Here is a 72089-nt window from a genome sequence, read left to right as displayed (position 1 = left end):
GAAGAAAGATGCCCCTAAATCTAAGGTCACTCTTTCAAAATGGTTCTCAGATTGCATCGCTTTTATATATGAATCCAGTAACAAGATTCTTCCCTTTAAAGTCAAAGCCCATTCCACAAGAGCCATGGCAACCTCATCCGCTTTTAGAGCGAGGCTACCACTTGATAGCATTTGTGTTGCTGTGACTGGGACAATGCTTCATACCTTTATCACTCATTACACAGTAGATTTGGCCTCCAGGGACAGGGCCTTCTTTGAGTCCACTGTCTGAAGAATATACTCCCCGTGAGCCACCCAAGAAATATGGTGCTAGAGATGCTGTCCAAACCAGTAAGAATGATGGTGAGATAGGACAACATAAAATAAAGAATTTATGTACTCACCATAACGTTCCATGTTTGCTGTCCATCTCACCTTCATTCTTACATCCCACCCTCCTTCCCCCTACCTTTGGTTCCTGGAGGACAGTAGAGAACAAAGAGGTTCTTTCTCTGGTGAGTGTGTCCCTAGCCTTATTCATTATCTTCATAACAGGTATTTATGTTACCTTGGGTTTATAATGTTATCAGCAAACAAGATCTGGGGAAGTTCACTAGAGCATGATGGGATATGGTTGCAGCCATGAGCCAGTAGAAGTCCTCGAGCTTTAGTATGCAGCCGAGTCAGAACTGAGAATCAGTTATGAACCCAACCAGTAAGAATGAACAAGATGGACAACAAACATGGAACATTATGGTGAGTATATAACTTTTTTTTTGGCTAGGCTTGCAGACTGATTGCCTAGCACTTGCGTATAAGCACATAATCAAAATAATTCCACAGTTAGAAAGGACATATATAAAATATAGTGTTGGCTAAGTAAACAGGCAAAAGAGGCAAAAATAAAACATACTTTTAGGATATGTTGTAGCAATAATGGATATTAAAATAGAGCACATATGTGACCCCAAAATGGAGGCCACAAAATGAACATGTACTTGTAATACTTCATTCAGTATATGTAGTTTTAGCAAAAGAAACACCTAAAGATGCAAATGATCCTACTATTTTGGGGTATGTGACCTGTGAGAATCTAGGAATGGTAAAATGAATTCACAGAATGAAAGCAAAGACTGCAGCTATAAATAATCAGTCATGCAGGTAGAGTGACTTCACAAATACCATAATATATATGCATTGGTCTGAAAGATCTGAATAGAATGGTTACAGACAGCATTATTCACTGTTTACAGATGAAGAAGTGGTCTCAAGGCTGTTGAATGCTTTGTTATTTTTTCAGCACAAAGTGCAAACCCGAGATGCTGGGAGACAGAATCTACATGATTCAAATTCCAGATTGTGTGTATTTCACTTGTCATTAGGAAATGATAAATTCCATAGACCTCTATTTAGTATTCATTCAGCACCACAGGTATTCCAAAAAGCTACTGCACAGATAATTGAAGACTTACAAGAGATTGAAAATACAAGTGATTATTCATTTATGTGGGGTCAGACATAAGGATAGCATAGTAAGCAATGGACACAACTGCTAAATAGATTAAGACAACATCATTTTGAGTTAATAACAGCAAATATGAAATGAGTGCCAAGTCTAATATACATGGATGAAATTCTTAAATGAGTGGCAATAAAACTAGACACAGTAAAAACTGAGAGAAAAAACAAGCAGGCATTACAGAGTTTTTTTTAGCAATGATACAATGTCTTGAAAGATTTATACTTAATATGGCTGGAATATATATTCATCTAAGGAAGATTTTAGGGCAAGATGTACGCTACAAATTGAGGTATAAACATGAACTGAGTTTTGAAATACTCAAGAAACTATTTACAGATATTCCAACATTAAATTATTGTAATGCGAATAAGCCAGTTGTACTGCAAATAAATACTAGCCAGAATAGTATGTGTGATCCTACAGGAGAATTGAATAGTTATCTTTTAATTAAGAGCATTTACAGTTACACAAAAATATATACTTAGAAAAAGAACTTTTAACAGTAGTGTATGAGTTTGAGAAATTCTATGAATATGTTTGTGATATAGAATTACAGGCAGGAAAAAAATATAAAACTTTGCAAAGAATATCCAGGAAGACTTTGTACATGGTATTTTCAGATTGCTGAGGGTGTTACTTAGTCTACAGAATGGTAAGAAACAAAACTGCAGACCAGGCAAAAAACTATACAAAGCAGACATGTTAAGCAAAGCATATTTATAAGAGATGCGTGAAGAATAGTTAGAAGAATGGGGGCGGGGGGTAATACCACAGTTACCAATGACAAAAGTAGTAGTGAAAGAATTTCAGAGCTGTACTGGCACTAGTCTAGAAATGAAGTTACTGAAATAAGTTACAGTGCCATGCTGATCTGAACAAAGATCTTTAGTAAGGAAAGATTTTTTTTTCAAAGATCCAGAACATAGTATTTAAATCTGTCAAAATAATAATTCCTTTTTTTTAATGAGAAGAGGAATGTTTGATAGGATACAAGAATCACATCTGGTAATAATAAAATGCAAAGAAAGAGCAAAAAATATAATTCATAGGTTGGTACTAGGCTATCAGCCCTAGGGCCTATACAAGCCTAGCCATAACAATTCCCTGGCTATTTCTTCCCACATTATTTACTTTCCTGGACCCCTGTCTAGCAGGGCGACTGACGTGATCCCTGGGGTGAATTTCCTTTCTCCCATCCAATCGTCAAGGTTCCTCTTGAAGAGGTCCAAAGAGGCACTCTGCTTGACATGTCTGGGCAATCTATTCCAGAGTCTGGGGAGTCTCTGGGTCAGGAACCTATCCCTCCAGCATGTTTTGTTTATTGTGATGACAAGCTTTAGATCCCTGGAGCGTGTAGCTCTGAGGGATTGGGATTTCTTTAAGTGTAGCATGTCCAACAGCTCTGGGTTTGACATGGCCTTGTATGTTAAGCAGAGATCGCCTCTGAGTAGACGATATGCACAGAGTATAGCTGGAGTTTTTTAAGGCGGTCAGCGTAGGGCATCTGCTTTAGGCCTGTGATTCTTTTAGTGAGGTATTTCTGAGGCCTTTCCAGTTGTTGCAGATGTCTTGAGAGGTACATACCAAATGGGGCGTTGTATTCTATAATGGGTCTAATGAGGGATGAGTACAGTGGGACAATGACCTCCTTTTTTCTGGATGAAAAGCCCTTCGTGATGAGGTGTGCCACATAGAAGGATTTCCTGACTGTTGTGGCGATGTGGTTATCGAAGGTGAGACCACTGTCCACCTGTGTCCCTAAGTCTCTTATCACACTTTCTGTGTTTAGTGTACTGCCATCTATATGGTAATTCATGGATACATGTTTTTCCCAAAGGGGATAACAATACATTTCGTGGCATTGAGCTTGAGCCCATGGCTCTGGCACCAAGCATAGAATGTTTACTGAAAAAGAACCAGTATTTCAGAATTGTACCATTGTGTATTGCATACTATGACAACAATCTAAATGTGCAAATGCTAACAAACATAGTTACAGATCATCCATAGAATTAAGAGGGCAGTTATTTATTCCTGTTTAAAGAAGTCACATATCTCATATTTGTGGATTATAATTCCATGTTCTCTAAAATAATAAAACTGACTACTAATGGGCAGAGGCAGCTCTTAAATGCTTTATCCTATGGTATGACACCAGTTATTCTCATTAAGGGTAATAAAAATTATTGACCATAGGATGGGTAAGGCCAATCTATAACCCAACTGAATAGGTTATTTTGAGTGCAAATAGGGAAACTGATTAGGCTTAAAATGGCCTGGAAGGGCAGCTAGTATAATACATGCTTATAAACCTATAAACCTATGACAGGCACGCAAACACAAGTGTGTTTAGTGCAGTAAAGTCTATATTCTCATTTTGGGGATACCTGATGTTGTAATTTTTGACAATGGTCTATGATACAGAACTCAGAAATTCAGAAGATTTATGCATGAATGGGTTTCAGACATATAATGTCCAGCTCACACTAGCCCCAGTCTAGTGGACAAATAGAAAAATATTCAAACCAGATCTCTCAGGTGTACCTGTTTTGGAGGAGCGTACATGTTTTCATGCCTGATTTACACCTGCGTATGATGCATCTATTTTTGGAGGTATGCCCCTTTTTCAGGCTTGATTTAACTTTTCACATCATTTTCTGAACTCTTTGTCACACATTTTAAGTTACCTTGATTGGTAGAATTTTGTAGTACAGTTCGTTAAATCTACAGATTCTGCACTGCTTTGTGGTTCTATTTTTCCATTATTCTTGCCAATCTCAGTTTTTATGTGTGTGTTTCTGAGTAGTATCCCACATTCCTATTAGAAGCAGGAAGAATTATATGTTATTTGGTATTAAAATTTTATACTAATTAGATGCCTACATTTTTGCCTGGCTGTACCTAGCTTTTCAAGGGACTTGGTACCCATTTTCAGCATCTGCATGTTGAGAGTTATGATCCAAACAGTAAAACATTTCATGACAATGTCCAGTAGAAAAGCTATAGGGATTGTAACCTCAATGATCTAGTATACAGGGATAGTTCATTGCAAGGACTTTGTCTCTCGTTTCAACTGTTAACGGACAGAAGGTTGAAAGCCAAACTACCTATGTCAACCTATATTGCTGATGCCTGAAAAAAGCAATATAAAAGTAAGGGAAATATTGGACATAAATAAACAGGGTCAGAAATACTTTTACAACAGAAACTGCAGGAGGCTACCACCCTATACAAAAATACTGTTTTTTTTTATATTTTGTGTATTGATGTTTGGATACTTCAAAGTAGTGAGTTTGATGATTTATGTGTCAATTAATGTGTTCGCAGAAGACGTATCAGGCTCCCATATACATATATATGTTGTTGCATCCTGTGTATAGAGAATGTGGATATATGGCTTTAATTGTGCCTTGTCTCTTTAACTTCTTACAAAAATAGCTGGTTACTATGATTATATTAGCTACAATAAAGAGAAACAAATCTAATTAGTGATGAATAAAAACTGTAGCTTGGAAGGTAGCAGTCAAGAAGCTGGCTCATCAATAGGCAGGACTGTGGTGGAGTACAGAAGGCGTTCTGCCTAAAGATTTGTGGTTCCTGATAGTACACCATTTGGGGATTGTTATGGATGTGGCCTGAAGGAAGATCAGATTAATACTTTTTTTTCTAGCTGGAAGGATGGTTTAGTGTTTGGCCAAGGACTTACCAATATAACTTCAATACATCTGAAAATTATGTGGACTGCTTGAGCTAAGTTTTCCTGCAGAAGTTGTAAGTCAGATATGTTTTGCTGCTGTTATCTTGTGTGTGCTCACTGATCTCACATGAGTTTGATTTCCTGGTGTATGTTTTTTTCACTTATAACCATGTATAAATTACTGGAAGCCTTAGTAAAGTGTAAGGTATGAGCTAATCAAAAGCTGCAGCTGCAAAAACAACTAGCAGTGCTGGCAAATCTCATTGTTATATATGTGTTAAAGAAATTAAGCAAGGTTGATGAGCTCAAGTCATATTTAAAAACTTTTGAAAGGTATGCCATACTTGTGAAATAGGACAAATCAACATGGACCACATTTATTCTTCCCAGATAGCAAGAGAAGCACTGAAACCGTATATAGACATGGAAGAGACAATTTTTACTGACTGTGTAAAGCTTATAAATGAATTGTTAGCCAGGGTTTAAAACAATTCTTAAGTACAAGCTGAAAAAGATCACAACTGGATCTTTGGTGCTGATAAACTAATAAGAGTTCAGATTGCTTAGTTAAAGCACAGTGTAAAGATGTAGTTAGATCCTGATAGATATAATAAAATAACAAAATGCTAGAAATTTAGTGGTGGACAGATTTAAAATACCCTTGCCTAGCAACATGGGAATGTGAGTACTGCAAAGTTATCCTAATAACTCTGACAGATTGGCAACCTTAGTAATAAAATTACAATAAATAATATTCTGTGAAACAAAAAAGGTCAAGCAATGAATTGACTTGTTTTAGATGTCTTGGAAGGGGTCACATTGTTAGACTGTATTACACTAGTACTAAGGAGAATAAAAGTATTAACAATGTGAAAACTAAAGTACACGCTGCAGATGAAACTGTTCCTACAGAAAGTAATAAAGTTGAAGCTAAGGATTGCTGACTTACTGTTCTGGCATTATGTTAGTTCAGTAGCAAGTTGCAGATGGGAGTTGGCTTTGCTTTCTTTTGAGCAAGCCTCCCTTAGGTGTTAGCTATTAGCCAACACTCCTGTTTTATCTGATACCCTGAGGTTTATTCTCTGTGTAGTGCCTCTATTACAAAGACTTACATTTCTCTGAATTTGTGCAGAGCTGATAAAACAGTGCTAATTTCCTGGCTGTGTTGAATTCTATAACCATCTGATATACAAACTAATAAGTATTCTTTTTGCACTTGTTTTGCACTGCACAGCATTTATATATTTGCTTTGTTGTTTGTGCCCTTTTTTGTCTGCATTGTTTCTCATGGTAGTTCAGTAGCTAGTTTCAGGTGGTCGTTGACTTTGCTTTCTTTTGAGCTAGCCCACCTTAGGTATTAGCTATTCGCCAACACTCCTGTTGTATCTGATAGACTGGGGTGCATTCTCTGTGTAGTACTTCTATTACAAAGACTTATATTTCTCTGAATTTGTGCAGAGCTGATAAAGCAGAGTTAATTTCCTGGCTGTGTTAAATTCTATAAACATCTGATATACAAACTGATTAGTATTATTTTTTGCACTTGTTTTGCACTGTATAGCATTTATATATTTGCTTTGTTGTTTGTGTCCTTTTTTTGTCTACATTGTTTGTTTTTCCTGTACTCCCACCCAAGTGTTGTTGTACTCTTAAACTTGGTGGTTTTGGAATTGCCCACTCCTGCTGTTAATTTGATTTTGGACACTCCTCCCAGTCCCATCTCATTTGATCACTCATCTGAGTGCAGTGACATGATTTGGGTAGGACTACCCCTTCCTTCTTTGACTTTGGACACTCCTCCCTGTTCTATCTCATCACCTCAATGTACTGAGTACAGAGAGAGCATTTGGGAAGGCATATCCCCTTAGTTCCTTAATCTTCTACTATCTACTGTTCCCCCCCCTCCACTTAAAAAACATTAAACAATTATACTTTATTCAGCTGCTTTTACTGTAACTGTGTTCTTCTTACTTTATTACCTTATTTTTGCTGTGTCCTCTTAAGTGTTCAAGTGCATTTATTCTGCTGCATTTTTATTGCTTGTTAGTTGCCTGATAAAATTTATCTGTTATTCTAGCATCTTAGTTTTGGTTTTAGCACTTGTACTTCAGGCCAATTACTTTACATTTAACAAGGGTCTTGTGGTCTACAGTCTTATTGACATACCCTTATCAAAACCCTCTCTCCATAAGTCTGCCCAAGCATTCAGAACACTATGTCTGCACAATTCCCATCAGTTTCTCCTGCCAGCCTGGTCGACATGGGCATACTGAGATAGTGTAGCAACTGCCTCATGTTTACTGACAGCCCTCTTCTCCTAGCATACAATTCTTCTACTTGCAAGAAATGCATGTACATCAGGAACCTGGAGTCCATGCTCTGTTGCACCACAGTCAGTACACCTGACAAAGAGGAGATTGCCAGCACAAACACCATACTATGCTCATCACATAGCCAAGCACAATACACACACCTATGCAGAGGTCCTCAATAAAACTTACCTAAACAGCAGAGTCCTCCAAAACACACTCACAAGCACTTCACACACATCAAACACATCACACACAGCAGACAATACATCAGTGTCTCACAAGCACAGCCCATAAGGCAAAACAATAAAGCATCACAACCCACAAAACATAACAATAAAACCAAACATACTAGTCATTGATGACTCTGTTGTGAGACACACCAATTTCCCCCTCACCAGGCTTGACAGGGAGAAGGTCACAGACAGTTGTCGGTCTGGTGCCAGAATCTGCCACATCATGCATGCACTTAAGTCTCTCTACAACAAGTACAAGTGTAACTCTGTCATTGTCCATGTTGGTGTGAATAACTTGAGCTGTACATCCTTGGACTATATGAAGAGAGGCATGATTGAGCTCTCAGAGTATGTGTCCCAGGCAGATATGACCCTAGCCCTAAGCAGCATTCTACCTTCACCAAGAATGATACCACAATGCCAACAAACAAAATTCACTTCAACAATTATCTTAGTTTCTGGTGTCATTCCAAGGGGATCCAGTATCTGTCTGCCTGGGATGATATGGTCAACAGGCCTCAATGCTTTGCTAGAGATGGCCTCCAACTGTCACCATTGGGTTTCCGGATCCTGGCCAAGGCTCTCGCCTTCCCCATTGTGTGTTTTTAGGCAATGTCCCAAAGACAAATCTTCTAAGATAAAAGATCTGTCAAAAAGCAAATTGAAGATCATGCTGCTTAAATCTAGGAGCCTTAACATGAAAATGCACTCACTGAAAGATGCCAATGTCTGTGCAATCATGGAAACTTTGCTCAGGGCTGCAAAGAGCACCCCTGCTTTACCAGGCTATACTTCATTCCACACATTCTGACCCCAAAATGAGGTCGGGAAGACTAAGGGTGGTAGAGTCTCTATCTTCATTAAGCACAGGCACACCTCCAGACTGGTTTGCCAGCACAACGCACTGGAACTACTCCAGGTGCAACTGACAGTTGGCAAGACATCCATCCAAGTTATAGCCAGCTATAGACCCCCCTCCTTGACTCAGGACACCCACTTTTCTTACCTGGATCTATTTGACTCCATTAAGGTACCCCCTAACACCCTGATCCTTGTTGACTTCAACTACCCCACCATAGACTGGGTGAACTATTTCTGCACTAATGCACTCACTCAATGATTCCTTGACTTCATCAGTTGCAATGCACTAGGCTAGCTCATCTCAAACCCCACAAGGGGAGATAACATTCTGGACTTGGTTCTCACCAGCATGGGTGACTGCTGCACCACTCCCATAGTATGTTCTTCCCTGGTGAGATCAGATCATTGGACTGTCTCGTTCGAAGATTCTATCCCACCCAACCCCCCAACTGTAATCAAGCTAAAAACTTGTCAAAAGCTGACTACAACCTCCTAAGGGAGGGTATATGTAACTTCACACCACCGCCCCCCTCAGAGGATGCAGACAATTATACTGAACAGTACACCAATGCAGTATACAAGCACCTGTACAACTTCATGGACTCAGCCATACCCAATAGAATTAACACCTGCTCCTCAAGGAAACACAAACCTGTTTAGTGGACATCCTCTACCAACAGGCTTTACAACAAAAGGAAGAAACTGTTTTCCAAGGGTAAAAAGGAACATATTCCAAATTGTAAAAACTCCCCCCTTAGCCTCAATAAGCAAATTAGATCACTAGTGAAAGCCTCCAAAGCCAATTATGAATTGCAACTAGCCTCCTAAACAAAGGGAAACCACAAAGCCTTCTTCAGTTATGTCAGGAACCTCCATGGCAAAGCCCAGGTTTGTTACAAATTAGTACTCAACAGCATCACTTACACCAATCCTGCTGACTTAGCCAACCTGCTATCAGATAGATTCAGAGCAAACTTCACCCCCCTGTCCCCCCAAAGGGCCTCTTGACATCCCAATACTTGTTCTGCACCTCACATCTCCATAGATCAAGTGCTAAAAGCCCTATCTAGAGCAAAGAACACAGCTTCCATGGGACCTGATACTCTCTCAGGCTGTATTCTGCAGCATCTCCAGCAAGAACTGGCTTCGCCATTGAGCACCCTGTTTGACCACAGTCTAAGTACAGGCTTCATTACAGCAGAGTGGAGAGCTGCCATTGTCATCCCCTTGCACAAAGGTGGTGCTACTACTGACCCGGGAAACTATCACCCCATTAGCTTGACAAGTCTGATCTGTAAAGCCATGGAGTGTATTATTATGGATCTCATAAACAAGGACATAGGCAATCTCCAAGCACTTGACCCCACCCAGTTCGGATTTGTCAAGGGCAGATCTTGCCTGTTGAACCTGGTTGACTTCTTTAAGACTGTCACCAAGGCCCTGGATGAGGAAAAGTCAGTGCATACAGCTTACCTTGAAGTGGCCAAGGCCTTTGACACAATCCCCTACTCAGGCATCATTGAAAAGCTAACACAACTTTCTCATCAGGTGGGTGGCCAACTGGCTCACTGACAGGACCTTCAAAGTCATAATAGGTACCTCCACCTTTGATAGCAGACCTGTCACTAGTGGAGTTCCCCAGGGATCTGTCCTGGGACCCCTACTGTTTGGCATCTACTTGTCAGAGGTCTAGGCAAAGACAAAAGGCCTGTGGCTGACCAAGTTTGCGGACAACTGTAAGTTGGGTGCTGTCATTGACTCCCCAGATGATGTTAACATACTGCAAGAGGGTCTCACAGCAACTAATGACTGGCGCCAAAGTAATGGCTTCAAGCTAAATGCAACAAAATGTATCGTTATACCATTCAGCAAAAACACGGCCCCTACTGATTACCACATCAGCGGCAACCCCTAAGCACACAACCTGTGGTGAAAAACCTGGGCACTCAGGTTGATAACAAACTCACATTTGACCATCATGTAGCGGCAGTGGTCAGAAAAGCCTTTTATTTGGTTCATCTCATAAGTAAAGGGATTGCATCCAGAAAAAAGGAGGTTATTACCTTTCTATACTTCTCCTTCATTAGACAAGTAATTGAGTATAATGTCCCATTTGGTATGTACCTCTCCAAATATCTGCACCAACTGGAAAGGCCACTGAAATACCTCACAAAGAGAATCCATGGCCTTCAACACCTGTCCTATGTGGACAGGCTCAAGGTGATCTGTGTCTCACCTACAATGCAATCTCAGACCCTGCCGTACTAGAATTGCTCCATATCCATAAGTCTTACTCCTCACACATTACCTGCTTAAGTGCTTGAAAGGCCTGAATCTAATATGCAATATCAACAAAACCTGCTGGAGAGACAGGTTTGTCTTCCAGAGGCTGCCCCGTTTCTGGAATAGACTTCCCATACATGTCAAACAGAGCACCTCGCTGACCCTCTTCAAGCGCAATCTTGATGAGTGCATGAGAAACCACAAATTTGTCTCAGGGGTTCCACCTGTGTCCCTCACTGACAGGAGCAACAGGTGCTTACTGAGGTTTCTTTTTGGGGATAAACTCTTGGCTAAGCTTGTAAGGGCCGCAGGGCCATTAGCCTAGTAACCTCCTATGATCCTATGTTACCAAAGTGTACTATATTTTAGAATATAAAGAAATTCAGGCCTTATTGAATTCTGGAAGCAAGAATACCTTTGTGAAAGAGCCCTGAACATCCTTAACTTTATGCACCATGGTTAGAACCACATCAAGAATTCTACCCTTTCTTGTACATTATCTCATCAGATGAATTAATCATTTATGGTCCAGGAACTAAGTCAGCTAAGTCTCCCTCTTTAACCAGAAGATAGGAATTTGCAGTCTGCTTCCTGACAAATTCAGATCATCATGTCTATAACTTTCTTCCTTCTATCCCACTCCTTTAATGTCTCTGCCATTACCTGATCATCCTCTCTTTACATTCTTGGTATTATGTGTGGGTGGCAGGGGGGGGGGGGGGGGTAATATACTGTATAGATTTATCAAACTTTCCTCCATTTTTTTACCTTGCCAGAACACTTACTGTAGCACCCTTTTTTGGTCTCTTAATGGTATAGTAATCTTCTCTCTCTCTGACTTTGCATCTGATGGTGGCCAGCCTTTATATAGATAATTACTCCACTTCCATTCCCTCCCTTTTCTCTTGCTCCTGAAGAACATATAATTGAGCACCTCCATGTCTCACCCTGCTGTTGTAAGTATTCCATGTTCCCCGATACCAGCAATGTCCACTCTTCCTCCTGTACCTCTGTTTGCATTTCCCTATCTACCTACTCTCACTTCTTGTACTGTATAGTAATATATCCAGCCATGCTCCACATCATCCTAGTTTGCTCTTATGTCGTGTTTTCTGTTCTTTATTTTATTTCATTCTGCTGCCTTAGTACCTAGTCCTTACTTTTGTTTCTGTGAAACCCCTCCCCCTTCTCAATTTGTTTAAAGGTATAATTACTGAATATATGCCTGTCAAGCCCAGTCATGAACATCACTGTTCCTCCTGGCAAAGATGGCACCTTTCACTAGCACAAAGCTGGTCTCTCTACCAGAGTTACCTCATCTCCTGCCATTCTCAAATTATTCTTCCCTTGTCAATTACCACGCTATATTCCTTAATCCTCTGCTTCATCAATCTGCTGGCTGATGGCATAGGTAATACTTCAGAGAATGCTGTCTCTAACAGCTCCATCCTGCCATCACTCCACCACTTACCTGGTCCTAACAACCATCTCAACTGTCTTCTCTGACATGATGCTGGCGAACCATAACATGTGACCAAAAACAGACTCCGTACTACAAAGAAAGAAGGGAACAGAGTCCAACCACGAATAACAGGCTCGTTCACCCGAAGTCCACTAGCGTAAAGCAGTCAGCAAGCCAAAGTCCGACAATAAGCTGCACTGATGTTTAAAACAAAGTTTATTCACAAACAAGTACCGTGAAACGCTCAAAGCATTTTTCGTTTGAACCAGTGTCCAAACTTCTTCAGACAACAACTGGCTTTCGCGCCAGTACTCATTTAAATGTTACACATAGATGATGTCACATTAAACTTTAAAAGGGCAACCATCCCTTAATTACAATCTGTTTAAAACTATACAATTCAAGTTTATTTACAACCGATAACTCTGTACAATATAAACATAAACATAAAAACATCTTTTAACTATGTGTCAGTTTATAACTTACTGACCTTCTAATCTACTTGATGTACTCTACCTATTTCTCATTAGTAAGCATTATTACAATTACTAAGTCGTGTTGTAAAAAACCAAATAAAACCCAGTTTATTTTAAAAAGATAAATATATATATATATATATGTGTGTTTAACTATCAAGAGTTATTTGTTTTAAAAAAGATTTTTGGTAGTTGTATTGTGTTTATATAATAGTGTATACCATGTTTTTCATGTGGTGTTCATATCGTGACCTATCATGATGTAGTGATATAATAATGTTATTATTATAACAATAATAACAATATTATTATCTGGGACAGGGGGAACAACTTAGTGGGTGGTATTGAATAACATCAAGTTACGTTAGTAGGACCTTTTTTGACACCACAGATGCTACGTTGTTTGTAGGATCTTGTTACACCTTGTATTACTAAAAATTCCTACGGGTTACCTACTTGGTACTACTGCCATCTAGTGACTAATATCTGGTTTGACATGTCTTCAAATGGATATTTAGTTTACCTCAGGGTATATTATAACCCTAAGGTTATTAATACTATCCTCGTATTTGTTTGATGTAATATTCCGTTACCTAAGTAAACTTTTTAGTTTTAATATACATGCGATTGAACAAATTTCGTTCAACCCTGGGTCCCTACAGGATGTTAAACGGAGTTGCCATTCCAATTCCTTCTTTTCAAGGTGCAACCTCAACATATTCTCGTTTGCCAAGTACAAAGGATCTCCCTGTACTTGGTCTATGATCATAAATTTAAATGTGTATCCGATGTTGGCATTACAGTGTCTTGCCAGGGCGTTTTCTTCTTTGTTTTTCCTTATGGCATAAGTATGCTCATAAATTCGATCCCTAATACGCCTGTCCGTTTTCCCTACGTAAAATGCAATACACTTGTCACATTGGGCCAAATACACAACTCTTTTGCTGTTACAAGTATAATTACCTTTTATAGAGTATGTTCCTTTGCTGATACTAAAAGTGCTACCAGGCATTATGTAACTGCAGTACCTACATGAACCACACTTCCTAGTACCATTCTTTCCTTTTGGAATGTGTGGTTTGCTTTCTAACAGTTGTTTCAAGTTTTTTCCTTTCCTGTATATGATAACGGGTCCATCCTTAAGGGTGTTTTCGAGTTCCCTATCTAATGACAAACTAGACCAATATTTTTTGACTGTGTGATGATACAGATGAGAACAACACAGTAAGTACATCCAGTTTGACAGATAAATTAAAACTGTTTGATGTGAATTTATTCAAACTAAAAAAGGCACAATTAGAATTAAACTATCTAAACAAATGCATTAAAGAAAATATAGTGCCTAAACTGACACATAGTTAAAAGATGTTTTTATGTTTATGTTTATATTGTACAGAGTTATCGGTTGTAAATAAACTTGAATTGTATAGTTTTAAACAGATTGTAATTAAGGGATGGTTGCCCTTTTAAAGTTTAATGTGACATCATCTATGTGTAACATTTAAATGAGTACTGGTGCGAAAGCCAGTTGTTGTCTGAAGAAGTTTGGACACTGGTTCAAACGAAAAACGCTTTGAGCGTTTCACGGTACTTGTTTGTGAATAAACTTCGTTTTAAACATCAGTGCAGCTTATTGTCGGACTTTGGCTTGCTGACTGCTTTACGCTAGTGGACTTCGGGTGAACGAGCCTGTTATTCGTGGTTGGACTCTGTTCCCTTCTTTCTTTGTAGTACAAACCATAACATGTGACCAGTTTGGTGAACTTGCATGTCTTATTAAATCTAAGCCATGACACCAGTTTCAGTGTAATGTGATTTTTGTTGTCTTCTGTGAAAAAAAAAATCTTTATCTCCTTGGTTACTGAGTGCTCACTTTGCTTATTTATGTGTGCAGGTATGTATGTCTGCTTGTATATATGGCTTCATTTATTTTTGTTGACTGTGGACACATTTCAGCAACTGCCCTGGCATACAAAGCCCCAAAAATGATAAGATTGAATCAGTACAGATTATGTTACATTTGTAAATATATCTATTAATAGATGTCATACAAAACTACATAAAATTATTGTAACCCTTTGTGCAATTCATTAAGCAAATCAAGAAAATTAAAATAACAATTTATACAAGTGGCATGCAACATAAAGAAAATTAGACAAACAGGCATACTAGCAGGTAAGAATATTTAATAGCGAAAGCATCAATTGGTGTAAATGAATGAATTAAATATATGAACTTAAGTACAGGTGCAAGACACAAAGCATAAAAATAGGGAGCTGAAAGGTACAGGACAAATGTAAATATAAAGGTGGGATGAAGTCAACACTGAAGAATTCTGTTAAGGTAATGAAAGATATACCTTAGTTAGGCATAACTAGAAGAGAAGAATAATGCTGAGGGGGATAGAAGAAAGAGGAGTTTATATGGTATGAGGATGAAACAAAAAACATTTACACGCAGCCTTGTCTTTAAGATGGGTAGTCAACGCTGAACTAAAGAGTTTGAAATTAGTAGACTGTCTGACAAAAGTATCTTATTCTATGTTTGGGGACCAAGAACTGAAAAATGAATGGTCACTGGCTTTTAGTCTGTTCATTGCTCTTTATGTACAGTGGCGCCATTGGTCTATACCCTCAGGGTGTAGTGTGCTACCTTAAAGTAACCTTAGAAGCTAAGGGTAGATAGTGGTTAAAATGTCACATTTTGAATACAATGACAGAAAAAAGCAGGATTGCCCTTTCTTAATGGCCATCTTATTTGCTCTTATTACAGTATAACAATGATGCCATTTTTTGGGGGGCAGTGACATGACTCTACTGACTGTTCAGTTTCTTGGATGAGACACTGACTGTGAAAATGAGGGCATATTCTTCTTGTGACATCTGTACCTTTTTGTCTCTTGCCTTTTGCCATAGTTCTTTTTTCGAGTCACTCTTCTGCTGTAACAAGACTACCGATTCTACAAGAGCAGCACAGGATCTTGATGATTTTCGGTTTTGGGCTCCATGTGTTACACATGAGACTCCAAATTCAGTGTAGATTCTAGCCACACTCCTAAGTACTTAAAATGGACATAATCATCTCCCAGCAACATTAGTCACAGTGTAGTCAGGTGGTGCATGCCATCTATACTTTGGTGTAACACAATGTGTAACTTTTGTTCCCCCCCCCCCCCCACATTTAACAGCAGTTATTTGCTGTTGAGCCAGTTCAGTAGATGGTCTAGGTCAAATTAAAACAAGGATCTTATGGCGAGATGCATTTGATATGTATACCACTAGGACATCTGTAATAAAAGATAGGGCAGAGGTTTATTAGATCAGTTGGGAGAACATTAGTGTAAGCTGAAAAGAAAAGAGGGCCAAGTGTACATCCCTGGATTGATCCCATGCTAACGTGCAGGAGATGAAACCAAGGAACCAATTTTCACATGAAATGATCTTTTATTTAGGTCACTCACTAACAAGTTCATAATCCCTGAACTGCAGCTGATCCTGCACAGAGGGCTAATAAGCTGTGCATGGTTTACCTTTTTATAACCTATAGTGAGGGCAACAAAAAATGAGGTCTTTTTAACCATTTATCAGTGGCTTCAAGAACAATACCATTCAGCATACATGTATCAGCAATACAAATTTTACCAGTGATAAAGCCTTGCTTACACTGAGTTAATAATCTGTATTTGCTAACAAAATCCAACAATTGCAGGTGAATGATTTTTTCCCCCATAGCTTTTGAGAAAAAGGAAATAATGAAATAGAATAAAAATCAGAAAATGAGTTTGGAGAGGGACTTTGGGAAAAATGGATAACCAAAACACTTTTTTTAAGTAATGGAAAGAGAGAACTGACAAAGGGAGAAATTTATAATGTGTGCCAGTTACTACTATATGAAATTCAAACCCAGCTTTAAAAAACATTGAAAGAATCACTATCTGAGTTCCTGTGCTTGGATTTGGATAATCTCTTGAGAAGTTTTTGAACATAGGTTGATGAATTGCAAGGGAGGAGTAAAAGATAAAAAGCTACAGAAGTTATCAAAGTTAGCAATTGTGTAGTTATGCATGCACATACCATGCATGCCAATGGTGTACACCTAAAAAAGTGTTTTTATATTGTGAAATGAGATGTGGTAGAATTATTTTTATTTTAAGCTCATATTTATTGCTTATATTTTACAGAGTTACAGATTTTTCTAGATTACATTTACTTCTGAATACCTTGTTAGCTAAATGCTTAAATCTGTCAATTTAAAGATAGGTTATTTTCTATATTATTTTCAGTATTAAATAGGTATCCTGACCAGAAACACAAGACTTTCTAGGGTGGGGGTGGAGATTTACACTTGGGTTACCGTGGGAGGTGTTACATATTAGAAGGTGGCACACAATTCCAAAAATGCAGACTACTTCCTTGAGAACTAGCACTATGATTCACACATTGAGAATGCTGAATTAAGATGAGTTTAGAATTTTCACTCCTTGAAGTGTTCTGCAGTATAGTGTTCTCATGATTATCAGAAAAGGAGGTGGAAGCTTGTGGGAAGAGCAACTTCTCTCTATTAAATGATTTAACTCCTTCCAAGACATACTAGAATTACTTAACAGTCTAGTCTGCCTCTCCATAAAGAACAATATTATTTTATCTTCTGATCACTTCTTTGGATTTGTTTCTTGGTTTCAAGTAGTACATTCTAAAATCCAGATCATTACATTTCTTTCAACACTGTTATGCTTTATATTTAAATTATATTAAGTGACATGATTTTTTTGTCATTCATATTTACCTGTCCCTTTTTCCAAAGTCCTTTCTCTTAGAGATCTGATAATACAGCAGAGAGAGAGGCATACATGCCTCATCAAAATATAGTACGTCACAGCAGAAAATAGGATCTCAGTACGTTTCCAAGCTCAGACATTAGTGTATATACATTTTCCACGGACCTTGCTCTGATAGAAGAAGTTGCCATAGGGGTTTTAATTCACTTGCAAGACTAATACAAAGTAAAAGGTGAGTGGTCACCAGTACTGAGTGGAAGCAGCCAAAGATTCCTTACTTTGCTGGCAATGTTTGCAAAGACAGGAAGTGAGTGATTGCCTACTTATGTTTTGGTCTGCTGGGTTCACCCCTGCCTGAGTTTAGTTCATATCTGCCAATATCTTGGTGTAGAGAACCAGCATATTAATGCTAAAGTCATTTATCAGAAGTATGTCTTTTTCTATAGTTTTGTAAGGCAAGATCTTGTAAGTGATTCTTAAGTCTGCAACTATAGTAGGGAAAAGAGATACATCTTTATTGTAGTTATTTATTTATTAAGCAATAAAGGGTAATGCTAGATTTACCCAAGTTTGTTGTGGTTTGGTCACGAGGGCGAAGCCTGAGTGACCAAACAAAGACAACCGTGGGTAAATCTAGCATTACCCACACCCAGACGTGGGTTATTGCTATTATACAATGACATTATTTAAGAAAAAATAATACTTACTTTTCTTAAATAATGTCTTTGTATGATACCTCCCTGGTGCCCTTCCACGGTTTTCCCCTATCCAGGGGCTTTTTCTGATGTACTGCGCATGTGTATGGAACTTGTGTTCCCACGCTTACGCAGTACATCAGAGCTGTGTAGATGAAGCAACCGAGAAAGGAAGATTTCTGTTGCTTTTTTAAAGCTGTCTCACTATGTTAAATGAGTTTAACATAGTAAGATATCTTTAAAAAAAGCAACGGAGAAAGGAAGATCTCCGTTCCCTTTTTTAAAGCTATCTCGCTATGTTAAACGAGTTTAACATAGCGAGATATTTTTGTATCTCGCTATGTTAAACATATAACATAGCGAGATTATACCAATGGAGATCTTCCTTTCTCCATTGCTATCTGTGTTCACACAGACAAAAAAAAAATTAGGACATATACTAATAGAAAAAGTCTGGGTGACCAGACTTTTTTCTATTAGTATATATTGGATTTACAACAGGCACGCTGGTTGGGCTGGCCAATCAGCGTGCACGTTTTGGAATGCTAACTGCCAGTCATTGGATAATTTGCATTTGTTTACTTGGAAAGTCTGACTGGGTTGGAATCCCCTTTTCAGAAGAGGCCTGCTGTAGAAACCACCGGAATTAGTTAGGGCCACATTCATTTGTTAGGGATAAGACAGAAATTTGTATATAGTTAAAGAGACCTTAATTTAGCTGTAGTGGCCTGGCCAAGGATGTCTTTCCTGACAGTCTTTCAGCCTTTTAGCTGATTCAGTAACACTGACAATTCACCAAAACATTTCCTCTATCCCTATAGTGGCTGCCACCTCTTTCACTTCCTGTTCCATGGTCCTATCTTTCTTATCAGTAATGTCTGTACCACCAGTTCAACCACCCCAGCTGTCCTTATTGTCAGTGCTAGATACATCTAATCCCTTCTTCCATCCCTTCTGTATTCTTTCTGCAAGCCCTCTCCAGGGGTCTGTCTCTTTCATCCTCTAACCCCTATTCCCCTTCATCTAGCCAAGCACCCTGCCTGCTCACTTCCCTTCTGCTCTCCTTGTGTTGTGGATTCTCATATGGCCTGTATGTGCATCTGGCTGTCTCTCCCTTTCATTATTTGTCACTGGTATCTGCAGCTGCTTCTCCGCCTAGGCTTCCTTTCTCCTTTTCCTCTTCCATGTCTGAATTTCTCAATGTCTCCCTTCACCTTCTTCTGTGCCACACCACTAACCTGTATTCCTCTGAAAACCTCTGCTCATATCCTATTCTCTTCTGTATTTCTCCCTCTGTCTTTTTCTACTTCATCCTATCTACCTGCTTCTTGTTGCCTTGTCCTCCTCCGCAGTTCCACTCTTCCCTTTCTCACCTGCCTAACCAATCCGCTACCATCTCTAGTTCCCATAGTCTTCCCAAAGCTCAATCATTCCGCAGCTCCCACCCACACATCTCTGTATCCTCAGGCTCCCTAAGGCAAATAGCTGCTCCACATACTAAGCATATATTACTTGCATACCTCTGCTTTCTATGTTCTTTATGTAATGTTTAAATTTTTCCGGAACTTTCTTCCCCTGGGCCACAGCTGAAAAGAGGATAACCTTCTGCTCTACCAGACTATCCCAGTAAACAAATACAATAAATAAATATAAACAAATAAGCATATATCTCTCCCCTTTCTCACACTTCTTGGCCTGAATGTCTGTCCTGTTTCTTTAATGCTTCCATTCTTGGATGTCCTACTTTCTACTTTTGTTATTATTATTATTTATTTATTTATTTTTTTTACTTAGGTATATTTTACCACCATCTGGGTCTTTTTAGTTTTCTGTATTTGTTCCCAGCCCCATACCTCTCATCCTGTAAGTATAATAAATCTGAACAATACCATAAATAACAGGGGAGCAAAAGCCCAAAAATCCAGGGCAGATTTTAAATATTGCTCTTATAAACTTAGAAAGTTACTAGAATAACAGGCTTTATGTTGATGTATTGTGACATCTGTCCTACTGCATAGTTATTTAATTATATTGTATAGAGTATAATTAGTATAAAAAGCCTTACTATTGTATGTTTAGTTACTATCTTATCTGTTTTAACATTGTCACATTTATTTTAATTGTATTCTGCCTGACATTGTTGATATTATATAACTTAAAAGATTTTGTTTCCACTGCATGTACTGGAGCTTTTCACCCCAGGCCTCCTATGAAAAAGGGCCTTTATGCTCAACCAGAGTTCCCCGGTCAAGAAATAAAATAAATGTGAAACTTAACTGTATGTCATTCTTTAGTGATTTTAGTCCTCATTAATTTGCCAGAAAACTACAGCATTTTATGAGTAAAATACCAAAATTATGAGGCAAAACATCTGGACATTATGTGACAACCTGTACAGTTGAATGATATGCCTAGTCATGAATATGGAATGATACTACAATAAGGAGGCCTTAGAATAAGAGTTGTCCACAAAGACTAACCCTTCTCTGGCTGACTTTTTGGAACATGAGATGTTACTTCAGCCTGTGTTACTACATTAGGCAAATTGCACTTTTTACTTTGTAGAGCTACACCTTGCTTTAAAGCTTCATAAAACATATTAAAAGCCGGGTAGCATCAAAATGGTCAAATGACTCATGTCTTTATAGTTCTTGTATGCAGAGCAGTCAGCTATTCTGAAGAAAGCCTTCTTTTTTAATGACTGTAAGATGCATGATGAAAGAAAGGGGCATCTTAATTTAGGTATGCAAAAATGTGTTACTATGGGAACCAAAATCAATATATGCATTTTAAAATGCAGGGAAATGAAGTTTTATACCAGATGAGAGATGAAATATTTAAATTAAAAAAAACTTACAGGAAAATGCATATTCAAGTGTTTCCCCTCAAGTTGCATGCAAATAAAACATGTTTTAAAAATAAATCTATAAAGATACATAAAAATGACCACAATATATTTTATATTTTTTAGAAATTACATTTTAACCAGTTTATCTAGTTACAGAACTCTTCAGTCTTGTACGTAGAGTCGGACAATTTCTAAGCTTTTTCTTCCTGACATCAGCAGTCAAATTGTCCCCTCCACTCCATGTAAAGTTAACAGCACTGTTAGAACTATTAGCTCATCTCTTGTTTATAATAACGAATAGTCAATTTCATGTTTCATTATGTGCATAAATTCCAATTATTAAAATGACTCAAACATTAATATTGTGTAATATTCCACCAGAAGAGGCTATCACAAAGCGAGTTTATCTTTGTGAAGCCATACCCGAGGTAATGTCATAGCATATTCCATAATATGAAAATTGGCATGTATTTCTTTCCACCACAGCCTCATAACCAGGCACATTCTATAAATACAAAGACACTGAGAGGGACAACAAAGATTAAGGGACTCAGTCAGTAGGATATCTTGTCTCAAGCCTATAACTGTCAAATATAGGGATCCAGAATAATTATTATGTTGAAATTTTGTATTTCACAGTAAATAAATAATTTAATAAAACCTAAGAGATAGTAATGAAAGATGTATATACTCATACTTGCATGCTTAGCAAAGAAAGGCATTGCCATGCGCCCTCTGCTGGTTCAAGCAACACATAACCATCATATAATGCATATAAATGGCCCTCCTTAAAATTATGTAATGGAATAATGGTCTGGTGCAGAAAAATAATATACCAAAACAATTTTATTAATAAAGCATGTTAGTATTTTCAGCAAGATTTTAGAAGGTATTTCATAGCCTTTTTTGAAAATATGTTTTTAAACTGTGTCTCAAACTACTGTGTAGCATAAGCAAACAGTTAAACAATGGAGCAGTATACCTAATGAGACAATGCAGTCTCCTGTGCAAGGTATAGTCTCACTTTAGAGTGTACCTATGCACTATTGTTTTTCATTTGAGAAAAGTCACCAAAGAAGCATTACTGAAAACAAATATAATGTATTTTTTTATTTACAGATTCTGAAAATTATTGAAAACTCCATGTTTAATAGAGAACCATAAAGTTATATGCCTTGAAAGGGAAAAAGATGGGAATTGGGTTAACCTAGAGCATCAGCTGTGATAAATTAAATTTGTTTGCTGCTGAATCTTTTTAAATAAATAAAGTACCTTTTAAGTTTGTGGATTTTTGAATTAATTGCTTATTAATAATATACTGGCTTTCAACTTGGACTTGTTTTTATCAGTTTACAACTTTGGGCTCTCTTTGCATATTCTGTTTTCCAGACTAGTAGAGTGTACAAAGATTTAGATTTGCAGAATTTGTAAATATAATATCTGATTTATTGTTAGTTTAGTAAGTGCTGGATTTCTACTGCCCTTTCTGGAAGCAAATTCTATGAGTGGACACCACTATCAAAACAACCAAAACAAAAAATATCGTATCTAGTGAAAATTTTGTTCCTCCTACCTGACAATGAGGTCCTCTTTCACTCATTCAATTTTTTTTATTCATTCACTGATACCTAATTTATTCTCTTCAGGTTTGTAGGGGAGCTGCAGTCTATTCGAGTACTCATTGAATGCAAGGTGATGCTGGATAGGATGCCAGTCAGACAGGATATGCACATGTATGCCCACCACACAAACAAACATACAGCTTCCTTACATGTAGTTTATTCTGCTGAGACAATTCTCTTATCCCATTTTCCCAATGTTACCTACCTTAAGTGTGCTTGCAATCACTTTTTATATGGGAATTGCAGTTTCTCTGTGTAGTGTGTTAATATTTGCAAGGTGTTTTTCCTTTAGTAATGGTTGTGTGCTTTGGTGTTAGCATATTTAAGTTGGGGTGTGGGGGGTACAGGGAGTTTGGCACCAACCATGCAAAAATGTATCTTACCTTTTGTGCAGCTCTGTGGTTAATGAAGTTTGGTTTTAATCATTTAGGATTATTGCTTTGCTTTTTTGAAAAATGTATTTTATTTATTTATTTACATTTGTTGACCGGGAGAGTCCGACTGGACACAGGTCTGTTTTCAGCAGAGGCCCGGGGAGAAAAGCTCCACATTAAGTATTATTTGCATTATACAGTTAAAAAACATAGCATTTAAATGTAGACATTAGTCCAGTTAAGGATGCAAGACAAGAAGAAAACAGATGTAAAACAGCTGTAGAACATAGTACAATTTTAAAATATGGTGACATATACTAACATGGTTACAAATGTAGTTGAGATTCATCAGTGAACAATTGATACAATCTGTTTTTGAGGTACATAGCAGCCATTAGCAGTTGTTGCTACAAGAAGTTAGTATTATGTGGTAGGTAGCTGGGAACATGAGTAGCAAAGCTTGCTTAGAGTAGGTTGTTGATAGGGGGCCGAGAGAGGCAGTGGGTGGGGGGAGTGGATGGCATTACAGGGGGTGTTGCAAGGGCATATCTGGCAAGTTTTGAACTATGATTTTAGTAAGGATTTGAAGTGGGTGCAATAAGTTACAGATGTAATTGAGGATGGGAGGGAGTTCCAGAGTTTGGCTATAGTGCAGGAGAATAATGCTTCTCCAGCAGAGTTAATGGCTCTTGTGACCTGTAGGAGGTTTTTGTGGCTGGATCTTAGTGGTCTCGTGGTTATGTAGGGTTGGAGTAGATTCTGGAGGGATGGGACTTTTAGTGGTTGGTTTATTAGTTTATGGGCAGGTGCGAGTTGGTACCATTGAAGGAGGTGGGGAAGCTCTAGCCAGCCCAGTTCTGCTAGTGAGAGACAGTGGTGAGTATGGTAGGAAGCCCCTGTGGTGAATTTGGCGATTTTGTTGTAGCAGGTTTCAAGCTTATTTAGATCGCATTTTCTAAGGTTAGTAAATATTGGAGCGGTGTAGCAGGATAATTGCTGTGGGACACCCACCTACCCACCTGTGGAAAATTTAGAGGACCACCAATTCACCTAATATCATGTGTTTTTGAAAATGTATTTTTGTATTTTAAAACATATTGCTTCAGACTTATTATTTTAATTTGTCAGATTCTTTTTTTCATTTCATTTAATAGCAGAAAATAACTTATTCTAGCTATACTGCACATAGTAATGATTAATATTCCCTTTTACAAATTTCCATTTACCCCAAAAGGCAGACAAATCTGTTTATACCACCCATTCTTAAACAAAATATTCATTCTTATTCAAGAAAAGTTTGTTCCTAGTATTTGATTTGTCTCATTTTTTACCTCTTTCTTTTCAACTAAGTGAAAGTTCATCCAGTATCTCCTGACAATATTATGTAACAGTATCATATCTCGTGTCTCTTCTTTGTTCAGGTAAGAACAGTTCCAGCTCCCTTAACCTTTGCTGTTTATACTCTTCCCCTCCATGCCCCTCACATTTCTTTTCAACATTCTCTGAACCCTTTCCATTAATCTATCTTTAAAACATCTCCATAACTGTCCCTGGGATTCAGAAACAAAGCGCAATGCATTAGGCAAAATAGTACCATGAGCAGTGATGTGAATGGCAGGGGTGATTGAGAGAGACACCACCATAGTGTTAATCCTTACAATATCGCTGTCAGTATTGTATGCAAATGAGCATATAATGAGATGGAAATTAACAGCATTATTAGAATGAAGGGTGTGTCAAATACAAATGAGGATAACCAGTATGATGGAATGATTCAGAAATGTATAAAAATAGTGCAACGAGACAAACCACCAGAGTAACTATTTTACAGGAGAATCTTGGCATTTAGAGCCTGAGACCAGGAAAACATGCTAGCTATAGCCACTGGTTTAATAGATATGTATATGCAAAAGGCTGTCCTCGCAGATGGTAACCATGAAGGTGCATCCCATCATCTGTCATGCAGACAAGTCATTCAACTGCACCTCATATTTCATTCTCTGCATGAATTAATGGACTGCTGCCTTGTGGACAGAGCACTATGAAGGCCTAAGTAGAGATATATTGCCCTCATATCCAGATTTATGGGATGTGTAGAGCACCCATTCCCATGGAAATCATTGTATTTGTAGCTTTAAGAATACTGACTACAGGGAATTTCCAGCAACCAACAGGGATCACAGTAGGTGTATCCAGGCATTTGCTTCAAGGGTGTTACAGCATAAGGAGAAGCATATGAGGTTCCCTTACATTACACTGAAGAGAAGCAACATCATGCAGGCATGTTATGAAGGAGCCACTTTCCTGGTGGTACTGAGTGCATAGACTGCACCCACATTGCCATCAAGGTGTCACATGGGGAACAGGGATAAAGGTATATTATTTGCTAAGGACTTATTAGCACCATGAGTGTGGTTATGTCTCCCAAAGGATATGTTATTGGTGATGTTGGCTATGCCTTGGATCCATAATTAATGACATCAATAAGAAGTCCACAGATCATGGTGATGAATTCCTGCAACTCTTTCTTTTCACGGGTCTGAAACATTGTCAAACATTTCGTTGACTGATGAAGGTCTCTTTCCACTGTATAGATGTCTTCAGTGGTGCACTGCAGCATGATCCAAAAACATGCAGCAAAATTTTTGCTGTGTGTGCAATAATATTAAGCAACATGTTGGTGCACAAACAAATACAGCACAGGATTAACATTCTGGAAGAGGAAGTCCTGGAGGCATCAATGGAGAAGGTTCCTGTCGAGGAGCTTGTGGAGAAGTCAAACAAAGGGGGATAACACTGTAAGGTAGAGATAGGCACAGTAAGCTGTGGCACTGGCTACAAGGCAACATCTTGTTCACAGCTGTGAGTCAGAATTGACATAACACAGTAACAATGATACATGCAATACTATAAACAGGCTATGGTATACCATGTATGGATTGGCCACACTGCACATCAGACACAGGCTATCCTAGTGACAGAGCACTGAGGGCAGAGCACAGTTGTCATCATATGCACAGGTGGGGATGGCCACGGTGACAGGCACCAGCAATAGGCAGTGAGTGAATGTATGTGTGTGTGTGTTGGTGTGGGGATGGACTACTGGTTTGGGTGAGTATGTGTCTATCTGTCTGTTGATTGGGGTGAACCATTAAGACTGGTTAGGAGGTGGTTGGTGTTTCATGTGCAGTGTACCTAGACAGTGGTGTGTTGTGGTAATGAGTGTTTGTAATAGCTCCAGCAGATGATGCTGTGCTGAGGTCTGCTTGTCAGATCTAGGGTACCCTCTGGAGTTATGTATGCTGACTGTGTACATGCGAGTGCCATCTCCAAGGGTGTCACAGTCATGATCCACAGCACGTAAAGGGGCCTCAAAGCTTCATGAGCATGAATACCTTAATGAACTACAGATAATTTAGGCATGAGCACTCCACCACCCTATCTATATCTGCATCCACAGATTCCAATAGTGCCCTCAGGACTGGATAGAAGTGTCAAGATTGTGGAACTATGGGACCTAGACCATATTCTCATCCTCCCACAGTGGACTTCCCCATCAGAAGTGGAAGATGACCAGCCATGAGAATGGCAATAGCCATGAAGTGCAGCTACACATGGGTATTTGCAGCAACAGACTCCCTATATCATCTTTCAAAAATGTTGTGTAAATGGGCGAGGCCCTTTTGGAATTCATCACACAGACCGCATATTGCACCAGTCAGCTGTGCTATGGCTGCAGTGGTATCTGTCTGTTCCTGTATGATGGCCCTGCACATGTGCTGTGGGGTGACCATGGAGGTGCTCAGCTTAGGAGCAGGGCAGTACCCATGGTGTTACCAGCCATCAGTATGCTGATCCTGTCTTCCCACCTCACACTTAAGGTAGTTGCCAACACTCACTAATGTCTGGGCTTTGCAAGGAGGTGCACCCTGCACTGATTTGCTACCCAACTCCTGTCCTACCATGGCACCCTGAGACTAAGTGGTGGATTGCACAGGCACAAGAGCAGTATCTGAGGAAGGGGGGATATGCCTGTCACATTACCTGTGCCAAACATTGCCTCCATGACCAGACACTGTACTGGGCTGGGCTGGGGCAGCCATTGTTATGGGGCTGAGATGGTTCCTTGACATCAGGCATACTATTATCCAGAGTTGAGGACTGTGACACTGAGTTATCTATGAAAACAACTTAACTACACTTTATTGATGCCTGTTTGATCAATGTTCTTGTTTTCAAAAAATTTAACGTTGTAGTGAATTTTATTGCAATGTGCTGAATAGTCAGAGCCATTGCGATGTTACTCTGGACCTGGAATATATAATTTAGGAAGGTATGAGGGACCAACTCCCCCCCCCCCCCACACACATATATACTGGAGGGTGCAGGGGGCTTGCTTCCCTGCAGATTTTTTTTTTTTGTTATAATTTTCAGTTTACAGATTTGGTTATTCGTTTTTTGGAAAACCATCAACTGAAATAGTATCTTTTGACAGAACATAGGTAAACCTGTGAAAGCACATAAACACACCTAATTTATTAAAACACTGACAGACCAGGGATGGTCCAGTTATAACAGAGCAGTATGCAAAATCTATAGGCCACTTACCTTGCAGAGATGGATATTGTTGCTGCAGTCCAGATATGCTTGTAAGAACAAAATATTCATGCTCATTATGTGTGTTTTTGGAGTCTGATAGGTTGCACTGCATGTTATACGTGTTAAGTAATATCCATCTGTGTTACTGTCAACTGAGCTGTACTAAGGTTACGTCCTCCATCAAGAATTAGAGACCTGTCAAGCTCCTGGACAAAGTTGCCAGGAACTCTTGTATGTCTGGTATTTCTGACTTTGTCAGTGGACTCCCATCCACAGCTCTTCAATCCTTTGCCAGGTAAGTTGCTTTATTGCATGCATGACCAATAATGTCATTGACCCTTTGACATACTTGGTCAGGGTTTTGATTATGGCCATGGACTGTGTTTATCTATTCCACAAGGTCCTACCAGCATACTCTTGAAAGGCACAGTCTTTCCTATCAGTTAGGATATCATGTTCATGGATGGCGCACAAGAAAATGTCATTATCTGCCCAGGATAACTTGTCCTTCCTCTTCTTTTATTTCTTGCTCATGTGTACCTTAAATGTAATGATATGCATGTGGAAGCTGTTGGCATGTTATGCCCCTCCCACCCACATCTCACTGCAAACTACAAAGTTCACTGTTACCATAGAGTGTGTGTTGCATATCACACACAAGAAGGTACATGCCACCTGTACAGGGGCCTGCTGTCCAGCAGTAGTCAGTATATTACAGTAGTTTGTAGGTTCAAGACCCTGCCAAAACATACAGATAGCTGGAGTATGGCATGTGCTGTGTGTGCCAAGGGCCCATAACAATACATCTACAGCCAACAGCACACATACGGATATGTAAAATTGTGTTTCCTGTATTTTCTCACCCCCTAAGTGATGCAGTTCCACATGACCTAAAACTACACTTGACTGCCCATCCTATGTCATACACCGTCCCCATACTGTTCGCTCTCTAAGACAGGTAAAATATGTGTGATGCATGACCACAGACAACTGGTGTAATATCTCTGGCTTTAGCATGTGTGCAACACACACACACACACACACTAGGGCAGGGTCTTTAGTATGTGTGTAGCCCAGTAGTGGCTCTGACGTAAGGCAGGCCATCCATGATCATGTCAATGACCCCTACATAGTTCCTTTTGCATGTGCATATGTAGGCTTTATGATCAACCTCACCAAAAACAATCTCTAAAACAGAGAATGAAAATTTGTTAATCTCAAATCCCCATGGAGAAATACCAGGCCTCCACAGACAGAGATGATGTGAAAACCTGCTCCCCAACAAACACTCACTCTCTCCTCCACAGATACTTACTAGCATAAAAGATGACTGGAAAGGAAAGTGGATCCATCAGTGACAGACGCCTATGCATTACATTGTCCATTGAAATCACACTCCTGGAGACACATGTTAAAATCGTCCCCCTCCACCAGCATGGGACACAGTGGCTATTCCCTCCACACAGTGCAACATCCTCAATGGCAGGTTAGACCACACAACTGCCTCCTTCAAAATAACAATAAAACCTGGGGCACCAGTTAACACTAGATTTTTTTATGAATTATTCCAAGACAAACTTCCTACTATTAGTGACATTCTGGCAACATTTCAAGCCTCCCCTCAACCCAAGGAACACTGCTACTGCTGCTGATGATGTAGAACTGTTCACAAAAAAAAAATTATCATGTATGCAGCTGCAGTGAGGCAGCAGTACATACCCAAAACAAGCACACAGCACACTCAAAAAAAAAAGTTACACTGGTGGAATCACGGCATCAGTAGAGGGTATGATGCAATAAAGAAAATAGGAACTGCAATACCTAGCAAGGTAAGAGTTCCTTCATCTAACCAAATAAGCAGCTCTGGGGATTAATTAATTCTACCAAAGTCAAATTTGAAATAAAAGTAGCCTCCTAGGCTAAGGGCAATCACAAGGCATTCTTCGGTCATGTGTGTAACCTCAAAGGCACTACACAACAATGCGCTGAACTAATTGTAAATGGAACCACTTATACTGATATGGAGGAGGTAGAAAATCTGCTGGATGATAAATGAATCTCCAGTTTTACTCTGCTTTCTTTCCCAGACACCTCCCAAGAAATTCGCCCAACCATAACCCACCCAACTATCTCTAGGGAGCAGGTCCTCAGTGCACTCTCCAAGGTCAAAAATACTTCTTCAATAGGCCCCAATAATATTCCAGGATGTCTCCTTAATAGCACGATCCATTGGGCACACTAAAATCATTATTTAACCATGGCCTCCAAACTGGCTGAAAGGAAGATTGCAACTGTTATCCCTCTACGCAAGAGTGGACCATCTATGGACCCAGAAAACTTCTGACCCATAAGCCTGACTAATCTTATATGTAAAATCATGGAAAGAATAATTATTATGGATAAGATACATAGTGACAAAAGTAACCTTCAGGTATTGAATCCAATCTAGTTTGGTTTCATCAAGGGCAGCTCATGCCTACTCAAGCTGGTAGATGCCTTTGAGAAGGTCATCAAGACAATGGAGAAGGGGAAGCAGTGCATACAGTCTAAAGAAATGATTATGGACTTCAGGAGAAAGGCAGCAGTTCAGCAACCACTCACTATCAAAAGGGAGGTAGTAGGGAAAGTCAAAACAACCAAGTTCCTGGGCCTTCACATCTGTGATAACCTCTCCTGAGCTGCTAATACCAACCATATAGTTAAGAAGGCTCAACAGAGGCTTCAACTCCTGGGAAATCTCAAAAAGGCCAGGCTCTCGCTGTCTGCTCTTACCATTTTTTATAGGGGAGCTATCGAGAGTATCCTCACTAGCAAATTCATAGCATGGTTCAACAACTGCACAGCTGCTGAGAAGAAGAAACTACAGAGGGTGGTGAGGGTGGCTGAGAAAATCTTGGGCACAAAACTCCCTCTATTCAGCAGCTTTTCTTTACAAGAGCAAGAAAGAGGACATATAAAATACTTGGTGATTCGACCCAGTTGGCCCACAACCATCTCTCACAACTTGCATCTGGAAGGAGGTACCACTGCTTTCAGTGTAGGACTACCAGATTCAGGAACAGTTTGTATCCTACAGCTGTGAGACTTAGTAATATGGACACCAACCATAATACCTGATACATTCAAGCCTCTATTTTTTTCATTTAATCCTGCTGCTCTGAGCAATTACTGCCAGCATTACTATTATGCAATATGATGGCTATACTGGGTCACGTCTAAGGTTAACAAGTGCAATATGGTAACTAAACAGCTGCTATTCACTAGTCTCTGTTTATTCTCTATCTTAACAGTGTAGGGGTTTGGTGGTGGGTATTTATATTTATCACTGGATAATGGGAATTGTGTGTTTATGTAATGTGAACTACCTCATGCATGTCATATGTGTTATTTTCCTTCTTATGTTATTCTTTGATACCGCTGTATCTACATTATTTGCAGTGTATTTCTCTCATGAGCTGACATTTGTAATTTCATTTAGGCTGCACTTGTGTGGTCCTAAATGACAATAAAGTTTCTTTGAATCTTGACCTGGCCAAAGGATTTGACACAATACTGCACTCGGACATTGTACACATGCTCAAAAAGTTATATATAAACCCCCATGTCACCCACTGGGCAGCCAGCTGGCACACAGGATCCAAGAAGACAGGATAGGGTTGTGTACCTCCACAAAATGGCCAGTAACTAGCAGGATCTCATGAGTCTCAGTGCTGGGGCCACTGCTTTTTGGCATCTACTTCTCTGAAGCTGAGTCTAACATCACATGGGTGATCAATATTATCAGGTAGACCCATATATATATATATATATATATATATATATATATATATATATATACACAACCTGTAAAAACCAAAACCTATGGTATCAAAACATGTCCAGCACATTTAAAAATGGCTAACCTTAAAAAATCCCTCTAGAACTATTAGCCATGTAATCACCCATAGCTTAGGCTACTGCAAAGGTGATCATTTTGGCCATAGTAATGTTGTGTAAGCAAACATAGATGCTCTAAGGCATCACCATTGCAATGTCTATTTCTTCCACCAAACCCTTTTTTCCATGTTGTTGCTACTGATACATTGCCAAGGTGAGGTTATTTTACCCTTTTGTATATAGTTATAAAGAGAGTTTCCTTTATTTCCTAGCACATGCCTTCTTCCTGGGCCAAAAAATACTCTGAAGCCTTTGCATTCCACAAGGAGTTGATATGAGTGCCTAAGTCACTCCTTTCAGTAGGAGTGCCTGGAAGGTGCCCAAAGATTTTGGAAGCTTGCCAGTGCTTGTGTGTTAAACCCACTGTAACAGTGATGCATTAAAACATTTACTGTTATGGTAACTTTAATCACATAACTGTGCATTATAAGCGGTTTGTACCACATTTTGGAGATGGTATATGTTTATTAACAATGCTGCAAAATTATTAATACATGCCTACACTGACTTTCATACTGTATAACAATGTGTGTGTGTGTGTGCACGCATATCTGTCTGTCTGAGAAAATGCAAAGTTATATTACCAGATGTGAAAATGTACTCTGAATATTTTGGCTCTGGCAGCAAGTTAAGTTGAAAAAGAAAATTAATTGTGCAGTGCCAAACTAATGATCAGATATAAAGGTATAAGTGATCAGGGTTCCACTTTATAAACAAACTCTATTCAGAATGTTTGTGCATATATGTGCCTGATTTAAGCTCTTTGCCTGACAGTACTGGTATGACAGATAAAAGCTTTGCAGTCAGAATCCTTTCTGCTCACATGTAAGCACAGATAGGGCTCCTATAAATAAAAGGTATTCTTCTTTGAGATTTGCTTATGGGTATTTCATAATACAATGGATAACAAAACAGCACAGCTAATAGAATGCCATAACTTTGCTAGCTTGTAGGTAGTTTATCAACTTGTTTCAAACTATTATTTCATACTAGTGTTTTGTATCTCCTTCTGCACTGATGCAATCTGTGCCTCAAAATCTCAAAATTGTAACACTGAACCCATAAAGCCTAAAGCACAGAGTGGAGTAGATAGTGCAATTATATTTCTGTAAATACACTGTTTTCCTTTTTCTGTCTGCTTTGTTTCCTACATTGCATTTACATGTTTTATTGTGATTTTTTTCATATTGTATTTTTTATGTTTTTAATTTCTGGGTATGTAAACATGGAGCTTTTCTCTCCAGAAATCCACGGAAAAAGGTGTGTTACACTGTTAAATAAAAACTAATGAATAATAACTAAATACTGGAAGGGCATACAGTGAGCTAATGGGTATATATCACTGGAGGTGTAAGGGTGTGAAATGGAAAGGAAGAAATATATAGAAAGGCAAAGTTGGTAAGGGTGCTATCTATTTAAGAGTATTAATAGTGATAGAATTATTTCTTATCTTCCTATCTGCAGTTACTAGAGGGATACAACAGCAATAGTGGATGTATACCAACAGTTAGGAATCTTCACCATAGCTCTAGCACCGCTCTAGTGTCAGTATACTGGTTACTACATCGCTACATCAGAGTCTGTTACATGGGAGCAAGTAAATTCATTTTATTTATTTATTTTATTTTACATTTGTTGACCGTGGAAGTCCAAGTGGGCACAAATCCCTTCTTCAGTGGAAGCCCAGGGAGAAAAGCTCTAGTACATGCAGTACAAACAAAACCTTTTAAGTTATACAGTATCAACAATGCCAAGCAGAATACAGTGAAAATTAATTTTACAATGTCAAAATAGATAAGACAGTAACTATACACTAAGCAGTAAGGCTTCTTATACTAATTATATTCTATACAGATAAATCGCAGTAGGATAGATGTCACAGTACAGACTACTGCATGATTTACAAAAGGTGGAAGGCAAATGTTGATTTAATTATGTGATATAAATGAAATGACTGGTAAAAGAGTTAAGACAGGCATAGGTAGAAGGTGGGGGTAGGTGAAGATAGAGTGGTAGTTGGCAACAGAGCAGAGGTATAGTAGCAGAGGAGGAACAAGGAAAGATGTTATACTTATCCTGCAGATGTTCAGCTACAGAGGCAAGATGCTGAGGTGTTTTTTTAGATGTGTTTTGAATGCCTGTTGGTTTTCAAGATGCCGGAGAGCATGTGGGAGGTCATTCCAGAAGGTAGATACTGGTAAAAAGGTTTTATCAGTAGCTTTTCTGTAATCCCAAGATTGTAAGTGCCAGAATACAGACATTGTGATTAGTTCTTTTTTGGTCTTGCGCAACACCATGGTGAGATACAAACACGGAAATGAGAAAATGAATGAGAAGCCGTCATACAGAGACCTTTGCATACCTGAGCTGACTGTTACACTGTTGGGGAATGTGGGCATGACTGAAGGTGAGGCAATGACAGAGAAAAGGACTAGGACCCTGCTAGTGTTATTCTGAACAGAGTAAGTGTGTGATTTTTATAGTTAATTGTATGTCCAGCATTTTGCAGGTACCGTGGCATATGTATGTATTATGTTAACATGATGGGTTGCAGAATAAGTGAATCTGTACAAATTTCGAAGGTGGGGGATATAATGCTATTCTTAGATAATGCGAATGCCAGAAGCTGACAACAAAGTTTGTATTTCAGCTGTTCTACATGGCTCACTGTGATTATGCTCTTTGCTTTCCTTCGAAGCACTATGTAAAACAAGTCATCAGATACACAATTAGGAAACCAAGGGGAGGGGCATAGCTAGATGTGGCATAACTACCAGCCCATTACTTTTTGGTCATGTCTCTTCTTCCATTGTCTAAATTTGCAAACCTCTAGATGTTCACCTACTTGAGAAACCAGATGTCTACATTCTCCTTTCAGAAAGTAAGACTCACATTTCCTGTAATGCCACACTCCCTTCTTAACATAAGCAGTCAGGTTCTTTGTTATTCAATGCTCTTCATGCTTTATGTATTCATTCATATGCATACTTTGTTAACTTCTGTATTAGTGAGGTTTCATTTCTTGACTTCAGAGTAAGTGTTTCACTGCTCTCTTTTAACCTCTATCATTCACATGAAATAGCTTCACAGACAAGCTGTTTGGCCTGCATGTTGATTTTGTTTCCCACTACTTTCTAAGAAACATTTTTGCATTGCAGTTTGAATCCCATAAGCACATCTATTTCCCTTAATTTTTTACACCTTGCTTTCCCTCTGTACTTGACCAATATCTTATTCCAAGACATCTTCCAGATATGACTGTATACTTGTGCATTTTAGTTGGATGAATGATGCCTGTACATATTATGTAATCATATGAAAAGTATCCATAAAACTCACGTATGTATTTATTTATTTTTGTGGTCCTGGGAGAACATGGATCCATAGTGGCAATATTCAAGTTCAGCCCTGCTAGACACAACAAGTTTAATTAGTTAACTAATTAATTTATTTCAGTTTGTAAACCAGGTAAGAGGAATGTTCATCAGACTATTTTTTGCCACGACCCAGCCAACGGGCATATAATACAGAGGTGCAAATAAGACCAGTATTGTAACAGTACACAGAGAGCAGGTAATGTTAACAGTAGATATTGGAAAAAAAGTAATGAGTGCTATTGTACAGTGATATATATAGTATTATAATTGTACAGTCATCATAAGTGCATGTGAGGTTTGACATAAGCATGGTTTGCAGTGACTCACTATGCTATCTAAGGCATAAGCATTCCAGTAGCAGTTGTTCTTTTAGCTTACTGTAATAGATAGATAGAGGTAAATGCATATAGGTTCATAGGTAAATACTAGGCTAATGGCCCTGAAGGACTATTTTAAGCCTGGCCACTTTATCCCATTAAAGTACCCTTACCATGATTTTATTCCGATACCAACCCATTTGTGAATGAATGTTTCTGAAGTCGCACCGCTGTTGAGTCTGCAGCAAGATAGGGCATTTAGGTGCTGCCTTTGCACATTGGTAGCACAGGGGTCAGTCTTGGGGTAAATTTTCTTATTCCCACTAATTGATCCAAGATGCATTTGACCAGTGATAGAGATTAGCTTTTTTTTTTTTACGAGGATGGGTAGTCTGTTCCAGAGTAGTAGTATCTTTTGGTATATATACTTGTCACACCAAAACATTCTATTTATGTTGCAGAACAGGTTAAAGTCTCTTGATGAGTTATTTCTGATAGCATATGACTTATGGATGTGTATTAGGTCCATTAGGACTCGGTCAGAGGATGCCTTATAGTCCAGGCACAGAACACCAATTAATAGTTCATAAGCAATTGGGTATAGCAGTAGAGCTTTGAGGTGGTCTCTGTAGGTCATGTGGTTTAGTCACTGTATTCTGTTTGTGAGGAACCTCTGTTTTTAGTCTAGTTGTTGTATATGTCTGGACAGGTACTACCAAGGGGACATAATACTTAATGATGGCCCTGATGAGGGCAGAGTACGATGGGACAATAATATCACAGGTCTAAGATGCTATAAGCTGAGCAACATAGGACTTCATCACAAGAGCAGATGCATGTTGATCAAATGCTAGGTCACTGTCTACATACTGTATGTTCCCAAATCTGTAGCTACTGAATCAACTCATAGGACTTTATTATCAATGTGGTAGTATCCCATGCAGACAGTTTCACACAGAATATAGTAATGCAGGTGTTTAGCATTTAGAGTTACTACATGAGTCTGGCGCCAGTTATTTGTTTAGGACAAGCCTTCCTGGAGGATATCTGAGTCTTTCAGGGATTCAGTAACTGCTCTCAGCTTACAGTCATCTGCAGATTTGCTCATCCAGAGACCCTTAATGTTTGCTTGGTCTTCTAAGAAGTAGATGTCAAACAGGAATGGGCCCAGGACCGAGCCCTGTGGGGCTCCACTAGTGACTGATCTTTTTGTGCAGTTAGCTTCCCCTATCTTGTCTTCCTGTGCCCTATCTGTAGGGGTTCATTTGTTCCTAATTTAATAAACTTTTCAACAATGCCTGTGTGGGAGTATTGTGTCAAAAACTTTGGCCAGGTATAGCTAGGCAGTGTGTATCGCTATGCCTTTGTCTACTGCGTTGGTGAATTTTTTGAGATATATATATATATATATATATATACTGTATGTATGTATTATCAGCACATATACTCAATACAATGAAAACAAAAATACAGATTAATTATAAGAAGGCAGTTATGTACTTGCTAGTACTATAGAGGTATACAAAGTAAGTACAATATTAAAGGGAAGTGGTTACAACTGTACAGAAGGAAACAGAGATGAAGAAGTGAACAAGAAAATGAATAGAGGAAGAGGGGAGAGAAAAAAGATCAAGCAATATCTCTCTCTCTCTCTCTATATATATATATATATAGATATGTGTGTGTCACAAATAAATGCTGCACTCACAGTTTTCGCCATTTTTATGATATAAACAGGCCCAACAGAATGGTATCCACAGCAAATAAAGAACGAGTGAAGCTCAGATACTCAGATAATCCCAAATAGTGGCTTTTTTTCCATAACAAACTCAGCAGGCTGTAACAAACACTGCAGGCCTGATAGTCCGGCTGTAACAAACTCTGCAATAGTCCAAAATGATAGTCTGGCTGTAACAAACTCTACAATAATCCACAATAATGGCCTGGCAGTAACAAACTTTACAATCCAAAGTGGTAGTCTGGTTGAGCTTGTTACAGCCAGACTGCTAGGCCTACTGAATTTGTTGCAACCTGCTGAATTTCTTTCAGCCTGCTGAGTTGCATAGTTTGTTGCAGCCAGACTATCATCTTGGCCTATTGCAGAGTTTGTTACAGCCAGACCATCAGGCCTGCAACGTTTGTTACAGCCTGCTGAGTTTGTTATGGAATAAAAGCCACTATTTTGGGATTATCTGAGCTTCACTCGTTCTTTATTTGCTGTGGATACCATTTTGTGGGTTCTGTTTATATCATGAAAATGGCGAAAATTTTAAGTGCTGGATTTATTGTTTGTCATTTTTATATCTATTTCCTTGCATTTGTTTGGTCATGCACCTATTGGTGGTGCTGGTGTATATATATATATATATATATATATATATATATATATATATATATATATATATACATATACACACATACATATATGAGTCTGACCCGCGGTGGTGGTGCTGCGGTAGCGTTGTCGCCTCACAGTAAGACGCTGTCCGGTTTGATTCTCAGCTAGAGCGTCTTCTGCGTGTAGACATGCGTGAATGGGCGTACCTTCGTTGAAGGTTGTGCATCAGGCCTGGCAAGCCGGTACTTAAAAATCAACTGCCAATCATTAGTGGACCGAAGTTCCACTGTGGCGACCCCTAACCGGGAAAAGCCAAAAGACACAAACAAACATACATATATGGGTCTACTTTGGAAGCTTGAAGTTTCAGAACTTCAAACTTCAAATGATCGAGACCATAAGATCGAAGTTTTGAAACCGATCTTTTTAAATGGAGATCATCATATAGCATGTAATGGGGAAGTTACTGTTCTCTTCACTGTATTGCGATCTTGGAGTTGGCATATTTAATTAACAGGGGGTATGAGGGGTGCAGGGGGGCTTGACCCCTGCATAAACATAAAAAAAGTTATTTTTTTTTTTTTACTGAAGTTTTGAATTTTCAAAACTTTGATGTTATGGTCTCGTCCATATGAAGTTCGAAGTTTTGAAAGTTCGAGCTTCCAAAGTAGAGCCATATATACATACATATATACACACACACACACACACACATATATATATATATATATATATATATATATATATATAAGAGAGAGACCCACATCCAGATAAACAATTCCTATACATTTCACATTGCAGTGCCATTGGAATTTGTTCAGTTAGTACATCATGTCCAGATGTCCACATGCTTTAATATATTTATATGAAATCTATAGGTATATTCCGATTTATAAATAAATGGTAGAGCAGGATTATTATATAAAAATAACCAAGTGAACAACAAGAATGCATTCTGTATTTTATTGGGCAGAATCTCAGGAATGTTTAGGTTTTGCTGATGCTCTCTGACTTAATCTATGCATTTTACAGTATTATTTTCTGTAAGAGTGCTGTTCAGAAGCCAGGATTAAACAGAGAGAAAAGTGAGAGAAATATATGGGAACACTTATTTGAGGTCTACTGTCATGCACTGAACGTGAATGGAACTGTGCCATGACAATTTACAGATGGGCGACTTAATTTCATAAACTGTGCTCTATGGGACAGATTTAGCTTTCCAAGGGGAAAAAAATTGCATCTGGATGTCTGCCCCCATGAGGGTGTTCAGGGTTAAAAAAATATAAAATTAGTAATGAGTGCTTATTTTGCTACAGGGAGCTTTGGATAGTGTAAAAAAAAAATGTATGTTTTTGTTTTCACATGGTGGTCCTTTAAGGAAAAAAGTGAAAACTTTTTTTGGGCAGCCTTCTGTAGCGCAAACAGGCTTAGTGGTGATACATGGACATCAGCACTCTGGACAATACCCTCCCACTGTTTAACTGTCTCTGTGGAACAAGGTGTAAGTACAGTGAGTTTTTAGACAGAACACAGGTAATTCAAGGTTCAAATCAAGATAATATTTATTTTTACCCAGGGTGTCAGAATGTAATTTCTCACAATACTTGGATTAGGACAGTAATACGGCATGCAAATGGCTATCATAAGGAGGTTGATTGCAAGAAATGTATCAGTAATTCTTGCATACCTACACTTTTCTAGGTACGATATCTCATTAAAGACTTACCTGTAAAAGCCAGCTGATTGTGTGTAATTGTTTAAGCATGTCAGTTATGATAATTAATTAAAAATGTCCTTGCATATCTATGTTGGGCACAATACTGTAGTTAAAATCATCTTGACTCCTCACATAGTCCAACTATGTGTTTATGACAGTACATGTTGTGAAGTATGTATTACTGAGCTCATTAACATCTATCCATCTGAAATATATTTACAGACAGCAATACTGTCTTTTACATGGGAATGCACTTCCCAGGATTTCTTAAAGTCACACACATACAGGCGTATCTGAAGTATATCTCCATTCAAACTGAATGTAGTATATCTCTAACGACCATTGTTGAAAGTTAGTTCTCTTGTAGCAGTGAGAAATAGTAACGAGGATTTAAATTTTATGCAGCCTTTATTCCATAGGTTTGAGTCACACCTTGTACAACTAACTTTTTACAGTGCCCAAGTCCCAATAAATTGTGTCCCAAGTCATCCTACTTAACCTTCAAAAGACCAAGGCTTACAAGCCAAGCCATTAAGCATTTCAGTGTTGAACTGGAAAAAGTGTGAAGAGGTTGGGTATCACACATGGGAAATCTCACTGCCATGTTTCACACCTTCATATCTGTTTGACGATATCCCTGCCTCTTTTTCTGGCAATGGATCTCTCTGCTTTTCATCATGCAAATGCAGTTGGCATGGGTGTACATTTTGTGCACTGGGTGTTAAATGGAAGATTGGAATTTGGTGCCATTTCAGACAAACTTCTTGACTGACTTTTGCAAGCATGGCTGGTGAGGGAGACGATGATGCTAAATTTTAGAGCACAGAGTGGGATGTTGAGGAATCCAAGATTTTTGTGGCACTCCTCATAAATTGCTACAGCAGTAGGGTGCTGCAAGGGGACTATACTGGGTCTCAGTATAGGACTGAGGCTTGGACAGTTTAGCCAAGGCTGTCTCCAGTGCAACTGGCAACCCACGCACTGGGGAGCAGTGTCGCCACCACTATAGTGACCTGACATGGTATAACAAAGACCTCCTTAGCTGATGGGAGGATGAGTTTAGAACTGCTGACACCCCTCACTTTGCTAAAGTGTCTTCTGTGTGGAGACATGCGTGAATGGGCGTTCCTTCGTTGAAGGTTGTGCATCAGGGCTGGCAACTCGGCACGTAAAAATCTACTGCCAATCATTAGCGGACCGGAGTTCCACTGTGGCGACCCCTAACCGGGAAAAATACTGAAAGACACAACACAACAACATAAACTGAAGCAGACAGCCAAGACTGTTAGTCATTATGCTTTCATGTCTCTTCTTCTCTGTTGTACAGCTGCTGAAGACACTGCAGTAAACGGGGAGGTGCACCAAGAGAGGTTACATCTCCTCATTGAGGCACGGGGTACATATAATTCAGGACTTACTGTAAGCCTAATTATTGTAACTCTATGCAATATGGCAATAGTCAAATAAATATTTGCATTTATGATATCATAGCAGTGCAAATGATTAATGGTACAACAGAGTAAGACCTTCCCATCTTACCTGGATGTGGCAAATATGTGCAGACTGGATAATTATAAATGTATATGTATTGAAATAATAAAGTCATGTCACATGCCATGAATCTAATTCTCTCTCTTTTGTCTCACCCCACCCCCTCTCTCTCCTTTTATTTATTTATTTTTTTTTATTTTTTTGTTTTTAATATTTTCTGTGGCTTAAAATTGTTCTGTTGTCATACATTTCTGCTTAAAAAAATGACATTCAGCACAGGGAGGTAGACTGACCACTACAGATCGGTCCACCATCCCTCCACACATTGCAGCACTGACATCCAGCACTTCAGGGTCACACCCTGTTAGTTCTGCCTCAACAATCCCTGCCCTACCTGCTCTTTCTGTGTCAGGTAGCTCTGCCTCAGCTGCTGGTGCACTGGTACTCTCCAGGAGTAGTAGTAGTGGAGGTGGTGATTTTATCATCTGGTAAGAGATGACAGGTCTGGTGGAGGGCATCATGAAAAGGGCCTGAGTGCCCAACTTGGCCTTGTAGAAAAGCTGCTTCATCATATTGCAAAGATGATGTCACATTGAGCATTAACACAGGAAACTGAGACAGGAGACAGGGATGACAGTTCTGAGGATGAGGACTAGATTCTCACTCTTCTCAGGCTTGAGCTGGGTGCCCCTCCGATGTCTCCTTAGTATACCCAGCCATGGTGTCCCACAACCTTTTGTGTCCATCACTATCTGTCTTGTATGCCCCATATGCCTGCACCTGCTTCCTCACCTACCTGGCCTTCACATTCCTAAGCCCCTTCCCCAACATTCTTCTTCCTTTGAAAGAAAAGAAAATGTGCACCTGCCCCCCCCCCACACAAAAAATAAATTAATAGTAATAAACACGATTTTATTATCTCAATACCTAGCTCTCCACTTCACCCATGTGACTTCTTGACACACTTGATTTAGTACAATTGGCTCAACAACGTTATTCTGTTGTTGTCACCTATCCTTGGTGTGGTGATGGTCCAAATTTAAATAATTTCATCTACAGATCTACATTTAATTTGTGAAGAAGTGGATAGCTATTGTTCTCTCCCACTACCCTTCTGCAAATTCCTCTATATTTTTCCCGTTCCTGTTCCCTCCCATCTGCTTGCCTTCTCATTTTCACCACTTTCCTATCAGCCCCCTTTCACATGTTTAATCTAGTTAAAAATAGATTCACACACACAAATCACACATGGCCAGAAATGGCCCATAAAAAGACTTAACTTTTTGTCCTCAGTATTTGCTTGGAGTTTTGCATCACCAACCAATGACAAGTGATGGAGAATGGTTGTTCATATCCTATGGCAAAACCTTGTCAGTTGTTGCCATCACCTGCAGTACAATCCTTGTGCCAAGGTGCTTAAACATGCTGCACTATCAGAATACAGAGTAAAGGCAGAATAAAGGCAATACTTTACAACAGTTAGCAGACCACTAAACCAACAGTACAAATAACAAAGAACCATAAGCCAGTGAAAGCAAAATTAAGTACTTTATTAACACGCTGGTGCCTCGGCTAAAAGAGGCACCAGAGTGTTAATAAAGTACTTCATTTTGCTTTCACTTTACAACAGTTACTCTAACAGTTCTTTGACTACTAGATGTGACAAAATTTAGTTTTCTCTGTGGAGTGTTGATATAAATCCCTTGTCTGAAGATTTCTTTTTTGGCCATAGCATCAAGGGTTCAATTCCAGATGTATGTCACATTATTTTTTATAGTGATGTTATACTTCTTTGATATGGTTAATGGCATACATCTTAATTTTTTTCTATCCAGTCACGACCTTTCATGACCAAATTTTGAATAATATGGCAAAAAAGCATAAGGAAGAATTAATACACCCCCTTATTCTTTTCACGTCTTATTAATCATATTTTTCCTTTCCCACACATTCTTGATCACCACAGCCATCAGGTAATGATACAGAGAATGACAGATTAATAACGAGGATACACTATAAAGATATATGTTAATGACCAACAACAACAACCTATACGTCTTTGTTCATCTCTCTATATCTTCACACCTTCTTTGTCTCCGCTTTTTACTGTTGAGTATTCATTACGTTGCTGGATGTAAAGTTCATCTTATAGGATTGTCATGCTGTCATTACTTTTTTGAAGGCTAATATCTTCATCTTCCATTGGCTCAATAGTAAAGTTATCACTGTCCCTTCAAGTGTGTGATTTCTACATTTGTAAAATAGAATATTTCCTTGTGGTATGTTGAGATAATGGTCAATTCTATAAACTTAATTTTGCATCTTGTCAAGGGTTCTAATCCAGCAGTAGGTGAAATTCTTACTGCCTGTTTTATAAGTCTCTTTCATGTGTATCTGTTGCTTATTCATCTGTTTACCCCCTTCTGTTTTTTCAGTTGTAGTCAGCATTTGCATGAGGTCTGGCAATAAGCAACTGTACCATATGATGCTAAATGACATTTTGAGTCTTATTGCAAAATGTAGTGAGTTTTTTTCTTAGACCACATTGGCATGGTTAGCTTAGCACAAATACCAATATGTGCGCTGCTCTATACTAAAATAGACTTAAGATAATAAACTGTGATACAGTTACTCTTCCATATCTGTTAGACTGCTGGATACCATGTAAAGTGTAAGGGAGGACTACACGTATATAAGTGTAATGAATACTGTAGCCTATCTAACATCTTTATTGAACATGTTGTGAGTATCTCTTACAATGTGTGCTTGAACAGTTTTACAGCATGAGCTCCTCTGTGATGAGTTGAGATAATTAACCTATCTTCTTCTTCTTCTTTCGGCTTTATCCCGGTTAGGGGTCGCCACAGCGGATCACCTGTCCGCACATTGAATGGCAGTGGAGTTTTACGGTGTCGAGTTGCCAGCCCGGCGCCCAACCTTCCACAGAAGGCACACTCACACGCACACCTAAGGCCAATTTAGAGTGTCCAATCCACCTGCAGCATGTCTTTGGGATGTGGGAGGAAACCGGAGCACCCGGAGGAAACCCACGCGACCACAGGGAGGACATGCAGACTCCGCACAGAAGGCACCCCAGCCGAGGATCGAACCGGAGAACCTCTTGCTGTGAGGCGGCAATGCTAACCACTGCACCACCGTGGCCGCCCTAGATAATTAACCTATCTATAAAGTTTTATTTCTACTCCAAAGGTTCAAATCATGGCATATGTTTTACACTAATGCAGCTTTTTCTATATATTATTATTTATGTGTGTGCTACATGTTATCAGCAAGACACCATCCTCATATCACCATCATATTTTCAATTTACTACACCTTCTTCAACCAGATGTATGTGGATGTATTGGTTATTGTCACTTCTCCAGCTTCTCTATCCATATATCAATCATTTTGTGATACAGAGAAGGACACATTCTGAATGAGGACATGCCTAATACAAACACACCATAAAGATATTCACAAATGAGCCACAACACAAATTTTTATATACCTTTTAATCTCTGTGTCCCTCATCACCTTTTCTGTCACATGATATTATACTGTAACATATTTAGTAGGCTGATGGACAAAATGGTCATCTTACATCATTTGGCTACTGTCCATGCCACGAGGAAGTATAATTTCTGCACTTCACAAGATATCCTGCCCTACACACATAGTTAGGATAGCTGCAGAGTCATAATAATTATTTAAAATACATACCATACTTGTCATGTTTAACAAATTGTCCACCCAATTAACTTGTGATTTTCCGTGAAGCATGGCTGATATATAGTAAATATAAAAGTTTATTTTGTTAGGCATTAGTGACAGTTTGGGCAATCAACATCTTTAAGATAGTCATTCCTATATAGTGTTACAGTCATGATCTAAATTATTTATAATAATCCCATCTTGACATCCTTTGTAAAATCAACTGCATGCAGGACTCAACCCTGCTTTACCTTGCTCACTATGCTTACACCTTGTACCACAAAAAAAAGTTAGGTGACGTGAATTTTCTCCCCTTAGTACTGTCCAGAGTCCTGGCAGTCTTACATTGCCACTAAGCCTGTTTGCACTACAGAAGGCTGACCAAATTCAAGTTTTCACTTTTCCATTCAGCAGTGAAGCTTGTCTGTTTGCTTGCTGCCTAACGTCACTCAAATGCAGAAGGCAATCACAACAATTCATTTCTGAATAAAGCTTTTGCCCTAACATGCCAAACACAGAGTACAACATGCAAAGTATATATCTGCTAGGAACTGAGCAAGTACTGTCTGACAGATGTTGACATCATCACACCTTAAATGTTAAGGCAAATACTTTTAAATTTTCATTTTCTTATTTTTACGCTTTCCATGACTGAATATTTTTCCACGGTTTATGTACAAATAATCCCTGATTCTCAAAATCAGATTTCTCACTAGCTAGAACTTAAAATAAAATAATTAGTATCACATCCCCCCTCCAGACCTCTCTTCCTGCATGCACTTTCTCTATTTCTCTCTCTCTCTCTCTCCTCATTTTTCCCTCCATATCTTTTCTTCTTCTACAGTTTCTTCTTCACCTATTTCACCCGCTCCTCCAGCCTCTTATTCTCCTTCCTGATGTATGGCTTCTTCCTTTTCTCCTTCTTTTTCATTATTTACTGTTTGCTCTTGACATTCCATCCATAAGTGTCTCATTCAGGCACAGACCTACTTGCTGTATGTCCTTTCTCCTCACATTGGTCACATTGTCACAATCATTAGTTAAATGAAAAAACTCCCCACAAAAGTAACATAATTTAAGCTAGCCAGATTATCTTAATGCCCCTCTATGTTTGCTGTCCATCCTGGAGTGTTAGTGGTTTGGATTAGAAAAAGTATATATATATATTTAGAAAGCTTGTGAGGAAATTATTACTCTATTTTTGTTTTACTTGGATCGATTGTCTGTGTACTTAATAAAGGATTTTCGACTGGAAACAGACTTGCCTGCCTTGCTTGGATTCCTTTCGAATACTTAGTAATGCTGTACAATTATATATTTTCTATTATTATTTTTTGTTTTGTTTTGACTTAAGACGAGTTTAAGTTCGCTACTTCTACTACTATTGTCTGATCTGATTAATATACAGTGATTAACTAGAAATGTATGGACTGAAAATCTTCCACACAGAGAAGTTTCTTACACTGTTTTGTTTTTGGACCCACTACACTTTAATGGGTTGTTTTGAGACTTCAGGGATACCACGGAGATTACTTGTGTTTTGATTAGACAATTTGACTTACATGATTATAAAATAGAAAAAGGAGAGATCAACATTTCCCTCTTTCCTTATGTCATATTAATGTATTTAACTAGGTCAAATATTGATCTTCAGCACTGATTTGATTTTGGGAGATGTTTGGTAAATTTTCTGTCTATAACAGTGATGCACAACCTTTTTGTGGAGAGGGCCACTGCATGAATTCTTAATGCAACTGCAGGCCACCTCAAAACATAGTAAGTCATTACGAGTTAACAATAGGTACGGGTGACTGGCATTTTTACTTAAGACAGCAGTCATGAAATTGCCTGTTTTCTACATCAACTGTGCATTTAACTTTACTCTGGCTTGCAGCCATCACTTATTAGAAACTCTTGCAGAAAGTTACTACTGTTTACAGACGACAAGTTATAAACAGCAAAGAATAGTTACTTCCGCAGCTAAAATTACAGGTGTGCGCAACTGCCGTCAATTAGGCAAGTAAGCATGTGCTGGAAAGTTTGCGTGACTGGAGTAAGGCATAATATTTTTTCACTTTTTTAAAAAAAATTTGGTTACTCTCTAGGGGCCGGATGGTGCTGCGTTGAGGGCCGGATTTGGCCCCGGGCAGAACGTTGTGCACCACTGGTCTATAAAATGAATATAAGTTCTTAGTGACTGAAATATATGAAAAACTGACAATAAATTTGAAAGATGATTTTAGGAGGTAGAAACGTCTGGGGTTAGAAATGGATCAGAAGGTAAAGACATTGAATTTCTTTGTAGTATCACTTTGTTGTGTGTATTTCAAGCTTTACAAGCAAAAGCCTTTTTTGTTATTGGTGTTGGTGGGGGGGATCTATTAAGAATATGATGAAGGATTTTAACTGGCATGGAAATAAGCCTAGACTGCCTTGGGAAACTTCTAATGTCACAAGAAGTCAGAGGTTTAAATGTACCGGGACCTCAACTGAATATGAGGCCGTTCTGGTGAAAAAATTATTTACAATCCAAATGTATAAAGCTGGATGAAAACAGTAAGCGCTGATGACAAGTGACGATCAGTTAGAGTTTGAGAAATCAGCAGTGTGGAGGTATTATGCAAGAAGAAAAGACACATCTCATGGGATTAAGCATCTGTTGCTGATGTTAGTGTCATTACTCAGTGAATGGAGAGTTACACACAGTCTTCGCTGAATGTGTTGCTTCAGTACATTGGGGTGTCTAGGTAATCATGGGTTGAGAAGGAGGTAGGCCAATGGATGACAAGAATTTTACGGCAGCACCTTTGGTCAGGTGGATGGGATACCACGGATTGGTTATGTAAATTATGTTCTTATGTCATTTGCATAACACCGGAAGAAAGAAAACGTTAAAGTTCACCCCAAAGGTGAGCACTGGTGAAGACGTTTATCCATTTAGTTTACGGGAAGTTAAGGAAGCTGTTACTACATCCAACAGAAGTAAAATGCAGGCCCAGATGCTCATTGATGTAAATTCATCGGATTTGTCAGGATTTAATAGTTCTGTTACTACTTCACCTGTTGAAGTACTGTTTGAGCAGGATTCTGCAGACTATAAATCAGGGGTTACTATGCATTTTGTTGAATGTTGCTTTCTTTGACAAATGCTAGGTGTGGTCAAGAATGTGAAATGTTCAGATAGTTGAACATTTGATATCTCAAAGTGATGTTTATTTGAAAGTGGTGAGTGGGGGCTTGGGAAGGGGTTAGAGTGTTTATGTGTGTGTTTAGATGTTAGAGTAATGGTTAGGTAAGGGTATAGGTGTTGTGTGTTTGCATATGAGTGTGTGTGTTTTAAGGCTCAGGTCGAGGTTAGGTAATGGGTTAGATCTTATGTTTGTAGTGTGTGCTGGCTGTGTGTTTATGTGTATGAGTGTCTTGTGCAATGGCAGTGTATGGGAAGGTTTTTTTTTCAGAGACTGTGTGGTGTTAAGTTTGGGACAGGGCATGGTTAGGATTAGGTTAGTACTCATTACTGAGTGATTGCTCACCTCAGTAATGCCTGCTAACCATAATCCTAACTCTACCCCTGCTCCAACTCTACACTGTATTTAAAAAAAAAAAAACCTTCCTGTAACACTGCCACTATTCAGACAAATTGGAGGCTAGTGTTTCCGGGGGTGGTTTAGTGTAAAGATCAGGAAAGCAACTTGTTTTCCTTTTTCGATGTTTCACTCATTCATTGTTTAATTCATTTGATGTTATGTATGCCCGATCCTATTTTTGTCTGAGCATTTTGTTCAACATTAAGTAAATTCGATCATATGCAATAAAATTGAAACAGGAAGGAAATTAATTCAAGTTTTGATACTGTTGCTTATAGACTGCCTTTAAGTCTTATTTTTAGATACTGCAGAGTATAGCTTTGTTACCGTTTTTGCTATGACCTATAAATATTTAGTCAGGCTCTTGAAAGCTGGACAGGTACTTTAGGACAGAATCACTATTCATACGTAGTATGCTTTTCATCTAACCAGAAAATATTCAATGTAACTCTCCTGATACCACTAAGGCCTTTTTAGGTATTATATTTTGTATGTTCTGTTTTATTATAATTTTCCAGATCAGTATATGACTTGAATTTCTTGGAGAATTAAGCATCTAGAATACAGCTGCTACAGTTTCACTAGATAATATCCAGTTACCTCTTACAGAATGTTCAACGTGAGTATGTTAGGACTTCTTGATGTCTCCAATGTTATTTATTACTGGTGAAAATAATTTTTTCTGTACATTTCCAGATGGTATTAATGGGAGTGAATTATGGGAATTATGAATATCCTCTAGTAAGTTATACAGACAGTAATTTGTGTTTTGAAGCAAAAGTAGTTAAGGTGATTGAGGAAGTCCAGGTGATCGCTAGAATAAGAATTAATGAGGCTAATTTAGCTAGACTGATGATTCAAAGGATTAAGATGATAGGACAGTTTAAGTGGATGATATTCTAGTAGGAGATAACTTGAAAATTTTGGGTGGGACATACACATGTCAAAATGGTAATATAGTTACTTACCTTTTTACAATATAATTAAAAATTAAAACATAGGGAATATAAGTTATAGAAGTTGTGTTATTTTCCCTTTGGGAGCAAGTGAATGTGATTAAAATCTATATTTGCCCTTGCCTTTTCCCCAGGACTTCATATATTTTCTCCTCTTCTCACTTTTTTTGGTTACATTCAGGAGAACAGACACACTTTTCTTAAATCTTTATGAAGGAATGGATTTCATATGGTAGCTTGGAAGACCTTGATTAGTACTTATGAATAAAGAAGAATTAGTCCTTCTGGACTTCTGAAGGGTTTGAGTTCATTGTTTTGTGTAACTGGGTGATACGATTGCAATACAGTCCAAATGAGGAGACATCTAAGACTGAGTATTTATGGGCTGAGTAAGAGATTGGGCCAGTTGCATTTATGCTCAGTCAAGGGGTCAAATAATATTTTGGTGAATATACAGTTGCATTATTTTGTGAAATCCACTGGCATAAAGTGTTAAAGCCCTTACCATAGCATAAGTAACACAGGTTTAATTAGGAGCTCAGGGATGCAGAGGAATGATGAGGCTTTGCCACTCACTTCTCTTGGACAGATGGAGGGTTGCAGCTTATGTCTCTGGAAATGCTTCCAGAGTTAAAAACACTGATAGAGTCTGGGGACCACAGTAAAGGTGCTACCAATGTGGAGTGGTGCATATGAGTGTGCCACATATGAAGGGGTGGGTATATCTCATGGGGGTCCATTGTACACCCTTTCCTCAGATGTTAAAAGAATTTGCATATATAATGTAGGATCTAAAGTAAAACAAAATCTGATCCTTCATATCAGGTGACAGCAGGATGCTCCTCTTCATCTCGGGTGACAGCAAGATGCTCCTCTTCATCTCGGGTGACAGCAGTATGCTCCTATTCATCTTGGGTACCAACAGCGTGCTCCACTTCATCCCAGGTCCCAGAAGATGCTCCCCTCAATCTCAAATGCCAGCACCATGCTCCCCTTCATCTCAGGTGACAGCAGGATGCTCCCCTTCATCTCAGGTGACAGCAGCATGCTCCCCTTCATCTCAGGTGACAACAGCATGCTCCCCTTCACCTTAGATGACAGCAGCATGCTCTCCTTCACCTCAGGTGATAGCAGCATGCTGTACTTCATCTCAGGTGACAGCAGCATGCTCCCCTCCAACTCAGGTAACAGCAGCATGCTGTCCTTCATCTCAGGTGACAGCAGCATGCTCCCTTCATCTCAGGTGACAGCAGCATGCTGTCCATCTCAGGTGACAGCAGCATGCTCCCCTTCATCTCAGATGACAGCAGCATGCTCCCCTTCATCTCAGGTGACAGCAGCATGCTCCCTTTCATCTCAGGTGACAGCAGCATGCTCCCTTTCATCTCAGGTGACAGTAGCATGCTGTCCTTCATCTCAGGTGAAAGCAGCATGCTGTCCTTCATCTCAGGTGACAGCAGCATGCTGTTCATCTCAGGTGAAAGCAGCATGCTGTCCTTCATCTCAGGTGACAGCAGCATGCTGTCCTTCATCTCAGGTGACAGCAGCATGCTGTCCATCTCAGATGACAGCAGCATGCTGTCCATCTCAGGTGACAGCAGCATGCTGTCCTTCATCTCAGGTGACAGCAGCATGCTCCCTTCATCTCAGGTGACAGCAGCATGCTGTCCTTCATCTCAGGTGACAGCAGCATGCTCCCCTTCATCTCAGGTGACAGCAGCATGCTCCCCTTCATCTCAGGTGACAGCAGCATGCTGTCCATCTCAGGTGACAGCAGCATGCTGTCCTTCATCTCAGGTGACAGCAGCATGCTCCCCTTCATCTCAGGTGACAGCAGCATGCTTCCCTTCATCTCAGGTGACAGCAGCATGCTGTCCTTCATCTCAGGTGACAGCAGCATGCTCCCTTCATCTCAGGTGACAGCAGCATGCTCCCCTTCATCTCAGGTGACAGCAGCATGCTGTCCTTCATCTCAGGTGACAGCAGCATGCTCCCCTTCATCTCAGGTGACAGCAGCATGCTCCCCTTCATCTCAGGTGACAGCAGCATGCTGTCCATCTCAGATGACAGCAGCATGCTCCTGTTCATCTCAGGTGACAGCAGCATGCTGTCCTTCATCTCAGATGACAGCAGCATGCTCCCCTTCATCTCAGGTGACAGCAGCATGCTGTCTTTCATCTCAGATGACAGCAGCATGCTCCCCTTCATCTCAGGTGACAGCAGCATGCTGTCCTTCATCTCAGGTGACAGCAGCATGCTCCTTCATCTCAGGTGACAGCAGCATGCTGTCCTTCATCTCAGGTGACAGCAGCATGCTCCCCTTCATCTCAGGTGACAGCAGCATGCTGTCCTTCATCTCAGGTGACAGCAGCATGCTCCCTTCATCTCAGATGACAGCAGCATGCTCCCCTTCATCTCAGGTGACAGCAGCATGCTCCCCTTCATCTCAGGTGACAGCAGCATGCTCCCTTCATCTCAGGTGACAGCAGCATGCTGTCCTTCATCTCAGGTGACAGCAGCATGCTGTCCTTCATCTCAGATGACAGCAGCATGCTCCCTTCATCTCAGGTGACAGCAGCATGCTGTCCTTCATCTCAGGTGACAGCAGCATGCTCCCCTTCATCTCAGGTGACAGCAGCATGCTGTCCATCTCAGGTGACAGCAGCATGCTGTCCTTCATCTCAGGTGACAGCAGCATGCTGTCCTTCATCTCAGGTGACAGCAGCATGCTCCCCTTCATCTCAGGTGACAGCAGCATGCTGTCCATCTCAGGTGACAGCAGCATGCTGTCCATCTCAGGTGACAGCAGCATGCTCTCCTTCATCTCAGGTGACAGCAGCATGCTGTCCTTCATCTCAGGTGACAGCAGCATGCTGTCCATCTCAGGTGACAGCAGCATGCTGTCCATCTCAGGTGACAGCAGCATGCTCCCCTTCATCTCAGGTGACAGCAGCATGCTGTCTTCATCTCAGGTGACAGCAGCATGCTCCCCTTCATCTCAGGTGACAACAGCATGCTCCGTTTTATCTCAGGTGACAGCAGCATGCTGTCCTTCATCTCAGGTGACAGCAGCATGCTGTCCTTCATCTCAGGTGACAGCAGCATGCTGTCCATCTCAGATGACAGCAGCATGCTCCCCTTCATCTCAGGTGACAGCAGCATGCTGTCCTTCATCTCAGGTGACAACAGCATGCTCCCTTCATCTCAGGTGACAGCAGCATGCTGTCCTTCATCTCAGATGACAGCAGCATGCTCCCCTTCATCTCAGGTGACAGCAGCATGCTGTCCTTCATCTCAGGTGACAGCAGCATGCTCCCCTTCATCTCAGGTGACAGCAGCATGCTGTCCTTCATCTCAGGTGAAAGCAGCATGCTGTCCTTCATCTCAGGTGACAGTATCATGCTGTTCATCTCAAGTGAAAGCAGCATACTGTCCTTCATCTCAGGTGACAACGGCATGCTGTCCATCTCAAGTGAAAGCAGCATGCTACGTTTCATCACAGATAACAGCATGCTGTCCTTCATATCAGGTGGCAGCATGCTCCCTTTCATCTGAGGTGACAGCAGTATGCTGTGCTTTATCTCAGGTGACAGTAACATGCTGTCTTTCATCTCAGATGACAGCAGCATGCTCCTGTTCATCTCAGGTGACAGCAGCATGCTGTCCTTCATCTCAGGTGACAGCAGCATGCTCCCCTTCATCTCAGGTGACAGCAGCATGCTGTCCTTCATCTCAGGTGACAGCAGCATGCTGTCCTTCATCTCAGGTGACAGCAGCATGCTCCCCTTCATCTCAGGTGACAGCAGCATGCTCCCCTTCATCTCAGGTGACAGCAGCATGCTGTCCTTCATCTCAGGTGACAGCAGCATGCTGTCCTTCATCTCAGATGACAGCAGCATGCTCCCTTCATCTCAGGTGACAGCAGCATGCTGTCCTTCATCTCAGGTGACAGCAGCATGCTCCCTTCATCTCAGGTGACAGCAGCATGCTGTCCATCTCAGGTGACAGCAGCATGCTCCCCTTCATCTCAGGTGACAGCAGCATGCTGTCCTTCATCTCAGGTGACAGCAGCATGCTCCCCTTCATCTCAGGTGACAGCAGCATGCTGTCCATCTCAGGTGACAGCAGCATGCTGTCCATCTCAGGTGACAGCAGCATGCTCCCCTTCATCTCAGGTGACAGCAGCATGCTGTCCTTCATCTCAGGTGACAACAGCATGCTCCCTTCATCTCAGGTGACAGCAGCATGCTGTCCATCTCAGGTGACAGCAGCATGCTCCCCTTCATCTCAGGTGACAGCAGCATGCTGTCCTTCATCTCAGGTGACAGCAGCATGCTCCCCTTCATCTCAGGTGACAGCAACATGCTCCTTTTCATCTCAGGTGACAGCAGCATGCTGTCCTTCATCTCAGGTGACAGCAGCATGCTGTCCTTCATCTCAGGTGACAGCAGCATGCTGTACTTCATCTCAGGTGACAGCAGCATGCTCCCTTCATCTCAGGTGACAGCAGCATGCTGTCCTTCATCTCAGGTGACAGCAGCATGCTCCCCTTCATCTCAGGTGACAGCAGCATGCTCCCTTCATCTCAGATGACAGCAGCATGCTCCCCTTCATCTCAGGTGACAGCAGCATGCTGTCCTTCATCTCAGGTGACAGCAGCATGCTCCCTTCATCGCAGGTGACAGCAGCATGCTGTCCTTCATCTCAGGTGACAGCAGCATGCTGTCCTTCATCTCAGGTGACAGCAGCATGCTGTCCATCTCAGATGACAGCAGCATGCTCCCCTTCATCTCAGGTGACAGCAGCATGCTGTCCATCTCAGGTGACAGCAGCATGCTCCCCTTCATCTCAGGTGACAGCAGCATGCTGTCCTTCATCTCAGGTGACAGCAGCATGCTCCCTTTCATCTCAGGTGACAGCAGCATGCTGTCCTTCATCTCAGGTGACAGCAGCATGCTGTCCTTCATCTCAGGTGACAGCAGCATGCTCCTGTTCATCTCAGGTGACAGCAGCATGCTGTCCTTCATCTCAGGTGACAGCAGCATGCTCCCCTTCATCTCAGGTGACAGCAGCATGCTGCCTTCATCTCAGGTGACAGCAGCATGCTGTCCTTCATCTCAGGTGACAGCAGCATGCTGTCCTTCATCTCAGGTGACAGCAGCATGCTCCCCTTCATCTCAGGTGACAGCAGCATGCTGTCCTTCATCTCAGGTGACAGCAGCATGCTCCCCTTCATCTCAGGTGACAGCAGCATGCTGTCATTCATCTCAGGTGACAGCAGCATGCTGTCCTTCATCTCAGGTGACAGCAGCATGCTGACCTTCATCTCAGGTGACAGCAGCATGCTCCCCTTCATCTCAGGTGACAGCAGCATGCTGTCCTTCATCTCAGGTGACAGCAGCATGCTCTTCATCTCAGGTGACAGCAGCATGCTGTCCATCTCAGGTGACAGCAGCATGCTCCCTTCATCTCAGGTGACAGCAGCATGCTGTCCTTCATCTCAGATGACAGCAGCATGCTCCCTTCATCTCAGGTGACAGCAGCATGCTGTCCTTCATCTCAGGTGACAGCAGCATGCTCCCCTTCATCTCAGGTGACAGCAGCATGCTGTCCTTCATCTCAGGTGACAGCAGCATGCTCCCCTTCATCTCAGGTGACAGCAGCATGCTCCCCTTCATCTCAGGTGACAGCAGCATGCTCCCCTTCATCTCAGGTGACAGCAGCATGCTGTCCATCTCAGGTGACAGCAGCATGCTCCCTTCATCTCAGGTGACAGCAGCATGCTCCCCTTCATCTCAGGTGACAGCAGCATGCTGTCCTTCATCTCAGGTGACAGCAGCATGCTCCCCTTCATCTCAGGTGACAGCAGCATGCTGTCCTTCATCTCAGGTGACAGCAGCATGCTCCCCTTCATCTCAGGTGACAGCAGCATGCTCCCCTTCATCTCAGGTGACAGCAGCATGCTGTCCTTCATCTTAGGTGACAGCAGCATGCTCTCCATCTCAGGTGACAGCAGCATGCTGTCCTTCATCTCAGGTGACAGCAGCATGCTCCCCTTCATCTCAGGTGACAGTAGCATGCTGTCCATCTCAGATGACAGCAGCATGCTCCCCTTCATCTCAGGTGACAACAGCATGCTGTCCATCTCAGGTGACAACAGCATGCTACCCTTCATCTCAGGTGACAACAGCATGCTGTCCATCTCAGGTGACAGCAGCATGCTCCCCTTCATCTCAGGTGACAACAGCATGCTGTGCTTCATCTCAGGTGACAGCAGCATGCTGTCCTTCATCTCAGGTGACAGCAGCATGCTCCCCTTCATCTCAGGTGACAGCAGCATGCTCCCTTCATCTCAGGTGACAGCAGCATGCTGTCCTTCATCTCAGGTGACAACAGCATGCTGTCCATCTCAGGTGACAGCAGCATGCTCCCCTTCATCTCAGGTGACAACAGCATGCTGTGCTTCATCTCAGGAGACAGCAGCATGCTCCCCTTCATCTCAGGTGACAGTAGCATGCTGTCCTTCATCTCAGGTGACAGCAGCATGCTCCCCTTCATCTCAGGTGACAGCAGCATGCTGTCCATCTCAGGTGACAACAGCATGCTCCCCTTCATCTCAGGTGACAACAGCATGCTACCCTTCATCTCAGGTGACAACAGCATGCTGTCCTTCATCTCAGGAGACAACAGCATACTCCCTTCCATCTCAAAGGCCAGCAGCATGTTACCCTTCATCTCAGGTGACAGCAACATGCTCCTTTTCATCTCAGGTGACAGCAGCATGCTGTCCTTCATCTCAGATGACAGCAGCATGCTCCCCTTCATCTCAGGTGACAGCAGCATGCTGTCCTTCATCTCAGGTGACAGCAGCATGCTCCCCTTCATCTCAGGTGACAGCAGCATGCTCCCTTCATCTCAGGTGACAGCAGCATGCTCCCCTTCATCTCAGGTGACAGCAGCATGCTGTCCTTCATCTTAGGTGACAGCAGCATGCTCCCCTTCATCTCAGGTGACAGTGGCATGCTGTCCATCTCAGGTGACAGCAGCATGCTCGCCTTCATCTCAGGTGACAGCAGCATGCTCCCCTTCATCTCAGGTGACAGCAGCATGCTCCCCTTCATCTCAGGTGACAGCAGCATGCTCCCCTTCATCTCAGGTGACAGCAGCATGCTCCCCTTCATCTCAGGTGACAGCAGCATGCTCCCCTTCATCTCAGGTGACAGCAGCATGCTCCCCTTCATCTCAGGTGACAGCAGCATGCTGTCCATCTCAGGTGACAGCAGCATGCTGTCCATCTCAGGTGACAGCAGCATGCTCCCTTCATCTCAGGTGACAGCAGCATGCTGTCCTTCATCTCAGGTGACAGCAGCATGCTGTCCATCTCAGATGACAGCAGCATGCTCCCCTTCATCTCAGGTGACAGCAGCATGCTCCCCTTCATCTCAGGTGACAGCAGCATGCTCCTTCATCTCAGGTGACAGCAGCATGCTCCCCTTCATCTCAGGTGACAGCAGCATGCTCCCTTCATCTCAGGTGACAGCAGCATGCTGTCCTTCATCTCAGGTGACAGCAGCATGCTCCCCTTCATCTCAGGTGACAGCAGCATGCTGTCCTTCATCTCAGATGACAGCAGCATGCTCCCCTTCATCTCAGGTGACAGCAGCATGCTGTCCTTCATCTCAGGTGACAGCAGCATGCTCCCTTCAGCTCAGGTGACAGCATCATGCTGTCCATCTCAGGTGACAGCAGCATGCTCCTCTTCATCTCAGGTGACAGCAGCATGCTGTCCTTCATCTCAGGTGACAGCAGCATGCTCCCCTTCATCTCAGGTGACAGCAGCATGCTGTCCTTCATCTCAGGTGACAGCAGCATGCTCCCTTCATCTCAGGTGACAGCAGCATGCTCCCCTTCATCTCAGGTGACAGCAGCATGCTGTCCATCTCAGGTGACAGCAGCATGCTGTCCATCTCAGGTGACAGCAGCATGCTCCCCTTCATCTCAGGTGACAGCAGCATGCTCCCTTCATCTCAGGTGACAACAGCATGCTGGCCATCTCATGTGACAGCAGCATGCTCCCTTCATCTCAGGTGACAGCAGCATGCTCCCCTTCATCTCAGGTGACAGCAGCATGCTGTCCTTCATCTCAGGTGACAGCAGCATGCTGTCCATCTCAGGTGACAGCAGCATGCTCCCCTTCATCTCAGGTGACAGCAGCATGCTGTCCTTCATCTCAGGTGACAGCAGCATGCTGTCCTTCATCTCAGGTGACAGCAGCATGCTCCCCTTCATCTCAGGTGACAGCAGCATGCTGTCCTTCATCTCAGGTGACAGCAGCATGCTCCCCTTCATCTCAGGTGACAGCAGCATGCTGTCCATCTCAGGTGACAGCAGCATGATGCCCATCTCAGGTGACAGCAGCATGATGCCCATCTCAGGTGACAGCAGCATGCTGTCCTTCATCTCAGGTGACAGCAGCATGCTCCTCTTCATCTCAGGTGACAGCAGCATGCTGTCCTTCATCTCAGGTGACAGCAGCATGCTGTCCTTCATCTCAGGTGACAGCAGCATGCTGTCCTTCATCTCAGGTGACAGCAGCATGCTCCCCTTCATCTCAGGTGACAGCAGCATGCTGTCCTTCATCTCAGGTGACAGCAGCATGCTGTTCATCTCAGGTGACAGCAGCATGCTCCCCTTCATCTCAGGTGACAGCAGCATGCTGTCCATCTCAGGTGACAGCAGCATGCTGTCCATCTCAGGTGACAGCAGCATGCTGTCCTTCATCTCAGGTGACAGCAGCATGCTCCCCTTCATCTCAGGTGACAGCAGCATGCTCCCTTCATCTCAGGTGACAGCAGCATGCTCCCCTTCATCTCAGGTGACAGCAGCATGCTGTCCTTCATCTCAGGTGACAGCAGCATGCTCCCCTTCATCTCAGGTGACAGCAGCATGCTCCCCTTCATCTCAGGTGACAGCAGCATGCTCCCCTTCATCTCAGGTGACAGCAGCATGCTGTCCTTCATTTCAGGTGACAGAGGCATGCTGTACTTCATCTCAGGTGACAGCAGCAGGCTCCCCTTCATCTCAGGTGACAGCAGCATGCTCCCATTCATCTCAGGTGACAGCAGCATGCTGTCCTTCATCTCAGGTGACAGCAGCATGCTCCCTTCATCTCAGGTGATGGCAGCATGCTGTCCATCTCAGGTGACAGCAGCATGCTCCCCTTCATCTCAGGTGACAGCAGCATGCTGTCCTTCATCTCAGGTGACAGCAGCATGCTGTCCTTCATCTCAGGTGACAGTAGCATGCTCCCTTCATCTCAGGTGACAGCAGCATGCTGTCCTTCATCTCAGGTGACAGCAGCATGCTCCCCTTCATCTCAGGTGACAGCAGCATGCTGTCCATCTCAAGTGACAGCAGCATGTTTCCCTTCATCTCAGGTGACAGCAGCATGCTCCCCTTCATCTCAGGTGACAGCAGCATGCTGTCCATCTCAGGTGACAGCAGCATGCTGTCCTTCATCTCAGGTGACAGCAGCATGCTCCCCTTCATCTCAGGTGACAGCAGCATGCTGTCCTTCCTTTTAGGTGACAGCAGCATGCTCATCTTCATCTCAGGTGACAGCTGCATGCTCCCTGTCATCTCAGGTGACAGCAGCATGCTCCCCTTCATCTCAGGTGACAGTAGCATGCTGTGCTTTATCTCAGGTGACAGTAACATGCTGTCCTTCATCTCAGATGACAGCAGCATGCTCCCATTCATCTCAGGTGACAGCAGCATGCTCCTTCATCTCAGGTGACAGCAGCATGCTGTCCATCTCAGGTGACAGCAGCATGCTGTCCATCTCAGGTGACAGCAGCATGCTGTCCATCTCAGGTGACAGCAGCATGCTGTCCATCTCAGGTGACAGCAGCATGCTCCCCTTCATCTCAGGTGACAGCAGCATGCTACCCTTCATCTCAGGTGACAGCAGCATGCTACCCTTCATCTCAGGTGACAGCAGCATGCTGTCCTTCATCGCAGGTGACAGCAGCATGCTGCCTTCATCTCAGGTGACAGCAGCATGCTGTCCTTCATCTCAGGTGACAGCAGCATGCTCCCCTTCATCTCAGGTGACAGCAGCATGCTCCCCTTCATCTCAGGTGACAGCAGCATGCTGTCCTTCATCTCAGGTGACAGCAGCATGCTCCCTTCATCTCAGGTGACAGCAGCATGCTGTCCTTCATCTCAGGTGACAGCAGCATGCTGTCCTTCATCTCAGGTGACAGCAGCATGCTCCCCTTCATCTCAGGTGACAGCAGCATGCTGTCCTTCATCTCAGGTGACAGCAGCATGCTCCCCTTCATCTCAGGTGACAGCAGCATGCTGTCCTTCATCTCAGGTGACAGCAGCATGCTCCCCTTCATCTCAGGTGACAGCAGCATGCTGTTCATCTCAGGTGACAGCAGCATGCTGTCCATCTCAGGTGACAGCAGCATGCTCCCCTTCATCTCAGGTGACAGCAGCATGCTCCCGTTCATCTCGGGTGACAGCAGCATGCTCCCGTTCATCTCAGGTGACAGCAGCATGCTCCCCTTCATCTCAGGTGACAGCAGCATGCTGTCCTTCATCTCAGGTGACAGCAGCATGCTCCCCTTCATCTCAGGTGACAGCAGCATGCTGTCCTTCATCTCAGGTGACAGCAGCATGCTCCCCTTCATCTCAGGTGACAGCAGCATGCTGTCCTTCATCTCAGGTGACAGCAGCATGCTGTCCTTCATCTCAGGTGACAGCAGCATGCTGTCCTTCATCTCAGGTGACAGCAGCATGCTCCCCTTCATCTCAGGTGACAGCAGCATGCTGTCCTTCATCTCAGGTGACAGCAGCATGCTCCCCTTCATCTCAGGTGACAGCAGCATGCTCCCTTCATCTCAGGTGACAGCAGCATGCTCCCCTTCATCTCAGGTGACAGCAGCATGCTGTCCTTCATCTCAGGTGACAGCAGCATGCTGTCCATCTCAGGTGACAGCAGCATGCTCCCCTTCATTTCAGGTGACAACAGCATGCTCCCTTCATCTCAGGTTACAGCAGCATGCTGTCTTTCATCTCAGGTGACAGCAGTATGCTCCCTTTCATCTCAGGTGACAGCAGCATGCTGTCCTTCATCTCAGGTGACAGCAGCATGCTCCCCTTCATCTCAGGTGACAGCAGCATGCTGTCCTTCATCTCAGGTGACAGCAGCATGCTCCCTTCATCTCAGGTGACAGCAGCATGCTCCCTTCATCTCAGGTGACAGCAGCATGCTCCCCTTCATCTCAGGTGACAGCAGCATGCTCCCCTTCATCTCAGGTGACAGCAGCATGCTGTCCATCTCAGATGACAGCAGCATGCTCCCCTTCATCTCAGGTGACAGCAGCATGCTGTCCTTCATCTCAGGTGACAGCAGCATGCTCCCCTTCATCTCAGGTGACAGCAGCATGCTGTCCATCTCAGGTGACAGCAGCATGCTCCCCTTCATCTCAGGTGACAGCAGCATGCTCCCTTCATCTCAGGTGACAGCAGCATGCTCCCCTTCATCTCAGGTGACAGCAGCATGCTGTCCTTCATCTCAGGTGACAGCAGCATGCTCCCCTTCATCTCAGGTGACAGCAGCATGCTGTCCTTCATCTCAGGTGACAGCAGCATGCTCCCCTTCATCTCAGGTGACAGCAGCATGCTCCCCTTCATCTCAGGTGACAGCAGCATGCTCCCCTTCATCTCAGGTGACAGCAGCATGCTGTCCTTCATCTCAGGTGACAGCAGCATGCTCCCCTTCATCTCAGGTGACAGCAGCATGCTGTCCATCTCAGGTGACAGCAGCATGCTCCCCTTCATCTCAGGTGACAGCAGCATGCTCCCCTTCATCTCAGGTGACAGCAGCATGCTGTCTTCATCTCAGGTGACAGCAGCATGCTCCCTTCATCTCAGGTGACAGCAGCATGCTGTCATTCATCTCAGATGACAGCAGCATGCTGTCCATCTCAGGTGACAGCAGCATGCTGTCCTTCATCTCAGGTGACAGCAGCATGCTCCCTTCATCTCAGGTGACAGCAGCATGCTCCCTTCATCTCAGGTGACAGCAGCATGCTCCCCTTCATCTCAGATGACAGCAGCATGCTCCCCTTCATCTCAGGTGACAGCAGCATGCTGTCCATCTCAGGTGACAGCAGCATGCTGTCCATCTCAGGTGACAGCAGCATGCTCCCCTTCATCTCAGGTGACAGCAGCATGCTGTCCTTCATCTCAGGTGACAGCAGCATGCTCCCCTTCATCTCAGGTGACAGCAGCATGCTCCCCTTCATCTCAGGTGACAGCAGCATGCTGTCCTTCATCTCAGGTGACAGCAGCATGCTCCTTCATCTCAGGTGACAGCAGCATGCTGTCCATCTCAGGTGACAGCAGCATGCTCCCCTTCATCTCAGGTGACAGCAGCATGCTGTCCTTCATCTCAGGTGACAGCAGCATGCTCCCCTTCATCTCAGGTGACAGCAGCATGCTGTCCTTCATCTCAGGTGACAGCAGCATGCTCCCCTTCATCTCAGGTGACAGCAGCATGTTGTCCTTCATCTCAGCTGACAGTAGCATGCTGTTCTTCATCTCAGGTGACAGCAGCATGCTCCCCTTCATCTCAGGTGACAGCAGCATGCTGTCCTTCATCTCAGGTGACAGCAGCATGCTGTCCATCTCAGGTGACAGCAGCATGCTCCCCTTCATCTCAGGTGACAGCAGCATGCTGTCCTTCATCTCAGGTGACAGCAGCATGCTCCCCTTCATCTCAGGTGACAGCAGCATGCTCCCCTTCATCTCAGGTGACAGCAGCATGCTGTCCTTCATCTCAGGTGACAGCAGCATGCTGTCCTTCATCTCAGGTGACAGCAGCATGCTGTCCTTCATCTCAGGTGACAGCAGCATGCTCCCCTTCATCTCAGGTGACAGCAGCATGCTCCCCTTCATCTCAGGTGACAGCAGCATGCTGTCTTCATCTCAGGTGACAGCAGCATGCTGTCCATCTCAGATGACAGCAGCATGCTCCCCTTCATCTCAGGTGACAGCAGCATGCTGTCCTTCATCTCAGGTGACAGCAGCATGCTGTCCTTCATCTCAGGTGACAGCAGCATGCTCCCCTTCATCTCAGGTGACAGCAGCATGCTGTCCTTCATCTCAGGTGACAGCAGCATGCTCTTCATCTCAGGTGACAGCAGCATGCTGTCCTTCATCTCAGGTGACAGCAGCATGCTGTCCTTCATCTCAGGTGACAGCAGCATGCTCCCCTTCATCTCAGGTGACAGCAGCATGCTGTCCTTCATCTCAGGTGACAGCAGCATGCTCCCCTTCATCTCAGGTGACAGCAGCATGCTGTCCATCTCAGGTGACAGCAGCATGCTCCCCTTCATCTCAGGTGACAGCAGCATGCTCCCCTTCATCTCAGGTGACAGCAGCATGCTGTCCTTCATCTCAGGTGACAGCAGCATGCTCCCCTTCATCTCAGGTGACAGCAGCATGCTCCCTTCATCTCAGGTGACAGCAGCATGCTGTCCTTCATCTCAGGTGACAGCAGCATGCTCCCTTCATCTCAGGTGACAGCAGCATGCTGTCCATCTCAGATGACAGCAGCATGCTCCCCTTCATCTCAGGTGACAGCAGCATGCTGCCTTCATCTCAGGTGACAGCAGCATGCTGTCCATCTCAGGTGACAGCAGCATGCTGTCCATCTCAGGTGACAGCAGCATGCTCCCCTTCATCTCAGGTGACAGCAGCATGCTGTCCTTCATCTCAGGTGACAGCAGCATGCTGTCCATCTCAGGTGACAGCAGCATGCTCCCTTCATCTCAGGTGACAGCAGCATGCTGTCCTTCATCTCAGGTGACAGCAGCATGCTCCCTTCATCTCAGGTGACAGCAGCATGCTGTCCTTCATCTCAGGTGACAGCAGCATGCTCCCCTTCATTTCAGGTGACAACAGCATGCTCCCTTCATCTTAGGTGACAGCAGCATGCTGTCCTTCATCTCATGTGACAGCAGTATGCTCCGCTTCATCTCAGATGACAGCAGCATGCTGTCCTTCATCTCAGGTGACAGCAGCATGCTCCCCTTCATCTCAGGTGACAGCAGCATGCTGTCCATCTCAGGTGACAGCAGCATGCTCCCCTTCATCTCAGGTGACAGCAGCATGCTCCCTTCATCTCAGGTGACAGCAGCATGCTGTCCTTCATCTCAGGTGACAGCAGCATGCTCCCCTTCATCTCAGGTGACAGCAGCATGCTGTCCTTCATCTCAGGTGACAGCAGCATGCTCCCCTTCATCTCAGGTGACAGCAGCATGCTGTCCTTCATCTCAGGTGACAGCAGCATGCTCCCCTTCATCTCAGGTGACAGCAGCATGCTGTCCATCTCAGGTGACAGCAGCATGCTCCCCTTCATCTCAGGTGACAGCAGCATGCTGTCCTTCATCTCAGGTGACAGCAGCATGCTCCCCTTCATCTCAGGTGACAGCAGCATGCTGTCCTTCATCTCAGGTGACAGCAGCATGCTGTCCTTCATCTCAGGTGACAGCAGCATGCTCCCCTTCATCTCAGGTGACAGCAGCATGCTGTCCATCTCAGGTGACAGCAGCATGCTGTCCATCTCAGGTGACAGCAGCATGCTCCCCTTCATCTCAGGTGACAGCAGCATGCTGTCCTTCATCTCAGGTGACAGCAGCATGCTCCCCTTCATCTCAGGTGACAGCAGCATGCTGTCCTTCATCTCAGGTGACAGCAGCATGCTGTCCTTCATCTCAGGTGACAGCAGCATGCTCCCCTTCATCTCAGGTGACAGCAGCATGCTCCCCTTCATCTCAGGTGACAGCAGCATGCTGTCCTTCATCTCAGGTGACAGCAGCATGCTCCTTCATCTCAGGTGACAGCAGCATGCTGTCCATCTCAGATGACAGCAGCATGCTCCCCTTCATCTCAGGTGACAGCAGCATGCTGTCCATCTCAGGTGACAGCAGCATGCTCCCCTTCATCTCAGGTGACAGCAGCATGCTCCCCTTCATCTCAGGTGACAGCAGCATGCTGCCCTTCATCTCAGGTGACAGCAGCATGCTCCCCTTCATCTCAGGTGACAGCAGCATGCTGTCCATCTCAGGTGACAGCAGCATGCTCCCCTTCATCTCAGGTGACAGCAGCATGCTCCCCTTCATCTCAGGTGACAGCAGCATGCTCCCTTCATCTCAGGTGACAGCAGCATGCTGTCCTTCATCTCAGGTGACAGCAGCATGCTGTCCTTCATCTCAGGTGACAGCAGCATGCTCCCCTTCATCTCAGGTGACAGCAGCATGCTCCCCTTCATCTCAGGTGACAGCAGCATGCTGTCCTTCATCTCAGGTGACAGCAGCATGCTGTCCATCTCAGTTGACAGCAGCATGCTCCCCTTCATCTCAGGTGACAGCAGCATGCTGCCTTCATCGCAGGTGACAGCAGCATGCTCCCATTCATCTCAGATGACAGCAGCTTGCTCCCTTCATCACAGGTGACAGCAGCATGCTGTCTTCATCTCAGGTGACAGCAGCATGCTCCCCTTCATCTCAGGTGACAGCAGCATGCTCCCTTCATCTCAGGTGACAGCAGCATGCTGTCCATCTCAGGTGACAGCAGCATGCTGTCCTTCATCTCAGGTGACAGCAGCATGCTCCCCTTCATCTCAGGTGACAGCAGCATGCTCCTTCATCTCAGGTGACAGCAGCATGCTCCCCTTCATCTCAGGTGACAGCAGCATGCTGTCCATCTCAGGTGACAGCAGCATGCTCCCCTTCATCTCAGGTGACAGCAGCATGCTGTCCTTCATCTCAGGTGACAGCAGCATGCTCCCTTTCATCTCAGGTGACAGCAGCATGCTGTCCATCTCAGGTGACAGCAGCATGCTGTCCATCTCAGATGACAGCAGCATGCTCCCTTCATCTCAGGTGACAGCAGCATGCTGTCCATCTCAGATGACAGCAGCATGCTCCCTTCATCTCAGGTGACAGCAGCATGCTGTCCTTCATCTCAGGTGACAGCAGCATGCTCCCCTTCATCTCAGGTGACAGCAGCATGCTCCCCTTCATCTCAGGTGACAGCAGCATGCTGTCCTTCATCTCAGGTGACAGCAGCATGCTCCCCTTCATCTCAGGTGACAGCAGCATGCTGTCCATCTCAGGTGACAGCAGCATGCTGCCCATCTCATTTGACAGCAGCAAGCTCCCCTTCATCTCAGGTGAGAGCAGCATGCTGTCCTTCATCTGAGGTGACAGCAACATGCTCCCTATCATCTCAGGTGACATCAGCATGCTGTCCTTCATCTCCGATGACATCAGCATGCTGTCCTTCATCTCAGGTGACAGCAGCATGCTGTCCATCTCAGGTGACAGCAGCATGCTCCCCTTCATCTCAGGTGACAGCAGCATGCTCCCCTTCATCTCAGGTGAAAGCAGCATGCTGTCCTTCATCTCAGGTGACAGCAGCATGCTCCCTTCATCTCAGGTGACAGCAGCATGCTGTCCATCTCAGGTGACAGCAGCATGCTCCCCTTCATCTCAGGTGACAGCAGCATGCTGTCCTTCATCTCAGGTGACAGCAGCATGCTGTCCTTCATCTCAGGTGACAGCAGCATGCTGTCCTTCATCTCAGGTGACAGCAGCATGCTCCCCTTCATCTCAGGTGACAGCAGCATGCTGTCCTTCATCTCAGGTGACAGCAGCATGCTCCCCTTCATCTCAGGTGACAGCAGCATGCTGTCCTTCATCTCAGGTGACAGCAGCATGCTCCCTTCATCTCAGGTGACAGCAGCATGCTGTCCTTCATCTCAGGTGACAGCAGCATGCTGTCCATCTCAGATGACAGCAGCATGCTCCCCTTCATCTCAGGTGACAGCAGCATGCTGTCCTTCATCTCAGGTGACAGCAGCATGCTGTCCTTCATCTCAGGTGACAGCAGCATGCTCCCCTTCATTTCAGGTGACAACAGCATGCTCCCTTCATCTCAGGTGAGAGCAGCATGCTGCCCTTCATCTTAGGTTACAGAAGCATGCTCTGCTTCATCTCAGGTGACATCAGCATGCTGTCCTTCATCTAAGATGACAGCAGCATGCTCCCCTTCATCTTAGGTGACAGCAGCATGCTGTCCTTCATCTCATGTGCCATCAGTATGCTGCCCTTCATCTCAAATGACAGCAGCATGCTTTCCTTCATCTCAGGTGACAGCAGCATGCTCCCCTTCATCTCAGGTGACAGCAGCATGCTGTCCTTCATCTCAGGTGACAGCAGCATGCTGTCCTTCATCTCAGGTGACAGCAGCATGCTGTCCTTCATCTCAGGTGACAGCAGCATGCTGTCCATCTCAGGTGACAGCAGCATGCTCCCTTCATCTCAGGTGACAGCAGCATGCTGTCCTTCATCTCAGGTGACAGCAGCATGCTGTCCATCTCAGGTGACAGCAGCATGCTGTCCATCTCAGGTGACAGCAGCATGCTCCTCTTCATCTCAGGTGAAAGCAGCATGCTGTTCTTCATCTCAGGTGACAAGCATGCTGTCCATCACATGTGACAGCAGCATGCTCCCCTTCATCTCAGGTGACAGCAGCATGCTGTTCTTCATCTCAGGTGACAGCAGCATGCTCCCTTCATCTCAGGTGACAGCAGCATGCTGTCCTTTCTCTCAGGTGACAGCAGCATGCTCCCTTCATCTCAGGTGACAGCAGCATGCTGTCCATCTCAGATGACAGCAGCATGCTCCCCTTCATCTCAGGTGACAGCAGCATGCTCCCCTTCATCTCAGGTGACAGCAGCATGCTGTCCTTCATCTCAGGTGACAGCAGCATGCCCCTCTTCATCTCAGGTGACAGCAGCATGCTGTCCTTCATCTCAGGTGACAGCAGCATGCTGTCCTTCATCTCAGGTGACAGCAGCATGCTCCCCTTCATCTCAGGTGACAGCAGCATGCTGTCCCTTCATCTCAGGTGACAGCAGCATGCTGTCCTTCATCTCAGGTGACAGCAGCATGCTCCCCTTCATCTCAGGTGACAGCAGCATGCTGTCCTTCATCTCAGGTGACAGCAGCATGCTCCCCTTCATCTCAGGTGACAGCAGCATGCTGTCCATCTCAGGTGACAGCAGCATGCTGTCCTTCATCTCAGATGACAGCAGCATGCTCCCTTCATCTCAGGTGACAGCAGCATGCTCCCCTTCATCTCAGGTGACAGCAGCATGCTGTCCATCTCAGGTGACAGCAGCATGCTCCCCTTCATCTCAGGTGACAGCAGCATGCTGTCCTTCATCTCAGGTGACAGCAGCATGCTCCCTTCATCTCAGGTGACAGCAGCATGCTGTCCATCTCAGGTGACAGCAGCATGCTCCCCTTCATCTCAGGTGACAGCAGCATGCTGTCCTTCATCTCAGGTGACAGCAGCATGCTGTCCTTCATCTCAGGTGAAAGCAGCATGCTGTCCTTCATCTCAGGTGAAAGCAGCATGCTGTCCTTCATCTCAGGTGAAAGCAGCATGCTCCCCTTCATCTCAGGTGACAGCAGCATGCTGTCCATCTCAGGTGACAGCAGCATGCTCCCCTTCATCTCAGGTGACAGCAGCATGCTCCCCTTCATCTCAGGTGACAGCAGCATGCTGTCCTTCATCTCAGGTGACAGCAGCATGCTCCCCTTCATCTCAGGTGACAGCAGCATGCTCCCCTTCATCTCAGGTGACAGCAGCATGCTCCCCTTCATCTCAGATGACAGCAGAATGCTCCACTTCATTTCAGGTGAAAGCAGCTTGCAGTTTTTCATCTCAGATGACAGCAGCATGCTCTCGTTCATCTCAGGTGACAGCAGCATGCTCCTGTTCATCTCAGGTGACAGCAGCATGCTGTCCTTCATCTCAGGTGACAGCAGCATGCTCCCCTTCATTTCAGGTGACAACAGCATGCTCCCTTCATCTCAGGTGACAGTAGAATGCTCCCCTTCTTCTCAGGTGACAGCAGCATGCTGGTCTTCATCTCAGATGACAGCAGCATGCTCTCATCCATCTCAGTTGACAGCAGCATGCTCTCCTTCATGTCAGATAGCAATAGCATGCTCCCCTTCATCTTAGGTGACAGCAGCATGCTGTCCTTCATCTCAGGTGACAGCAGCATGCTCCCCTTCATCTCAGGTGACAGCAGCATGCTGTCCATCTCAGGTGACAGCAGCATGCTGCCCTTCATCTCAGGTGACAGCAGCATGCTTTCCTTCATCTCAGGTGACAGCAGCATGCTCCCCTTCATCTCAGGTGACAGCAGCATGCTGTCCTTCATCTCAGGTGACAGCAGCATGCTCCCTTCATCTCAGGTGACAGCAGCATGCTGTCCTTCATCTCAGGTGACAGCAGCATGCTCCCCTTCATCTCAGGTGACAGCAGCATGCTGTCCTTCATCTCAGGTGACAGCAGCATGCTCCCCTTCATCTCAGGTGACAACAGCATGCTCCCTTCATCTCAGGTGACAGCAGCATGCTCCCCTTCATCTCATGTGACAGCAGCATGCTGGCCTTCATATCAGGTGGCAGCAGCATGCTCCCTTCATCTCAAGTGAGAGCAGCATGCTCCCCTTTATCTCAGGTGACAGCAGCATGCTGTCCATCTCAGGTGACAGCAGCATGCTCCCCTTCATCTCAGGTGACAGCAGCATGCTGTCCTTCATCTCAGGTGACAGCAGCATGCTCCCCTTCATCTCAGGTGACAGCAGCATGCTCCCCTTCATCTCAGGTGACAGCAGCATGCTGTCTTCATCTCAGGTGACAGCAGCATGCTCCCCTTCATCTCAGGTGACAGCAGCATGCTGTCCTTCATCTCAGGTGACAGCAGCATGCTCCCCTTCATCTCAGGTGACAGCAGCATGCTCCCCTTCATCTCAGGTGACAGCAGCATGCTCCCTTCATCTCAGGTGACAGCAGCATGCTCCCCTTCATCTCAGGTGACAGCAGCATGCTGTCCTTCATCTCAGGTGACAGCAGCATGCTCCCCTTCATCTCAGGTGACAGCAGCATGCTGTCCATCTCAGGTGACAGCAGCATGCTGTCCATCTCAGATGACAGCAGCATGCTCCCTTCATCTCAGGTGACAGCAGCATGCTGTCCTTCATCTCAGGTGACAGCAGCATGCTCCCCTTCATCTCAGGTGACAGCAGCATGCTGTCCTTCATCTCAGGTGACAGCAGCATGCTCCCCTTCATCTCAGGTGACAGCAGCATGCTGTCCATCTCAGGTGACAGCAGCATGCTCTCCATCTCAGGTGACAGCAGCATGCTGTCCTTCATCTCAGGTGACAGCAGCATGCTCCCCTTCATCTCAGGTGACAGCAGCATGCTCCCTTCATCTCAGGTGACAGCAGCATGCTGTCCATCTCAGGTGACAGCAGCATGCTCCCCTTCATCTCAGGTGACAGCAGCATGCTGTCCATCTCAGATGACAGCAGCATGCTCCCCTTCATCTCAGATGACAGCAGCATGCTGTCCTACATCTCAGATGACAGCAACATGCTTTCTTCATCTCAGGTGACAGGAGCATGCTGTCCTACATCTCAGGTGACAGTAGATGCTGTCCTTCATCTCAGGTGACAGCAGCATGCTCCCCTTCATCTCAGGTGACAGCAGCATGCTGTCCATCTCAGGTGACAGCAGCATGCTGTCCATCTCAGGTGACAGCAGCATGCTCCCTCATCATCTCAGGTGACAGCAGCATGCTGTCCTTCATCTCAGGTGAAAGCAGCATGCTCCCCTTCATCTCAGGTGACAGCAGCATGCTGTCCTTCATCTCAGGTGACAGCAGCATGCTCCCCTTCATCTCAGGTGACAGCAGCATGCTGTCCTTCATCTCAGGTGACAGCAGCATGCTCCCCTTCATCTCAGGTGACAGCAGCATGCTCCCCTTCATCTCAGGTGACAGCAGCATGCTGTCCTTCATCTCAGGTGACAGCAGCATGCTCCCCTTCATCTCAGGTGACAGCAGCATGCTCCCCTTCATCTCAGGTGACAGCAGCATGCTGTCCATCTCAGGTGACAGCAGCATGCTCCCTTCATCTCAGGTGACAGCAGCATGCTCCCCTTCATCTCAGGTGACAGCAGCATGCTGTCCTTCATCTCAGGTGACAGCAGCATGCTCCCTTCATCTCAGGTGACAGCAGCATGCTGTCCTTCATCTCAGGTGACAGCAGCATGCTCCCCTTCATCTCAGGTGACAGCAGCATGCTGTCCATCTCAGGTGACAGCAGCATGCTGTCCTTCATCTCAGGTGACAGCAGCATGCTCCCCTTCATCTCAGGTGACAGCAGCATGCTCCCCTTCATCTCAGATGACAGCAGCATGCTCCCCTTCATCTCAGGTGACAGCAGCATGCTGTCCATCTCAGGTGACAGCAGCATGCTCCCTTCATCTCAGGTGACAGCAGCATGCTGTCCTTCATCTCAGGTGACAGCAGCATGCTGTCCATCTCAGGTGACAGCAGCATGCTCCCCTTCATCTCAGGTGACAGCAGCATGCTGTCCTTCATCTCAGGTGACAGCAGCATGCTGTCCTTCATCTCAGGTGACAGCAGCATGCTGTCCTTCATCTCAGGTGACAGCAGCATGCTCCCCTTCATCTCAGGTGACAGCAGCATGCTGTCCTTCATCTCAGATGACAGCAGCATGCACCCTTCATCTCAGGTGACAGCAGCATGTTGTCCATCTCAGCTGACAGTAGCATGCTGTTCTTCATCTCAGGTGACAGTAGAATGCTCCCCTTCTTCTCAGGTGACAGCAGCATGCTGTCCATCTCAGGTGACAGCAGCATGCTCCCCTTCATCTCAGGTGACAGCAGCATGCTGTCCTTCATCTCAGGTGACAGCAGCATGCTCCCTTCATCTCAGGTGACAGCAGCATGCTATCCTTCATCTCAGGTGACAGCAGCATGCTCCCCTTCATTTCAGGTGACAGCAGCATGCTGCCTTTCATCTCAGGTTTCAGCAGCATGCTGTCCTTCATCTTAGGTGACAGCAGCATGCTCTTCATCTCAGGTGACAGCAGCATGCTGTCCATCTCAGGTGACAGCAGCATGCTGTCCTTCATCTCAGGTGACAGCAGCATGCTCCCCTTCATCTCAGGTGACAGCAGCATGCTGTCCTTCATCTCAGGTGACAGCAACATGCTCCCCTTCATCTGAGGTGACATCAGCATGCTGTCCTTCATCTCCGATGACATCAGCATGCTGTCCTTTATCTCAGGTGACAGCAGCATGCTGTTCATCTCATGTGACAGCAGCATGCTCCCCTTCATCTCAGGTGACAGCAGCATGCTGTCCTTCATCTCAGGTGACAGCAGCATGCTGTCCATCTCAGGTGACAGCAGCATGCTGTCCATCTCAGGTGACAGCAGCATGCTCCCTTCATCTCAGGTGACAGCAGCATGCTGTCCTTCATCTCAGGTGACAGCAGCATGCTCCCCTTCATCTCAGGTGACAGCAGCATGCTGTCCTTCATCTCAGGTGACAGCAGCATGCTCCCCTTCATCTCAGGTGACAGCAGCATGCTGTCCATCTCAGGTGACAGCAGCATGCTCCCCTTCATCTCAGGTGACAGCAGCATGCTCCCTTCATCTCAGGTGACAGCAGCATGCTGTTCTTCATCTCAGGTGACAGCAGCATGCTCCCTTCATCTCAGGTGACAGCAGCATGCTGTCCATCTCAGATGACAGCAGCATGCTCTCCATCTCAGGTGACAGCAGCATGCTGTCCTTCATCTCAGGTGACAGCAGCATGCTCCCCTTCATCTCAGGTGACAGCAGCATGCTGTCCATCTTGGGTGACAGCAGCATGCTCTCCTTCATCTCAGGTGACAGCAGCATGCTCCCCTTCATCTCAGGTGACAGCAGCATGCTCCCTTCAT

Source organism: Protopterus annectens, chromosome 13.part0 (genome assembly GCF_019279795.1).
Source record: "Protopterus annectens isolate FY-2018-M chromosome 13.part0, PAN1.0, whole genome shotgun sequence".
In the NCBI taxonomy this organism is placed as follows: domain Eukaryota; kingdom Metazoa; phylum Chordata; order Ceratodontiformes; family Protopteridae; genus Protopterus; species Protopterus annectens.
The sequence above is the reverse complement of the archived record's forward strand: the minus strand, read 5'-3'. Positions refer to the sequence as shown.